The 71,388-nt window shown below is 42.2% G+C and overlaps 3 protein-coding genes across 7 annotated transcripts in view; 1 reads left to right on the forward strand and 2 right to left on the reverse strand.

Annotated features, from left to right (window-relative positions):
- Positions 1-13,676: 13,676 nt before the first annotated feature.
- On the reverse strand, positions 13,677-39,978 carry LOC109908094 (calcitonin gene-related peptide type 1 receptor). Its single transcript, XM_020506548.2, has 13 exons — positions 39,843-39,978; positions 26,470-26,524; positions 26,238-26,379; positions 20,564-20,671; positions 20,337-20,449; positions 20,085-20,176; positions 19,625-19,751; positions 19,310-19,463; positions 15,909-15,969; positions 15,655-15,721; positions 15,328-15,546; positions 15,159-15,200; positions 13,677-14,984 (listed from the first exon to the last, which is right to left on the reverse strand). Exons 2-13 carry the CDS (start codon positions 26,518-26,520, stop codon positions 14,721-14,723), a joined length of 1,440 nt encoding a protein of 479 aa, XP_020362137.1. The 5' UTR covers positions 26,521-26,524; positions 39,843-39,978; the 3' UTR covers positions 13,677-14,720.
- A 9,981-nt stretch (positions 39,979-49,959) lies between these two features.
- On the forward strand, positions 49,960-63,967 carry LOC109908095 (E3 ubiquitin-protein ligase Itchy-like). Of its 2 annotated transcripts, none has more exons than XM_020506550.2 (24): positions 49,960-50,128; positions 54,903-54,979; positions 55,291-55,432; positions 55,952-56,076; positions 57,083-57,220; positions 57,368-57,413; positions 57,491-57,681; positions 57,868-58,081; positions 58,394-58,489; positions 58,677-58,860; positions 59,340-59,409; positions 59,489-59,573; positions 59,788-59,916; positions 60,569-60,641; positions 60,831-60,902; positions 60,979-61,067; positions 61,291-61,450; positions 61,567-61,700; positions 61,847-61,987; positions 62,092-62,212; positions 62,313-62,417; positions 62,540-62,636; positions 62,773-62,845; positions 62,936-63,967. In XM_020506550.2, the coding sequence occupies exons 2-24, from the start codon at positions 54,910-54,912 to the stop codon at positions 63,033-63,035; spliced, it is 2,655 nt and encodes an 884-aa protein (XP_020362139.1). In that variant the 5' UTR covers positions 49,960-50,128; positions 54,903-54,909; the 3' UTR covers positions 63,036-63,967. The 2 variants fall into 2 exon arrangements, with proteins under 2 accessions (XP_020362139.1, XP_020362138.1); XM_020506549.2 differs by having other exon boundaries at positions 49,987-50,128; positions 57,083-57,229.
- Positions 63,968-65,744: 1,777 nt separating this feature from the next.
- LOC109908097 (zinc finger protein 341) overlaps positions 65,745-71,388 on the reverse strand; it is a 7,071-nt gene continuing 1,427 nt past the window's right edge. For 2 of the 4 annotated variants that reach the window (XM_020506551.2, XM_020506552.2), the window contains exons 3-15: positions 70,153-70,340; positions 69,763-69,912; positions 69,310-69,525; positions 68,989-69,172; positions 68,761-68,854; positions 68,444-68,667; positions 68,079-68,287; positions 67,651-67,859; positions 67,398-67,494; positions 67,185-67,317; positions 66,981-67,092; positions 66,770-66,840; positions 65,745-66,619 (exon numbers count right to left, since the gene is read on the reverse strand). In XM_020506551.2, the coding sequence (XP_020362140.1) occupies positions 66,258-66,619; positions 66,770-66,840; positions 66,981-67,092; positions 67,185-67,317; positions 67,398-67,494; positions 67,651-67,859; positions 68,079-68,287; positions 68,444-68,667; positions 68,761-68,854; positions 68,989-69,172; positions 69,310-69,525; positions 69,763-69,912; positions 70,153-70,340 (2,249 nt within the window). In that variant the 3' untranslated portion in view covers positions 65,745-66,257. The remainder of the gene's footprint in view (positions 66,620-66,769; positions 66,841-66,980; positions 67,093-67,184; positions 67,318-67,397; positions 67,495-67,650; positions 67,860-68,078; positions 68,288-68,443; positions 68,668-68,760; positions 68,855-68,988; positions 69,173-69,309; positions 69,526-69,762; positions 69,913-70,152; positions 70,341-71,388) is intronic. The other 2 variants (XM_020506553.2, XM_020506554.2) reach the window with 2 other exon arrangements.

Raw genomic sequence — 71,388 nt, forward strand, 5'->3', positions numbered from 1 at the left:
CATTCTGCAGCTATACACCATCCCATCTGGTTTGTGCTTAGTCCCACTATCATTTGTTTTTCAACAGGACAATGACCCAACACACCTCCAGGCTGTGTAAAAGCTATTTTATTTTACCCCCTTTTCTCCCCAATTCCGTACGGGCTCAGGAGAGACGAAGGTCGAAAGCCATGCGTCCTCCAAAACACAACCCAACCAAGCATGCACTGCTTCTTAACACAGTGTGCATCCAAACCGGAAGCCAGCCGCACCAATGTGTCGGAGGAAACACCGTGCACCTGGCCAACTTAGTTAGCACGCACTGCCTCTGGCCCACCACAGGAGTCGCTGGTGCGCGATGAAACAAGGATATCCCTTCCGGCCAAACCCTCCCTAACCCGGACAACGCTAGGCCAATTGTGCGTCACCCCACGGACCTCCCGGTCGCTGCCGGCTGCGACAGAGCCTGGGCGCGAACCCAGAGTCTCCGGTGGCACAGCTAGCGCTGCGATGCAGTGCCCTAGACCACTGTGCCACCCGGGAGGCCGTGTAAAAGTTATTTGACCAAGAAGGAGAGTGATGGAGTGCTGCATCAGATAAACTGGCCTCTACAGTCACCTGACCTCAAACCAATTGAGATGGTTTGGGATGAGCTGGACTGCAGAATGAAGGAAAAGCAGCCAACAAGTGCTCAGCATATGTGGCAACTCCTTCAAGACTGTTGGAAAATCATTCCAGGTGAAGCTGGTTGAGAGAATGCCAGTGTGTGCAAAGCTGTCAAGGCAAAGGGTGGCTACTTAGAATCTCAAATATATTTAGATTTCGTTAACACTTTTTTTGGTTACTACATGATTCCAAATGTGTTATTTCATAGTTTTGATGTCTTCACTACTAATGTAGAAAATAGTAAAACGAAAAAAGAAACGCTTGATGAGTAGGTGTGTCCAAACTTGACTGGTACTCTATACAGTGCCTTGCGAAAGTATTCGGCCCCCTTGAACTTTGCGACCTTTTGCCACATTTCAGGATTCAAACATAAAGATATAAAACTGTATTTTTTTGTGAAGAATCAACAACAAGTGGGACACAATCATGAAGTGGAACGACATTTATTGGATATTTCAAACTTTTTTAACAAATCAAAAACTGAAAAATTGGGCGTGCAAAATTATTCAGCCCCTTTACTTTCAATGCAGCAAACTCTCTCCAGTGAGGATCTCTGAATGATCCAATGTTGACCTAAATGACTAATGATGATAAATACAATCCACCTGTGTGTAATCAAGTCTCCGTATAAATGCACCTGCACTGTGATAGTCTCAGAGGTCCGTTAAAAGCGCAGAGAGCATCATGATGAACAAGGAACACACCAGGCAGGTCCGAGATACTGTTGTGAAGAAGTTTAAAGCCGGATTTGGATACAAAAAGATTTCCCAAGCTTTAAACATCCCAAGGAGCACTGTGCAAGCGATAATATTGAAATGGAAGGAGTATCAGACCACTGCAAATCTACCAAGACCTGGCCGTCCCTCTAAACTTTCAGCTCATACAAGGAGAAGACTGATCAGAGATGCAGCCAAGAGGCCCATGATCACTCTGGATGAACTGCAGAGATCTACAGCTGAGGTGGGAGACTCTGTCCATAGGACAACAATCAGTCGTATATTGCACAAATCTGGCCTTTATGGAAGAGTGGCAAGAAGAAAGCCATTTCTTAAAGATATCCATAAAAAGTGTTGTTTAAGGTTTGCCACAAGCCACCTGGGAGACACACCAAACATGTGGAAGAAGGTGCTCTGGTCAGATGAAACCAAAATTGAACTTTTTGGCAACAATGCAAAACGTTATGTTTGGCGTAAAAGCAACACAGCTCATCACCATCCCCACTGTCAAACATGGTGGTGGCAGCATCATGGTTTGGGCCTGCTTTTCTTCAGCAGGGACAGGGAAGATGGTTAAAATTGATGGGAAGATGGATGGAGCCAAATACAGGACCATGCTGGAAGAAAACCTGATGGAGTCTGCAAAAGACCTGAGACTGGGACGGAGATTTGTCTTCCAACAAGACAATGATCCAAAACATAAAGCAAATATCTACAATGGAATGATTCAAAAATAAACATATCCAGGTGTTAGAATGGCCAAGTCAAAGTCCAGACCTGAATCCAATCGAGAATCTGTGGAAAGAACTGAAAACTGCTGTTCACAAATGCTCTCCATCCAACCTCACTGAGCTCGAGCTGTTTTGCAAAGGAAGAATGGGAAAAAATGTCAGTCTCTCGATGTGCAAAACTGATAGAGACATACCCCAAGCGACTTACAGCTGTAATCGCAGCAAAAGGTGGCGCTACAAAGTATTAACTTAAGGGGGCTGAATAATTTTGCACGCCCAATTTTTCAGTTTTTGATATGTTAAAAAAGTTTGAAATATCCAATAAATGTCGTTCCACTTCATGATTGTGTCCCACTTGTTGTTGATTCTTCACAAAAAAATACAGTTTTATATCTTTATGTTTGAAGCCTGAAATGTGGCAAAAGGTCGCAAAGTTCAAGGGGGCCGAATACTTTCGCAAGGCACTGTATATTCACCTAATTTTAGCTTAGTAAAACACATCTCAAGAGGTTAAATGGAAAATTAAATTATAGTAAGTGCCTACTAAGTGCCAAATAAAGTAACAGGGTTGACCATTTCATTTTAAATCAGCCATAAATCCTGTTGTGACAGGGGGATGGAAGTTTGCTTTGTGTAACAGGAAGGGACAATTGAATGCAAGCTTCACCCAAACATGTTATTGTTAAAACGTTTTTAACCTGTCTATCTATGCATAACAGGGACGGCGTGTTCTGCTCGACCCGTTCAGTTTTCCACCAGAAAACACTAGAGAATGTCCAAATAGAGTAGAAACAGCTAACCTGCTTTTACACTCTGATTCCACTGTTACAGTATATGTTCAATGTTTCTTTTGAAATGAATAGTTTAACCATGTTAAAATGAGAGTTCAGTTCACTGTTCATTTGAAGGCAGTCAGTTGTACAACTGATTAGGTTGTCCCCCTTTCCTTTCACTTAATAGGGTTGACCTTACCATGAGGGACAGACATTTCATGTGATTAGATGAATCACATGAAATAAATAATCTTCAGAAATGACATTGTCAAAGCAACAAAATAACTAGGGCTTTACAATGATGGTGAAACGTTGGGATTAAGTGGGTTAAAATCTTCCTCAAAGTCAGAGAGGGAGCACAGAGGGACATGTCAAAATGCTGAATTTTGGCACTTCAGGAAGTCTTTATTTATATTTTAAAAATCAGATGCATTGAATTTTCTACATTAAAGTGCACTTCATTAAATAATAACAGGCTTTTGGTGTTTTATTAGGATTTCCATTAGCTGTTGCAAAAGCAGCAGCTACTCTTCCTGGGGTTCACACAAAACAAGAAACATGACATTATATAGCACATTGATAGACAAGAACAGCTCAAGGACATAAATAAATTCAAAAGGCACACAGCCTACATATCAATACATACACACAAACGATCTTGGTCAAATAGGGGAGAGCTGTTGTGCCTTGAGGTGTTGCTTTTTCAGGTTTGCTGTTCACTTGAGCAATATGAGATGGAACGGAGTTCCATGCAATAAGGGCTCTATTTAATCATCTTTATATCAATCACATCTTCCAGTTAGAATAGCCAGCTTGGGTCTTGTCTGCTTTAACATTGGACCCAACACAGAACTTTCAACACGGGACATTTTTTTTTATTTTGCATCTGGAGCAACCAAGTATTCCAGCCACTCTCTTCCTATGACCAGTTGTTATTACTTGACATTTTTTAGACAGAAAACCTGTGGCTAGGGTATTTCAGTATTTCTGTTGCCTATCTCCGCTGTATCAGCACAATGGACCGTGCCCTACACAATAAAGCAAGGCGGTTTTGGTAGTGCATATAGGCTACAAGATAGATACACTGTTTGTAATAGATGAATTATCCTATGTGAATGCAGTCGTACACATAGCTGTCTTACCAAAAGAATACAAACTAAATGCCGAAAGTAGTAGCCTAGTTATTCATGCATGCAAACAAAAATACTGAATAGCAGTTTGGCTTAGAAAACGGACACAACCGTGAATAAGAACTAATTAATGCAAACAGAACAAAACAGCGATACCAAGTAGGCCCTAGTAAACAACACAATCTATATTTAGGCTAGTTACATTAAAACCCTAGTGACTCCCCATCCCGCATGCAAGAGCGTAATCATCGCCTGACACTAATTAGCATAACGCAACTGACATAAATATCCCTAGAAAATATTCCTATTCATGGAAATCACAAATGAAATATATTGAGACACAGCTTAGCCTTTTGTTAATCACCCTGTCATCTCAGATTTTCAAAATATGCTTTACAGCCAAAGCTAGACAAGCATTTGTGTAAGTTTAGCGATAGCCTAGCATAGCATTTTGTCCAGCTAGCAGCAGGTAACTTGGTCGCGGAAATCAGAAAAGCAATCGAATTAAATCGTTTACCTTTGATGAGCTTCGGATGTTTTCACTCACGAGACTCCCAGTTAGATAGCAAAAATATTATTTTTGTATGCGAAATAGCTCCGTTTGTTCTTCACGGTTGGCTGAGAAATTGTCCGGAAATTGTAGTCACGAAATGGCGAAGAATATTCCAAATTAGCTCCATAATATCAACAGAAACATGGCAAACGTTGTTTATAATCAATCCTCAAGGTGTTTTTCAAATATCTTTCGAATAATATATCCATCGGGACAATTTGTTTTTCAGTAGGACCGATTGGAGTAATGGCTACCTCTGTATTTTACGCGAGAATCTCTCTGGCAGCATCAGGTGACCACTTGCGCAATGTAGCCGCTTACGGGTATTCTTCAACATAAATGTGTAAAACTATGTCACAATGCTGTAGACACCTTCGGGAATACGGAGAAAGAGTAATCTGGTTGATAGCCCATTCACTGCTCAATAGGGACTCATTGGAACGTAGAGCTTTCAAAACATGGGGCACTTCCGGATTGGATTTTTCTCAGGCTTTCGCCTGCAACATCAGTTCTGTTATACTCACAGACAATATTTTTACAGTTTTGGAAACTTTAGAGTGTTTTCTATCCTAAGCTGTCAATTATATGCATATTCTCATATCTTGTCCTGACAAAATATCCCGTTTACTACGGGAACGTTTTTTTTCCAAAAATGAAAATACTGCCCCCTAGTCACAACAGGATATAATTAACAGTAAAAGAATGAGGATGCCGAGCTCCAGGTAGCTCCGCATGCAGAGCCTACCCACCCTTCCACAAGCGCCGCCACGATAATAGCTCCACAGCCCCCTCCACCTCCGACTGTTCCTGATTCTCTTGGAACAGAGAATCCAGCCCAGGTTAGCTTAGAATCCTACTCTAGCTGCAGATTTTCTGTCCAAAAACATGAATTTAATAACAATTGGTCATAGGAAGAGAGTAGCTGCAATGCTCGATTGCTGCAGATGCAACATTTTGTTTCCAATGTCGACGGTTCTGTGTTTTGTCCAATGTTTATGCAGACAAGGCCTTCACCCAAGCTGTATGTATTCATATATAGTATTAATTTATGTGTCAATATTGTCCCTGAGTTTCTTGCAGATACCATATGGTTCAAGAGAAAATAACCTAATTAATTTGAAACTGTCTAATTGTCACACTCTGACCTTAGAGAGCCTTTTTATGCCTGTGTGATTTGGGTGGGCATTCTATGTGTTGTATTTCTTTGTGTTTGGCCGAGTGTGGTTCCCAATCAGAGGCAGCTGTCTATCGTTGTCTCTGATTGGGAATCATACTTAGGTAGCCTTTTAACACCTATGTTGTGGGGTCTTGTCCTTGTATTGTTGCTGTTAAGCCCTACAAGGCTGTACGTTTTGTTGGTTAACCTACCCCTGCATCTTGGTCTAATTCCACCAACGACGATCGTTACACTAATCAACAATAGTTTTAACATTCAATTAACTCTGCAACTTTTCCAACTATTTACTTTCTTCACTACTGCCACCAGTTTGACTCCAAAACATTGACAACAAATACATTTGTTGAGATAATAAAATAAATAAAACAATTATATATATTTTTATTTTATTTCACTTTATTTAACCAGGTAGGCTAGTTGAGAACAAGTTCTCATTTACAACTGCAACTGTAGACGTTCATGATGTAAATGACTATTGTAGCTGGAAACGGCTGATTCAAAAAAAGGGATATCTACATAGGCATACAGAGGCCCATTATCAGCAACCATCACTCCTGTGTTCCAATGGCACATTGGGTTAGCTAATCCAAGTTGATCATTTTAAGAGGCTAATCATTAGAAAACTATTTTGCAATTGTTAGCACAGCTGAAAACTGTAGTGATGATTAAATAAGCAATAAAACTGGCCTTCTTTAGACTAGTTGAGTATCTAGAGCATCAGCATTTGTGGGTTCGATTACAGGCTCAAAATGGCCAGAAACAAATAACTTTCTTCTGAAACTTGTTAGTCTATTCTTGTTCTGAGAAATGATTACTCCTTGTGAGAAATTGCCAAGAAACTGAAGGTCTCGTACAACGCTGTGTACTACTCCCTTCACAGAACAGCGCAAACTGGCTCTAACCAGAATAGAAAGAGGAGGGGTGGGCACAACTAAGCAAGAGGTCAAGTACATTAGAGTGTCTAGTTTGAGAAAGAGACACCTCACAAGTCCTCAACTGGCAACTTCATTAAATAGTACCCTCAAAATACCAGCCTCAACTTCAACAATGAAGAGGCTGGCCTTCTACGCAGAGGGGCAAAGAAAAAGCCATATCTCAGACTGGCCAATAAAAAGAAAAGATTAAGATGGGCAATAGAATACAGACACTGATCAGAGGAACTCTGCTTAGAAGGCCAGCATCCCGGAGTCGCCTCTTCACTGTTGACGTTGAGACTGGTGTTTTGCAAGTACTATTTAATGCTTTTACATATGATGAGGCCACACAGTAGGCCAAAAATGAAGAGAAACCTGTGAACATTTGAAGTACCCAAAAAGGACACTAGATGTCTTGTGATAGATTACATAAAATCCTTGAAAGAGACCACAATTCTGGTAGTTTACTGGTAAACTTCAAAAGTTGCAACCTTAGCCACCGTAATTACAATGTTTTTCAATTGGTCGCTACAGTACCATTTATGTTGAATTCAATGTTGCACACAGTTCTGTCGTTCTGAGCGCAACACAGGTGAAAGGAGAGCATACACTTCTTACAGAAAAATGCTTGTGTAGAGCACCATCTTCATGTTGGAACCTACGGTGGGCCTATTTATCATGCAAAGTTGCACTTTCATTGACTTCTATCTGCAATAAATAGTAACATCACCCAACTAAAGACCTGTTGGGAAAGCGAATTAGGCATATATATGTAGACTCCTCATGAACCTGTGCCTATGTCGTAGCATAGGGATTCGCCATTAGGCCAACATTTAATTTAGGCCAACATTATTTATTAGGTTCATGTGATCACGTATACACTTAAGGCTTCTCACAATAATAAAAAAATTCAATCTAGTTAAACTAGGCCACCGAGCAGTAACACCATCAGCCCATAAAAGGTAACTTTCATTTCCAGCAAGACAGGATTGAAACAGGCCCTGTCCACCGTCACAATGAAAAGAGTCTGGAAAAAATACCACCCCCCTTTTTTGATTTTAATGGTTTGCAATAAATTCCCTCTTCCGATTTGTAAGATTAAGTAGAGTGAGAGTGAGTGAGATTGAGTAGAGTGAGTGAGTAGAGTGAGTTGAGTAGAGTGAGTAGAGTGAGTGAGTTGAGTAGAGTGAGTGAGTAGAGAGTGAGTGAGAAGAGAGTGAGTGAGTGAGTAGAGTTAGTAGTGAGTAGAGTTAGTAGTGAGTAGAGTGAGTGAGTAGAGTGAGTGAGTGAGTAGAGTGAGTGAGTAGAGTGAGTGAATAGAGTGAGTAGAGTGAGTGAGTAGAGTGAGTGAGTAGAGTGAGTGAATAGAGTGAGTAGAGAGTGAGTAGAGTGAGTGAATAGAGTGAGTAGAGAGTGAGTGAGTGGAGATAGTAGTGAGTAGAGTTAGTAGTGAGTAGAGTGAGTGAGTAGAGTGAGTGAGTTAGTAGAGTGAGTAGAGTGAGTGAAAGTGAGTGAGTGAGTGAGTTAGAAGAGTGAGTAGAGTGAGTGAGTGAGTAGAGTGAGTGAGTAGAGAAAATGTCTCATAAGAAACTAGCTCCCTGGTACACAGAAAATACCCGAGCTCTGAAGCAAGCTTCCAGAAAATTGGAACGGAAATGGCGCCACACCAAACTGGAAGTCTTCCGACTAGCTTGGAAGGACGGTACCGTGCAGTACCGTAGAGCCCTTACTGCTGCTCGATCATCCTATTTTTCTAACTTAATTGAGGAAAATAAGAACAATCCGAAATTCCTTTTTAATACTGTCGCAAAGCTAACTAAAAAGCAGCATTCCCCAAGAGAGGATGACTTTCACTTTAGCAGTGATAAATTCATGAACGTCTTTGAGGAAAAGATTATGATTATTAGAAAGCAAATTACGGACTCCTCTTTAAACCTGCGTATTCCTCCAAACCTCAGTTGTCCTGAGTCTGCACAACTCTGCCAGGACCTAGGATCAAGAGAGACGCTCAAGTGTTTTAGTACTATATCTCTTGACACAATGATGAAAATAATCATGGCCTCTAAACCTTCAAGCTGCATACTGGACCCTATTCCAACTAAACTACTGAAAGAGCTGCTTCCTGTGCTTGGCCCTCCTATGTTGAACATAATAAACGGCTCTCTATCCACTGGATGTGTACCAAACTCACTAAAAGTGGCAGTAATAAAGCCTCTCTTGAAAAAGCCAAACCTTGACCCAGAAAATATAAAAAACTATCGGCCTATATCGAATCTTCCATTCCTCTCAAAAATTTTAGAGAAGGCTGTTGTGCAGCAACTCACTGCCTTCCTGAAGACAAACAATGTATACGAAATGCTTCAGTCTGGTTTTAGACCCCATCATAGCACTGAGACGGCACTTGTGAAGGTGGTAAATGACATTTTAATGGCATCGGACCGAGGCTCTGCATCTGTCCTCGTGCTCCTAGACCTTAGTGCTGCTTTTGATACCATCGATCACCACATACTTTTGGAGAGATTGGAAACCCAAATTGGTCTACACGGACATGTTCTGGCCTGGTTTAGATCTTATCTGTCGGAAAGATATCAGTTTGTCTCTGTGAATGGTTTGTCCTCTGACAAATCAACTGTAAATTTCGGTGTTCCTCAAGGTTCCGTTTTAGGACCACTATTGTTTTCACTATATATTTTACCTCTTGGGGATGTTATTCGAAAACATAATGTAAACTTTCACTGCTATGCGGATGACACACAGCTGTACATTTCAATGAAACATGGTGAAGCCCCAAAATTGCCCTCGCTAGAAGCATGTGTTTCAGACATAAGGAAGTGGATGGCTGCAAACTTTCTACTATTAAACTCGGACAAAACAGAGATGCTTGTTCTAGGTCCCAAGAAACAAAGAGATCTTCTGTTGAATCTGACAATTAATCTTAATGGTTGTACAGTCGTCTCAAATAAAACTGTGAAGGACCTCGGCGTTACTCTGGACCCTGATCTCTCTTTTGAAGAACATATCAAGACCATTTCGAGGACAGCTTTTTTTCCATCTACGTAACATTGCAAAAATCTGAAACTTTCTGTCCAAAAATGATGCAGAAAAATTCATCCATGCTTTTGTCACTTCTAGGTTAGACTACTGCAATGCTCTATTTTCCGGCTACCCGGATAAAGCACTAAATACGGCTGCTAGAATCCTGACTAGAACCAAAAAATTTGATCATATTACTCCAGTGCTAGCCTCTCTACACTGGCTTCCTGTCAAAGCAAGGGCTGATTTCAAGGTTTTACTGCTAACCTACAAAGCATTACATGGGCTTGCTCCTACCTATCTCTCTGATTTGGTCCTGCCGTACATACCTACACGTACGCTACGGTCACAAGACGCAGGCCTCCTAATTGTCCCTAGAATTTCTAAGCAAACAGCTGGAGGCAGGGCTTTCTCCTATAGAGCTCCATTTTTATGAAACGGTCTGCCTACCCATGTCAGAGACGCAAACTCGGTCTCAACCTTTAAGTCTTTACTGAAGACTCATCTCTTCAGTGGGTCATATGATTGAGTGTAGTCTGGCCCAGGGGTGGGAAGGTGAACGGAAAGGCTCTGGAGCAACGAACCGCCCTTGCTGTCTCTGCCTGGCCGGTTCCCCTCTTTCCACTGGGATTCTCTGCCTCTAACCCTATTACAGGGGCTGAGTCACTGGCTTGCTGGGGCTCTCTCATGCCGTCCCTGGAGGGGGTGCGTCACCTGAGTGGGTTGATTCACTGTTGTGGTCATCCTGTCTGGGTTGGCGCCCCCCCCCCTTGGGTTGTGCCGTGGCAGAGATCTTTGTGGGCTATACTCAGCCTTGTCTCAGGATGGTAAGTTGGTGGTTGAAGATATCCCTCTAGTGGTGTGGGGGCTGTGCTTTGGCAAAGTGGGTGGGGTTATATCCTTCCTGTTTGGCCCTGTCCGGGGGTGTCCTCGGATGGGGCCACAGTGTCTCCTGACCCCTCCTGTCTCAGCCTCCAGTATTTATGCTGCAGTAGTTTATGTGTCGGGGGGCTGGGGTCAGTTTGTTATATCTGGAGTACTTCTCCTGTCCTATTCGGTGTCCTGTGTGAATCTAAGTGTGCGTTCTCTAATTCTCTCCTTCTCTCTTTCTTTCTCTCTCTCGGAGGACCTGAGCCCTAGGACCATGCCCCAGGACTACCTGACATGATGACTCCTTGCTGTCCCCAGTCCACCTGGCCATGCTGCTGTTCCAGTTTCAACTGACCTGAGCCCTAGGACCATGCCCCAGGACTACCTGACATTATGACTCCTTGCTGTCCCCAGTCCACCTGGCCATGCTGCTGCTCCAGTTTCAACTTCCACCTGACTGTGCTGCTGCTCCAGTTTCAACTGTTCTGCCTTATTATTCGACCATGCTGGTCATTTATGAACATTTGAACATCTTGGCCATGTTCTGTTATAATCTCCACCCGGCACAGCCAGAAGAGGACTGGCCACCCCACATAGCCTGGTTCCTCTCTAGGTTTCTTCCTAGGTATTGGCCTTTCTAGGGAGTTTTTCCTAGCCACCGTGCTTCTACACCTGCATTGCTTGCTGTTTGGGGTTTTAGGCTGGGTTTCTGTACAGCACTTTGAGATATCAGCTGATGTACGAAGGGCTATATAAATAAATTTGATTTGATTTGATTTAGAGTGAGTGAGTAGAGTGAGTGAGTGAGTAGAGTAGAGTAGAGTAGAGTAGAGTGAGTGAGTGAGTAGAGTAGAGTAGAGTAGAGTAGAGTGAGTGAGTGAGTGAGTGAGAGTAAGTAGAGTAGAGTGAGTAAGTAGAGTGAGTAAGTGAGTAGAGTGAGAGAGTAGAGTAGAGTGAGTGAGTAGAGTGAGAGAGTAGAGTAGAGTGAGTAAGTAGTGAGTAGTGTGTGTGAGTAGAGAGTGAGTGAGTAGAGTAGAGTGAGTAGAGTGAGTGAGTAGAGTGAGTGAATAGAGTGAGTAGAGAGTGAGTAGAGTGAGTAGAGTGAGTGAGTAGAGTAAGTGAGTAGTGAGTGAGTAGAGTGAGTGTAAGTAGAGTGAGTAGTGAGTGAGTGGAGTGAGTAGTGAGTGAGTGAGTAAGTAGTGAGTAGTGTGAGTGAGTAGAGAGTGAGTGAGTAGAGTAAGTGAGTAGAGTGAGTGTGAGTAAGTAGAGTGAGTAGTGAGTGAGTGAGTAAGTAGAGTAGAGTGAGTAGAGTAGAGTAGAGTAGAGTAGTGAGTAGTGTGAGTGAGTAGAGTGAGTGAGCAGAGTGAGTGAGAGAGTAGAGTGAGTGAATAGTGTGAGTAGAGTGTGAGTAGAGTGAGTGAGTAGAGTAAGTGAGTAGTGAGTGAGTAGAGTGAGAGTAAGTAGAGTGAGTAGTGAGTGAGTAGAGTGAGTGAGTAGAGTGAGTGAGTAGAGTGAGAGTAGAGTGAGATAGTAGAGTAGAGTAGAGTGAGTGAGTAAGTAGTGAGTAGTGTGTGTGAGTAGAGAGTGAGTGAGTAGAGTAGAGTGAGTGAGTGAGTGAATAGAGTGAGTAGAGAGTGAGTAGAGTGAGTAGAGTGAGTGAGTAGAGTAAGTGAGTAGTGAGTGTAAGTAGAGTGAGTAGTGAGTGAGTGAGTAGAGTGAGTAGTGAGTGAGTGAGTTAGTAGTGAGTAGTGTGAGTGAGTAGAGAGTGAGTGAGTAGAGTAGAGTGAGTGAGTAGAGTGAGTGTGAGTAAGTAGAGTGAGTAGTGAGTGAGTGAGTAAGTAGAGTAGAGTGAGTAGAGTAGAGTAGTGAGTAGTGTGAGTGAGTAGAGTGAGTGAGCAGTGTGAGTAGAGTGAGTGAGCAGAGTGAGTGAGAGAGTAGAGTGAGTGAATAGTGTGAGTAGAGAGTGAGTAGAGTGAGTGAGTAGTGAGTGAGTAGAGTGAGAGTAAGTAGAGTGAGTAGTGAGTGAGTAGAGTGAGAGAGTAGAGTGAGAGAGTAGAGTAGAGTAGAGTAGAGTGAGTAGTAAGTGAGTGAGTAAGTAGTGAGTAGAGAGTGAGTGAGTAGAGTGAGTGAGTAGAGTGAGAGTGAGTAGTGAGTGAGTGAGTGAGTAAGTAGAGTAGAGTGAGTAGAGTAGAGTAGAGTAGTGAGTAGTGTGAGTGAGTAGAGTGAGTGAGCAGAGTGAGTAGAGTGAGTGAGCAGAGTGAGTGAGAGAGTAGAGTGAGTGAATAGTGTGAGTAGAGAGTGAGTAGAGTGAGTGAGTAGAGTAAGTGAGTAGTGAGTGAGTAGAGTGAGAGTAAGTAGAGTGAGTAGTGAGTGAGTAGAGTGAGTGAGTAGAGTGAGTGAGTAGAGTGAGAGAGTAGAGTGAGAGAGTAGAGTAGAGTAGAGTAGAGTGAGTGAGTAGTAAGTGAGTAAGTAGTGAGTAGAGAGTGAGTGAGTAGAGTGAGTGAGTAGAGTGAGAGTGAGTAGTGAGTGAGTGAGTGAGTGAGTGAGTAGAGTAGAGTGAGTAGAGTAGAGTAGAGTGAGTGAGTAGTGAGTAGTGTGAGTGAGTAGAGTGAGTGAGCAGAGAGAGTAGAGTGAGTGAGTAGAGTAGAGTGAGTGAATAGTGAGTAGAGAGTGAGTAGAGTAAGTGAGTAGTGAGTGAGTAGAGTGAGAGTAAGTAGAGTGAGTAGTGAGTGAGTAGTGAGTGAGTAGAGTGAGTGAGTAGAGTGAGAGAGTAGAGTGAGAGAGTAGAGTAGAGTAGAGTGAGTGAGTAGTGAGTGAGTGAGTAAGTAGTGAGTAGTGTGAGTGAGTAGAGTGAGTAGAGAGTGAGTAGAGTAGAGTGAGTGAGTAAGTAGAGTGAGTGAGTAAGTAGAGTAGAGTGAGTAGTGAGTAGTGTGAGTGAGTAGAGTGAGTGAGCAGAGTGAGTGAGAAGAGTGAGTGAGTAGAGTGAGTGAGTAGAGTGAGTGAGTTTAACAAAAGCTTTTCACTCCTGGTGGTCTTTCTTTCAATACCTCTGCCTTTGAAGAGATCACATTCTGAGTGAGTCACATCTACATTACAAAAAAGTTATACTTAAATAGAAAATAACAAGCAAAAACCTCAATTATAAAAGTTTATTTTAATACCATTGTTACACAATTAAATAGGTTTATAAAGTAGTGTATTCAGTTAGGCATTTATTCTGAAGTCAAAGTGGAATGTTTTTCATAAACTGCAGCATTTCAAATTCTCCCCACTACACACATATGTATGCATGTATAAATAGTTCAACTGCAGCTCAGTGCTATAATACATGTATCCTTAGATTTTTCATATGGTGAAAAGCAACTCAATAAACAAGACTTGTAAAACCGTAAGAAAATAACACTGGATAAAAAAAAGTTACTTTTGGGTGTTGTCAGACATAGGGCAACCCCACATCACTGAATCATAGGTTCTCCCATTAGTGTCAAAGCACACAGACACACTATTCCTCATTGTGTTGTGTGCCTTATTCACTGTCAGTCATCTTCCTTGCCTCTGAGAACTCAACATTCAGCAGTCAGAACTATGCCAAGTAATTTCATGGTTCTAAAAAGGCAAGCTTATGCAACACAATTAAATAATAAGTTCCACATCATTAAAGATCCTAATTTTAACAATATAAAAGGAGTGTTAGAGTTTAATAAACTCATCAAATATAAGAGTGCTTATATACTGTACAAATGGTACAATAGGCCTACAGAAAATTATTATATCAGACACTAATTCGCATTGAAGGCTAAGATCAAACATTACCAGAGATAGCCATCTTCATTGGGTCCTTGTATCACTGGATTTGTTCCATAAGGCCAACATGAGCAACAGTGAGAAGCTACAGTGAAATGTATATACATTTGGGGCGAATTCTTGTCTGCAAGGTTTCAACTGGACCCTGTAAACGGATCATTCATTATCAAATGTGTGTGTCTTTGTCTGTGTTGTGTGTTTGTGCTTGCATGTGTATCTTGTACACATTTGTGCGTATATTCTTACAGTGTGTGTGTGTGTGATCCTCTTTTTCTGCTCTGACCAATTGTCTGTGGCCACGCTGTGAGCTAAGTGAGCCTGTTTGTGACCAGCATAATGTGATGACACCTATGGGAAGGGACAATGCAATGCTCTCAGATGTCAGTGGTTTCCAGGATCCTTGGCGTGTCCATCTCCCTATTGGTGCAGCGCTTGCCGTTGCTCTGTCCATTGGCTCGGTAGTGCACACTGCCACCTGGCTTAATGATGGTGTCCTCCTCAGAAGCAGTGAGCTCCAGGCTGACTGTAGCGCGACTCGTCTCGGTCACAGAGGAGTTGGTGTTGTAGTGGGAGTAGGAATCTGTCCATTTCCACACAAGCTTGGTCTGGGCCCATTTCCTTCTAAGACATGCCTGCACCTGTGGAACCAAAGACAGAGTGGTTTAAGAGCAACATAAATGCAAGCTTGAACCTTATCAGTAAATACTGGCAAACAAATATATATAGAATTCCTGAATGACAATGATTCTACTTCTAAATGAAAAGATAAATACCTGATGATTACCCTCAGTCTAAGAAATACTGGCACTTACCTCTGCATTGCAAAAGCAGAATATAATTGCGACCAGGAGTCCCTATACAGGAATAATTATTCAGTGAATATTCCTCCAGATTAAACATTCTGTAATGGCCTTATATCGCTTGTGGATATTGGGTGTTGAAAGGTTATCAGATTTGCTTTTAATAAAAAACCACCCATACCTGGAAATGTGTGAAGATGTTCATGGTGAACTCATAGATGGCCCTGGCCTTATGTCCCTCAGGCCTCCAAGGAACCAGGATGAACTGGGCTCCCAGCAGAGGTATCAGGATTAGAGTGGCTCGCACAGCCTTCATATAGGCATTGGACTGCGCACTGTGGGTCACCTGCAGCTTGGTGATCAGCACACGCACTATGTTGAGTAGGAAGAACAGGTTCACCTGGAAACAGCCAGAGGGAAGCAGAGGAGGAGGGATGGAGTTTGAGCACACTGTCCACTTTGGTTTCTATTTTTGTTAGATATTTTTGTTTTGGTAGTGCAGACTCACCAGCAGGGCAGCTTGGAAAGGACCATGGATGATGTAGAGCAGGTGTGTGTCGGAACTGATCCAGCATCTGGGAGACAAGGAGAGACGAGGCTAAAGTTAACTGAGACAGTCAAATAAGATCCTGAGCTTTACTGGGACATAAGTATTGTAACTGACAGGATGCAGCGTACTAATGCAGCGTGCAGTGCACTGTCAACCTCTGCTACTATTGTGCACAGTAGCATATTATTCAGAGGGAGGAGTTGACACATTACCTGTCATCATAGAAGACCCCGCGGGCCACAGCATGTGTAATGGCAGGAATGATGGGGAAGCCTGGGAGAGAGACAGAGGAGTCCATGGCTGCAGTTCAAACGCAAAGTAGACAGCCCTCAGCCCTAAACCCTCAGCCCTTGAATGACGTTTTACATCGTCACATCAGAGTGTACCTTAAATGTCCCTTGCCCAAGCGAGGGAGAGAGAGGCAATGTCCTTGGTGAAAATCTTGAAGTTGAGCTTAAAAACAACCAACCTAAAGCTATTAATGTAGCTAGCAAGCTAACGTAACTAGCTAGCACTCCTGTCAGGTAGCTAGCTACAGTTACCCATAGCTGGCTAGCTAGGTTTATAGTTTGGTAATGTATTCCAAATCATTTTCACAATTCCCCCCAAAAAATTATGCAGCTAGCTACATTTTAGAGTCTCATGGTGAGGAGCCTAAGCCAATTTGAGCGTTATTCCCATTTGCCAATGCTAAAATCAAATAAAATTGTATTTGTCACATGCCCGAATACAACAGGTATACAGCAGTTGCCATACCAGACAGTGACGCAACTAGTCCGGATGCTATCAATGGTGCAGCTGTAGAATTTGAGGATAGGAGGACCCATGTCAAATCTTTTCAGTCTCCTGGCATTGTCGTGCCCTCTACACGACTGTCTTGGAGTGTTTGGACCATGATAGTTTGTTGGTGATGTGGACACCAAGTAACTTGAAGCTCTCAACCTGCTCCACTACAGCCCTGTCGATGTCGTCCATGATCATCTCCTTTGTCTTGATCACATTGAGGGAGAGGTTGTTATCCTGGCACCACACTGCCAGGTCTCTGACCTCCTCCCTATAGGCTGTCTCGTCGTTGTTGGTGATCAGGACTACCACTGTTGTGTCGTCGGCAAACTTAATGATGGTGTTGGAGTCGTGCTTGGTCATGGAGTCATGGGTGAACAGGGAGTACAGGAGGGGACTGAGTACGCACCCCTGAGGGGCCCCCATGTTGAGGATCAGCGTGTCAGATTTGTTGTTGCCTACCCTAGCCACCTGGGGCCGGCCCGTCAGGAAGCCCAGGATCCAGTTGCAGAGGGAGGTGTTTAGTCCCAGGGTCCTTAGCTTAGTGATGAGCTTTGAGTGTACTATGAATAGCATTCTCACGTAGGTGTTCCTTTTGTCCAGGTGGGAAAGGGCAGCGCAATAGAGATTGCGTCATCTGTGGATCTGTTGGGGCGGTATGCAAATTGGAGTGGGTCTAGGGTTTCTGGGATAATGGTGTCGATGTGATCCATGACCAGCCTTTCAAAGCACTTCAAGGCTACAGAAGTGAGTGCTACGGGTCGCTACAGGTCACAATATCATCTGTATATACACTGCTCAAAAAAATGAAGGGAACACTAAAATAACACATCCTAGATCTGAATGAATGAAATATTCTTATTAAATAGTTTTTTCTTTACATAGTTGAATGTGCTGACAACAAAATCACACAAAAATGATCAATGGAAATCAAATTTATCAACCCATGGAGGTCTGGATTTGGAGTCACACTCAAAATTAAAGTGGAAAACCACACTACAGGCTGATCCAACTTTGATGTAATGTCCTTAAAACAAGTCAAAATGAGGCTCAGTAGTGTGTGTGGCCTCCACGTGCCTGTATGACCTCCGTACAACGCCTGGGCATGCTCCTGATGAGGTGGCGGATGGTCTCCTGAGGGATCTCCTCCCAGACCTGGACTAAAGCATCCACCAACTCCTGGACAGTCTGTGGTGCAACGTGGCGTTGGTGGATGGAGCGAGACATGATGTCCCAGATGTGCTCAATTGGATTCAGGTCTGGGGAATGGGCGGGCCAGTCCATAGCATCAATGCCTTCCTCTTGCAGGAACTGCTGACACACTCCAGCCACATGAGGTCTAGCATTGTCTTGCATTAGGAGGAACCCAGGGTCAACCGCACCAGCATATGGTCTCACAAGGGGTCTGAGGATCTCATCTCGGTACCTAATGGCAGTCAGGCTACCTCTGGCAAGCACATGGAGGGCTGTGCGGCCCCCCAAAGAAATGCCACCCTACACCATGACTGACCCACCACCAAACCGGTCATGCTGGAGGATGTTGCAGGCAGCAGAACGTTCTCCACGGCGTCTCCAGACTGTCACGTCTGTCACATGAAAGCAGGTTCACACTGAGCACATCTGTGAAGAGCACAAGGCGCCAGTGGCGATTTGCCAATCTTGGTGTTCTCTGGCAAATGCCAAACGTCCTGCACAGTGTTGGGCTGTAAGCACAACCCCCACCTGTGGACGTTGGGCCCTCATACCACCCTCATGGAGTCTGTTTCTGACCGTTTGAGCAGACACATGCACATTTGTGGCCTGCTGGAGGTCATTTTGCAGGGCTCTGGCAGTGCTCCTCCTTGCACAAAGGCGGAGGTAGCGGTCCTGCTGCTGGGTTGTTGCCCTCCTACGGCCTCCTCCACGTCTCCTGATGTACTGGCCTGTCTCTAGGTAGCGCCTCCATGCTCTGGACACTACGCTGACAGACACAGCAAACCTTCTTGCCACAGCTCGCATTGATGTGCCATCCTGGATGAGCTGCACTACCTGAGCCACTTGTATGGGTTGTAGACTCCGTCTCATGCTACCACTAGAGTGAAAGCACCGCCAGCATTCAAAAGTGACCAAAACATCAGCCAGGAAGCATAGGAACTGAGAAGTGGTCTGTAGTCACCACCTGCAGAACCACTCCTTTATTGGGGGTGTCTTGCTAATTGCCTATAATTTCCACCTGTTGTCTATTCCATTTGCACAACAGCATCTGAAATGTATTGTCAATCAGTGTTGCTTCCTAAGTGGACAGTTTGATTTCACAGAAGTGTGCTTGACTTGGAGTTACATTGTGTTGTTTAAGTGTTCCCTTTATTTTTTTGAGCAGTGTATATTTTTAGCAACCAAGCTTAATAATTTTGTTGATTAAATTTGACACTTCGTGGGCACAGGAGTTTGACACGTGGCTACAGTTGGTAGTCACATGTCAAACCCACAAGTGATTAAAGTTCTTCACTCGCTCCCTCAAGCTAAATCGAGGGCCGAGGGGGCAACGTTTGAATTTAACCTCCACTTATGTCGGCAATCAAACTGTCTCTGGTTTTGATGGGGATTCTCCCGAGGGAAAGTGGCAAGCGCAAGGGCTGAGGAGGTCAAATGAAAGTGTTTGGACTGCAGCCCAAGACTGTCATGAGCTTCCATAAGGCCTTCTTAGATGACATGCATCATATAGAGATATGAAACCATAGAAGACATTTTCAACATTGTGCTAGGGGAACAGGATGCTGAAACAACAATGAATTTCAGATAGCGGAGCAGAACATACAGCAGTGTGACAAAGATGCAGTCAGTCACTCACCCCAACCAAGGACATAATACCAGCCCAGCTGCTGCTCTCCCACAAACACAGAAACGACGATGAGAGTGTGCAAGTAGATCCCCTCACACAGCATCCAGAAGTAGTTGGAGCCAAATATATACTGGTTCAGGACTGTCAGGATCTTGCATCCAATCTGAGAACAGCACAGGGACAACTTTCTGAAGTTGTCACTCATTGCCACACATTGTGGAGTGTAGCACCTCAAAATTGCATCTTCACCAACTTCATGAGTTCAACCAGTAGCCATTCATGTTCAGAGTAATCCCCCTGATGGCAGTGGTGTACATTACTTACAGGGTAGCTGGCCCCCAGCTGCTGGTTTTTGGCTACAGCAGAGATCCAGATGACGGTGCAGATGGAGTTGAAGATAAAGGACAGGAACATGTTCTTATGGAGGGAGATCCTCTGGCAGCTCAGACTCCTAATGGGAGGATTAGAACAGAGGGACACAACTCAAGAAACAAGTGGTGTGGTATGGTAATTACTTTTATTTGTAAAAAAAAATGTTGTGAATTCAAGTTGGCAATGTAGGAAGAACCAAATACCTCTGTTTTAGAATAGAGGGCTCAGTGTGTAGTTAGAACCAAATACTTCTGTTTTAGAATAGAGAGCTCGGTATGCAGGAAGCGCAACACCAACAGAATCACTTTGATTCAAGGATGTAAAGTGAAAAAGTACACTAATATGACAGTCTACCGTTGTGCTCTGAATATCTGCCTCAATGGGTCCATGGAGGAAACCATGAATGACTTACTTGAAGTAGGAGAAGATGCAGAGTGAGATGATGAGGGATACCACAGACAATCCATGTCCCACAATGGCCAAGTAGTACAAGCTGAAAGCAAACTGGGCAAGAAGGCAATGAGGATACAAGAGGAAGCATTAATTCACTTCTTTAACTAAGTGGACACAATAGAGCTGTTGACAACAACAATCACTAAATGGACTCTAATAAAATGGTTTAGCCACTGTCAGAATTGATAAACTGCTTGGCTTAGAAGTATACCATCAGTTTATCCTTGGTGTACATCTGACACTGGGTGTAATTGGACCAAATACGGTTGCTCTCAGGGTGACGAAACCACTGTCCATCCAAGTTGCACACTTTGGTCGCTTTCTCTGTTTGAATGGACACAGGGATGTCACAAAACATTTCAGGTAGGGCATCATCAGTAAAGATCAAGTCAGTTGAATTGTGATTAAATGAGATGTGTGGCTGACTGGCTGGCTCACCTGAGGGGTCAAAGTCCTGGAAGTAATCAGGGCAGAGCTGCATGGCCGTGCCAGGGGCAGAGTCACTCCAACATAGCCATCCGTCCCATGTGCGGTTACAGAATGTGCCTGCAGGGGGCAAAGAGGGAGGAGCAGCTGTTTGCAGTGTATTATAGTAATGCAACCATTTCATGTTTCAAAAAGTTTAGGTTCATTGCATTAGTGAACTCTGAACTGTGTATTATATCATGAACATATACAGGTAGAGTGACATCTGGTATTAGTGATCAAAGAACAGTTCTAATAACCTAGGTGTAAATCTTTCACACTCATTTTAAAATACTGTTGGGTCGTTTTCTAAGACAAACTGAAAACAACAGTCTATTATTTTCTGTGAATGTGACGCAAAAGCCAACAGAGAAACGAAAAACAGATGGAACCCAACACCTAAAATGTCCCTTCAAAATGATTGATATAAAACATTGAACATTGTATCAATACTGTACATTAAAACAGTTGAGAGAAACAGCTACATATGCAAACACACATATCACTTTAAATACATTCCTAGTAAACAATACAAGGAAGTCTGTGTCCAGGTTGTTGCATGTAGGGAAATAGAGCGCAAAATAGCATTTCAAAGGCTGTTATTTACTGAGCTCCAGTAACGGGGGCAGCTTGGAGACAAAGAACACTTCCCTCCTTTCAGACCTGAGGGTAGTCACTTCCCTTCTCCCTATTTCTCTCCTGACCTACACTACTCCTCCACTCTTATTATGATGAGTGTGTCTGTCGCTGCATGTCAGTGGCGGTCAGTGCCATTTATTTGGATTATTAGACTGTATTTAACCAAGAGAACCCATTGAGACCAGGGTCTCATTTCCAATGGTGCCCTGAGAACAACAGTGAGCAACAATTCAAGCATGATCACTACAAAATTACAGTTAAAACATGTCAAATAAACTACGTTTCGTTCAAAAGGACAGTAGAAACAAATAAACTACGTTTCGTTCAAAAGGACAGTAGAAACAAATAAACTACGTTTCGTTCAAAAGGACAGTAGAAACAAATAAACTCAGCAAAAAAAGAAATGTCCCTTTTTCAGGGCCCTGTCTTTCAAAGATAATTCTTTTTTTTAAATGACTTCAGATCTTCATTGTAAAGGGTTTAAACACTGTTTCCCATGCTTGTTAAATTAACCATAAACAATTAATGAACATGCACCTGTGGAACAGTCGTTAAGACACTAACAGCTTACACACTGTAGGCAATTAAGGTCACAGTTATGAAAACTTAGGACACTAAAGAGGCCGTTCTACTGACTCTGAAAAACACCAAAAGAAAGATGCCCAGGGTCAGTGCTCATCTGTGTGAACGTGCCTTAGGTATGCTGCAAGGGGGCATGAGGACTACAGATGTGGCCAGGGCAATAAATTGCAATGTCCGTACTGTGAGATTCCTAAGACAGCGCTACAGGGAGACAGGACGGAAAGCTGATCGTCCTCGCAGTGCAGACCACGTGCAACAACACCTGCACAGGATCGGTACATCACACCTGCGGGACAGGTACAGGATGGCAACAACAACTGCCCGAGTTACACCAGGAACGCACAATCCCGCCATGAGTGCTCAGACTGTCCACGAGAGGCTGGATTGAGGGCTTGTAGGCCTGTTGTAGGTCCTGGCAGGTCCTGACCAGACATCACTGGCAACAATGTCGCCTATGGGCACAAACCCACCTTTGCTGGACCAGACAGGACTGGCAAAAAGTGCTCTTCACTGACGAGTCGCGGTTTTGTCTCACCAGGGGTGATGGTTGGATTCGCATTTATCGTCGATTAAATGAGCGCTACACCAAGACCTGTACTCTGGAGCGGGATCGATTTGGAGGTAGAGGGTCCGTCATGGTCTGGGGCAGTGTGTCACAGCATCATCGGACTGAGCTTGTCATTATAGGCAATACGCTGTGCGTTACAGGGAAGTCATCCTCCTCCCTCATGTGGTACCCTTCCTGTAGGCTCATCCTTACATGACCCTCCAGCATGACAATGCCACCAGCCATACTGCTCGTTCTGTGCATGATGTCCTGCAAGACAGGAATGTCAGTGTTCTGCCATGGCCAGCGAAGAGCCTGGATCTCAATTCCATTGAGCACATCTGGGACCTGTTGGATCGGAGGGTGAGGGCTAGGGCCATTCCCCCCAGAAATGTGCGGGAACTTGCAGGTGCCTTGGTGGAAGAGAGGGGTAACACCTCACAGCAAGAACTGGCAAATCTGGTGCAGTCCATGAGGAGGAGATGCACTGCAGTACTTAATGCAGCTGGTGGCCACACCAGATACTGACTGTTACTTTTGATTTTAACCCCCCCCCCCCCCCCCCCCCCCTTTGTTCAGGGACACATTATTCCATTTCTGTTAGTCACATGTCTCTGGAACTTGTTCAGTTTACGTCTCAGATGTTGAATCTTATGTTCAAACAAATATTTACACGTTAAGTTTGCTGAAAATAAACACAGTTGACAGTGAGAGGACGTTTCTTTTTTTGCTGAGTTTATATACAGTCAATCAAAACAAGTACAGATTTCATTGGTCAGATTGTTTTTTATCAGAGCCCTGAATTCACCTTTTGGGACCAAATAATTTAGTTTTAGAGTGACCTGTAGATCATTCCAGGACAGAGACGCATAGTAACTGAAAGCTGTCTTCCCTAACTCAAAGGAGACACTGGAACCTTTAGTACCAACCAGTCTTGAGAGCGAGTTTTATAGTTACTAGATTTCCAATTTAGAAGTGAGGTAATAAGGGAGTTCCTGAAGTGCTTAATATACGAATAATAGACAATGTTGGGGTCTTCTGTTAGTCAGAGACTCCGAGCCAACAGAAATATATAAGAGACATGATGCGTACGAAATTCTCACCAGTGATAAAACGCAAGGCTGAGTGGTAGACTGAATCCAGAGGTTTTAACAGGCTGCCGGGTGCATGTAGATTGTGTCGCCATAGTCAATTACAGGGAGGAGTGTCTTCCTCCTATTTTCAAAAGTGAGACAGGATTTATTTCTATACTCGCAACTTTGTCAGTTTGTCAATATGTTTTTTAAAAGGCTGGCTTATCGTCAATCAAATACCTAGATAATTATAATGGGGGCCTAGCTCAATTTGGACTCCTTTTAATGTACATATATATTCAGGTCTTTAGGATACATTTTATGAGACCTGGAGAAAAATATAAACTTTGTTTTATCAACATTTTAGCACTAATTTAAGATTGAATTTAATCAAAGCCCAGCTGAAAGTTGTGAATGGCCTGCTACACTGAGGGGACGGGAATAAGTAACTGTCTTCCACAGAGATGTAAGCCCCAGTTGTTGTTGGGGGACAAACCAAAATGATGAATGTAAATGGGGAACAGTAAGGGCCTAGTACTGAGCCTTGTAGCACTCCTTTGGTTATGTTAAGAAAATTAGACTGAACTCCATCAGATATACACCGACTTCTGTCGTGCAGGTCATTTTTTAACCAGCCGCATGTCTCTTGGTCCAGACCAACTTCGGATAGCAGGAGTGCATGATAAACTATATTGGATACTTTCGACAGATCCATAAAAAGGGCAGCGCGCAGTACTCTTTCCTGTCTGGTGTGTTTATGTAATTTAAGACTGGAGAAGCAGGGAGATGGTGCTGCGACCTGGCCTAAAGCCTGACTGGTGAGCATTCAGAATACATTTTCTAAAAAGGGCCGCATTTGAGAATTTACCAAAAGTTCTAATATTGCTAGACGTGAATGTTTTGAGGTCTGGCAATAAATATTAAGATCGCAGGGATCACCACCTTTGTGGAGCGGGAGAACAAAAAGGGCCAATTTCCACACTTTAGGAATAATACCCAAGAGAATAGCTAGATTAAAAACATGTCAAGGGCTCCAGAATCAGGCATTTTTATTTTACCTTTATTTAACTAGGCAAGTCAGTTAAGAACAAATTCTTATTTTCAATGACGGCCTAGGAACAGTGGGTTAACTGCCTGTTCAGGGGCAGAACAACAGACTTGTACCTTGTCAGTTCAGGGATTTGAACTTGCAACCTTCCGGTTGCTAGTCCACCGCTCTAACCACTAGGCTACCCAACCACCCCAGGGCATGGGTCAAGCATGTCTGTCCCAGTGGATTTTTTTTACATAAATAAAATAGGATTACTAGGAAAGTTCTGGACGCTATCGGATTACTTTCATACCATAACTGCTACACAGGGTTGGGAAGGGTTGCATTCTTTATTTATGTAACAAGGCAAGTCAGTTAAGAACTAATTCTTGTTTACAATGACGGCCTACCAAAAGGCAAAAGACCTCCTGCAGGGAAGGGGACTGGGATTAAAAATAATTATAATAATTTCTAAATGTAATCCGTTAGTTACTAGATACCAGTCCAAAATTGTAATCAGTAACATAACTTTTGGATTACCCAAACTCAGTAATGTGATTACTCAGTTACTTTTAGATTGTTTTCTTTTAATGAATCTTATGGGAAAGTAAAAAGGATCCATCAAACGCATTTAGTGTGTCATCACATTGGCCTCTCACTTGTGGTTAGACTCGCTCAGGTGGAACAAACTTAAATTTGTGCCTTTTTTCAATGCTGAATTGAATGTTATTGAGAGAACAAAGGTATCATAATGTACTTTTTCTTTTTTCGCTAACATCCTTTCTGAATTTAAAAGTAATCTAGGTTTTTCAAAAGTATCTGCAATCTGATTACAATATTTTTATGGGTAAAGTAACTGATTACAGTTAGTTTCTTTTTAATAACTGATGACATGTAATCAGTTACTCCCCAACCCTACCTCTACACAACCTACATCGTTGTCACCATATTAGCTAACATCATAGTCAACAGCGGAACTAACACGTTAGTAAACCTACAACCCAATCCATGTGGACAATCACGCAGTACAGTGTACAGCAAGCAGTTCAGCAGTTACACCGTTGAGGCCCAGTGGCAATAAATTAATAAAAAATTGCCACTGTGTTGCAGTGTTGGATAGCCTTAGCCAGCTAACTAACATTTTAATAGAATTCCTCTCTGTTTAAGTCAGGTTGTTGAGTAGGCTAAATTTGCTGCATTAGCTAGCTAAGTAAGTGAAAGGTAAACTAAGAAGAACAAAAAAATGTAACTAGCTCTCTCTCTGCTGCTTTTCCTTCATTTTTTAATAAAGGAATTTGTTCGAAACTGTTCAACTATTGTCTTTCTCTCTCTTTGAGTCAACTACTCACCACACGTTATGCCCTGCAGTGCTAGCTAGTTGCAGCTTATGCTTTCAGTAATGGAAGAATTATCTGATCTTTTGATTGGATGGACAACATGTCAGTTCATGCTGCAAGAGCTCTGATAGGTTGGAGGCCATCATCCGGAAGTAATCATAATTGCTGTGTAAGTCTATGGAAGAGGGTGAGAACAATGAGCCTACTAGGTTAAGTATTGAAGTCAATGTACCCAGATGAGGATGGAAGCTAGCTGTCCTCCAGCTACACCATGGTGCTACCCTACAGAGTGCTGTTGAGGCTACTGTAGACCTTCATTGCAAAACAGTGTGTTTTAAATCAGCTATTTGGTGACTTGTGAATATATTTTTATTATAGTTTTTATTAGAGCCTCCACAGGTGCATGTGTGTGAGGGGGTGCATGTGTATAGTGCCTCACCATCTTCATTGTGTGGTGGGTCATGGAGAATCTTTAGGTAGCACTCAAACTGAGCTGAGAGGATCTGGCTGCGGGTCACTGTGGTTGACACAGGGTTGATAGGCACCTCTTCTGATTCCAGCACATCTTCACAGTGGCACACCTATTGGATATGTTTAAGGGCCCCTTTTCAGTTTCTAATATGACAAAGACATCACACACACACACACAGAGAGTAGTCGAGCTCTCTCACCTCAACTCCCAGGAGTAGCACCGGAAGCCATAGTGCTAGGATCCTCCACATGGTTCTATATGGGACAAAGAGAGGTGTTGCCAGTGAGCATCAGTGAACTATGGCGAGAGGAATCACAAGCATGGAAATAATGTAGAGGAGTGAGTGGCTGTATTTCTAACTTTGCGATATACTTCATGTGGTTTGGTTCACAGTGGGGATTAATTGCAGCAACAGCTCTCTTTTGAATGGACCACTCAACAATAATTGGCCATACTATGAGGAAACAACAAAAATACTTGTTTGTTCATGATTCTTTGCACTCGCTGAACACGCAGCGCAGTGTGTACAAATGTCTCAGAACAGGATGTCCACTCTCAATAGGAGGTCACAGCACCGCAGTCGTTCCACTCAAGGTCAGGGAACATGCATATTTACAATACCAAGCAGGATGTTTATTTGATTATGGTTGAAATTTGAAACTGGAAAAAACGTGAAGTATAACACTAGTGTCCCATCATGATATCCAAATGTTAATTGACTAACCCAGTTTAAAGCACAGTAAACTTCCTGTTAAAACAGGAACATATAAGTATAGTGATTTTTTGTTATTGTATGAGACATGAAAATGATGAGTGTAAAACATGAGCAACAGGAGAGAAAGACAGGAGGAAAAGAGAGATGATAGAATATGGAACACTGTGGAGCTTTGGGTGAAGACCAAGGACAATCCACAGAGGCTTATGGTTGGCCCAGAAATACAATACACTGGTGTAGTCTATACACTCTTTAAAAAAAAGTGCTATCTAGAACCATAAAGGGTTCTTCGGCTGTCTCCATTGGAGAACCATTTTTGATTGTACGTAAAACCCTTTTGGGTTCCATGTAGAACCCTTTCTATAGGGAAAGCCAAATAACCCTTTTTCTAAGTGTGTATATACAGTGCATTCGGAAACTATTCAGACTCCTCGACTTTCCACATTTTGTTACGTTACAGCCTTATTCTAAAATTGATTGTTTTTCATCAATCTACACAAAATACCCCATAATGACAAAGCAAAAAAACAACCTTATTCAGACTATTTGATAGGAGATTCAAAATTGAGCTCAGGTGCATCCTGTTTCCATTGATCATCCTCGAGATATTTCTACAAATTGATTGGAGTTCACCTGTGGTAAATTCAATTGATTGGACATGATTTGGAAAGGCACACCATATAAAGGTCCCACAGTTGAGACTGCATGTCAGAGCAAAAACCAAGCCATGAGGTCAAAGGATTTGTCCTAGAGCTCCGAGACAGGTTTGTGTCGAGGCACAGATTTGGGGAAGGGTACTAAACATTTTCTGCAGCATTGAAAGTCCAAGAACACAGTGGCCTCCATCATTCTTAATTGGAAGAAGTTTGTAACCACCAAGACTCTTCCTAGAGCTGGCCGCCCGGCCAAACTAAGCAATCGGGGGAGAAGGGCCTTGGTCAGGGAGGTGACCAAGAACCTGATGGTCACTCCAGAGTTCCTCTGTGGAGATGGGAGAACTTTCAGAAGGACAACCATCTCTGCAGTACTCCACCAATCAGGCCTTGATGGTAGAGTGGCCGGATGGAAGCAAGTCCTCAGTAAAAGGCACAACAGCCCATTTGGAGTTTGCCAAGGGGCACCAAAAGAACATGAGAAACAAGATTATCTGGTCTGATGAACCCAAGATTGAACTCTTTGGCCTGAATGCCAAGCGTCACGTCTGGAGGAAACCTGGCACCATCCCTACAGTGAAGCATGGTGATGGCAGCATCATGCTGTGGGGATGTTTTTCAGCGGCAGGTACTAGGAGTCAGGATCGACAGAAAGATGAAAAGAGCAAAGTACAGAGAGAGATCCTTAATGAAATCCTGATCCCGAGCGCTTAGGAACTCAGACTGGGGTCAAGGTTCACCTTCCAACAGGACAATGAGCACACAGCCAAGACAACGCAGGAGTGGCTTTGGGACAAGTCTCTGAATGTCCTTGAGTGGCCCAGCCAGTGCCCGGACATGAACCCGATCGAACATCCTCTGGAGAGACATGAAAATAGCTGTGCAGCGACGCTCCCAACCAACTTGAGGCTGTAAACGGCTGCCAAAAGGTACTTCAACAAAGTACTGTGTAAAGGGTCTAAATACTTAATGTTTTTTATTTGTAATACATTTGCAAAAAAAAACTCATTATGGTGTATTGTGTGTAGATTGGTGAGGGGTGAAAAAAACAAATCAATTTTAGAATAAGGCTGTTGTAACGGTTTTCTTTAGGTGAAGTAGAGGCGGACCAAAATGCAGCGTGGTTGTTATTCATTGTACTTTAATAAAGAAACTGTACACGAATAAACTAACAAAAACAACAAACGTGCGAAAACCTAAAACAGTCCTATCTGGTGCAAAACACAGAGACAGGAACAATCACCCACAAACACACAGTGAAACCCAGGCTACCTAAATATGGTTCCCAATCAGAGACAATGACTAACACCTGCCTCTGATTGAGAACCATATCAGGCAAGACATAGAAATAGACAAACAAGACATCCAACATAGAATGCCCACTCAGATCACACCCGGACCAACCAAAACATAGAAACATACAAAGCAAACTATGGTCAGGGTGTGACAACTGTAACGTAATAAAATGTGGAAAAAGTCAAAGGGTCTGAATACTTTCCGAATGCACTGTCGGGTCCTCTCTCTTCAACGGCTTGTCACCTGACCAAAGTCCCATAGGGAGACACAGGGACATGGTGTCACACGTGTTCAATAGTGTTCTCATCCAAGACTATACAAGACCCTTAAACAATCAAGCCACATTCCCAATTCCTTTACATCTGTAAAACTACTATTTGCCTCCTATGCCAAGGAAAACAAACTGTAATGAGAACTGTAATAACAGTCTGGTTGTTATCATAAACTGAGTAGTAAAGAGAAGAATATTACATTCTGAGGACACCAATTCATCAGATGAGAGAGAGAGAGAGAGAGACTGCTAGGCCTGCGGGGAAGAATGTCCAACAGAAAATGTTTCCATGGAGGGACATATTTTCCATGGAGGGACTATTTTCAGGTTGTTCTCCATCATCCAGGGTTGTGTTTCCATGGAGGGACCTAGATCAGTCTATCATGTGAGTGACACCCTTCACTTTCTCCTTTTATGAAGGATAAAGGTCATCAGCAAACATCATGATCACACAACCCTAGATGATGGAGAACAACCTGAAAATAGTCCCTCCAACTGCCCTTTTGATGCACAATAGCTCTAGCATAGTGGTCAGTAGATTTTCTGCCAACAACAGTTTTTTTCCAAGAGGAACCCTTTTGGGTCCCAGCTAGAACTCTTTCTACAGAGGGTTCTACATGTAACCCAAAAGGGTTCTCCTATGGAGATAGCCAAAGAACCCATTTACACATCCCGTGCAGCTCAGTTGGTAGAGCATGGTGTGTGCAATGCCAGGGTTCTGGGTTTGATTCCCACAGTGGACCAGTATGGAAAAAGGGATGGAAATGGATGCACTCACTAAGTTGCTCTGGATAAGAGCATCTGCTAAATGACTCAAATGTAAATGTCAGTGAATTTTCTGCCAACTACAGTTTTAAGTACAAAATACAATGCTTAGTTGAGTAAATCTAGTTAAAAAAGTGTTAACACCACTGTAGTTTGTCTGTGAACAAAGCTGATAGTGTCATTGAATACTAGTGTCTAACAAGTCCGAGATTTGTTTTCCTTTTCAATTTCATTTGGCACCATGCTTGCCACATTTAATTACCCCAATTAACAAGTATTGATTCCATCACATACAGTGTTTGCTATCAAAGCATTTGAATTCCTGTAGACCAGACAAATAGGCCTAATTAGGCTATGAAAAATATCAAGACCAAGAAAGAAACTGCAAAAGAAAGCCTTAATCAAGCTGTTTCATTTGTTGCCAGAAACAAAGCCATGACTCATGAGCTACAACAGCTTTGGGTAGAGACCCATTTGTCTATTGTTATTGTACTGTTCTATGTGTTTGTTGCTTTGATGTAGAGAATCGTAAAACAAAAGATAGAGGCCATGCTGTGATTGTGAACACCCTTGACTTGTATAAGGACGAGAAAGACATTACCAGAGGCCACTGCCTCCTATCATTACCCTGACATGGAGGGGAAGAGTAGTCTGTTTGGATATGTGTCTGTGGCCAACACTAGTGGTCCCATACTCTGAGTCCTAATCTAGGTTCAACAGAACTTCAACTCAAAACAAATCACACCAGAGATGGTGTTAAGAAACTCACATCCCTGGTCCAGCATCCTAGGTAATCAACATATTTAAAGATCAAATTGGTACTTATATTAATAGTTGATGCAAACTTTTGATTTACACTATTTACATTGATTTATTCACTGGTTTGCACACTGACATATTTACAGGTATGACTATTTAAAAATTCTAATTACTGCTAGAAACTGTCCCTTTACAACCACTCAGGAGGCTCTTCATAAGCACTCAAATAATTCATTCATTCCAGTCCAAGTCTTTTAAGTCTGACTCACAGGAATGTATTGTGTTCAAAGCTTTCAAAGCACTTCTACTTGTTTTGATTATCTTCTTGGGTTACATATAGCACATGTGGACTTCCATAGATAAATGAAAATGTCCATTTACACTTTCATAAATGTCTCCATGTACCATGGAGTGTATGGGTAGGTTCAGACAAGCCTTTCACTTGTTCACTCTTCCTTACATTATTTTCTACAAAAGAGTCCTGCCACTGGAAAAATACAGATGTGGATGCAGTGTGTCTTCCCACATGAAAAAAATACTAGTTTTCTATACGAAAATGTAGTATACAATAGAACACACTGTAGTAATCAAGTCAAATCAAACTAATGGTTGCATACACATATTTAGCAGATGTTATTGGGGGTGTAGCAATGCTTATAATGTAGCAAAATGCTTGTAAAAACTAGTATCCCTCGATCATACTTACTATAGAATGTTGTAGTATACTATAGAATAATATAGTACATACTACAGTATTATCAGCAAACTGCACACTGTAGCAAATAAAAGTAATGTTTTTTCACTATAGTAAAAACTACAGTATTCAATTTGCATATACCCTGCCCATTCCCCTCCCTTTGTATTGCAATTTGTGCCACCCATTAGTGAGTAACCTAAACGCCAAGTGTTGACCATATATTGTGTTCCCTACAGGTGCACACTCAGCGCTTCTGCTCTGTTCGAACCCCAGTTTTACCTATCTACAAGTTATGGAAAATGTGCGCTTTTCTCCAGTATGTTTCCTGAGGGAGAAAGCCTCCATTTATGTCAAATATAATAAAACAAAAACACTATAGTAAACACTGCAGTAATGTCCACAAAAACACTATAGTAAACACTGCAGTAATGTCCACAAAAACACTATAGTAAACACTGCAGTAATGTCCACAAAAACACTATAGTAAACACTGCAGTAATGTCCACAAAAACACTATAGTAAACACTGCAGTAATGTCCACAAAAACACTATAGTAAACACTGCAGTAATGTCCACAAAAACACTACAGTAAACACTGCAGTAATGTCCACAAAAACACTATAGTAAACACTGCAGTAATGTCCACAAAAACACTACAGTAAACACTGCAGTAATGTCCACAAAAACACTACAGTAAACACTGCAGTAATGTCCACAAAAACACTATAGTAAACACTGCAGTAATGTCCACAAAAACACTATAGTAAACACTGCAGTAATGTCCACAAAAACACTATAGTAAACACTGCAGTAATGTCCACAAAAACACTATAGTAAACACTGCAGTAATGTCCACAAAAACACTATAGTAAACACTGCAGTAATGTCCACAAAAACACTACAGTAAAAAATACAGTATACTAGTCTGCAAAAACAACAGTAAATACTACAGCCTGCAAAAACACCACATTAATTATAAACAAGTATATTTACTACAGTATTTAGTTGAGTTAACTGTAAATTTAAATACATTAAATACTACAGTATTTCAGTGTAGTGTTTTTGCAGACTAAAGTCCACAAAAACACGACGGGAAATATAGTTTTTATACCATAGTATTTTTTTAATGTGGGTCGCACCGTATATTGAACAACTTGAGTATTTCCGACAGCAGCAAGAGGAGCTGTTTATATTGTGTTGGACTTTTACGAGGGAACTCGAAGTGGATGGAGGGGAAGCAACACGTTTCCCACGATTTCCATAGGACTCTAAAGTGGCTGACGCGTTTGTGAAATGGATTGCCATGAAAATGTCATTTTCAACCCAGATCCTGAAACCTTTTTGTGTTATGTGCAGAATCATCCCATGGCTCAACTACCCCCCATCATATGGCAAGAAGACCCCTTCTTTATGATTTGTCTAACCTGGCTGTCTTTGACCGGACAATACAATATCATCTTATGGTGTGATTCTAAAACCAAGGTCTCTCAGAAAAGCTTTTCTCGTGTTTTTTTTTGTCTCCACAAAGCACCATCCATCCTAACCCTAAGCTGTTTACCGTTTTATTTCACCATTTAAAAAAAACTTTCATCCAGTCAGTTTTATAAATTCCTCTGAGACATCAGACCTTAATGACGTCTGGGCTCTAAATTTCCACCCACGCGTTAGAAGCATCTGTAACCCATTTGACTAGGAGAGATGCTAATCATGCATTCCATGTTTTTATGAAAAATATTTGGATTTCCCAGCTCCTTTTTGATGACCCCATGACCCCCGAGAGCAATTAATCTATTTCTGTCCTTTAGGGGTTACATTCTAATGGTGGCTCTCTGGTGCCAATTAGTTGTTTCTTACCACATGACGTTGGTAGTTTTGGTATTTTATTAGGATCCCCATTAGCTGTTGCAAAAGCAGCAGCTACTCTTCCTGGGTCCAACACAAAACACAAAACATGACATAATACAAAACATTAATAGACAAGAACAGCTCAAGGACAGAACTACATAAAAAAAGGTTTAATGGCACACAGCCTACATATCAATACATACACACAAACTATCTAGGTCAAATAGGGGAGAGGCGTTGTGCCGTGAGGTGTTGCTTCATCTGTTTTTTAAAACCAGGTTTGCTGTTTATTTGAGCAATATGAGATGGAACGGAGTTCCATGCAATAATGGTAAACCATTTGTTGAGCTTAGGGACGACCTCTACACAACTTCCCCTTCTCTTTTGCTAATTGTAGGTCAGGCAGTCATAGCTCAATGACTGTTACTCACTGGGGAGAGGCCTGTTTATTTGTATTTCAAAGGGGCTGCGGAGAGCCTCTCCAAATCCCAGGAAGGATAAAGTATGAGGAGGCCTCTCTTCCTTAGTTGTCCTGGCACTTCCGTCCCCCTCTCCCAACAGCCACAGGTTAAAAATATGCCATTGTTACACCTACACAAAGGCAGAGGGTTTTAGAAGGAAGAAAATGTTGAACTTTCAACATTGGTTGTTGGTGTCAGTAATACTATTATTTATTTTTTTACATTTAACTGCCTGAAAATGATTCCCGAAATGTTTTATAACTAAAACAGTTCTGTCAATGAAAATGTATTCATCATATACAGCGAATACAACGCATATAGACATTACCGTAAAATGCTTGCTTTCGAGCCCTTACCAATGATGCAGAGTAAAAAAATATTTTCAGCTTCCAAGAATTGTATACATAGTCTTGCGACCATGGGGGTGTGCCTTATCACACTGAAACATGAGGTGATGGCGGCAGATGAAAGGCATGACAATGGGCCTCAGGATCTCATCACGGCATCTCTGTGCATTCAAATTGACATAAATAAAATGCAATTGTGTTCGTTGTCCGTAGCTTATGCCTGCCCATACCATAATCCCACCGCCACTCTGTTCACAATGTTGACATCAGCAAACTTCTCGCCCACACAACGCCATCTGCCCGGTACAGTCAAATTTCAAATATACATGCCTGTAAACTTACTAATAAAATGTACCATGATGATCAAGCTGCTAGACACCCTGAATGTATCATACTTACCAATAATACAAGAATCAATACATGACCTCTATCCATGTAGCTGTACTAAAATGTATGCACTGCTAAACATACTGTAGCTGCAACTGACTCCAAGTGGACCTCCAGCTGTCTTCCAATATCCTCCCTGTGAAAGTCTCCCCGATCCCAGATGGGGCTGTTGTCCCTAATACTATCATACTACCTCTGTACCCATAACACACGTTTAGTGTCTTAATGCACACCTTCAACCACCGATTGGCATGGCCAAAGTAAAGAATTGGTACTGTCCCATGAAACCTGTTTCAATGCTACCACCCCTCAAGCGCCCAGCCAAAACCCTGTAAGCCTATGGCATGACCATGAGAAGTGCATCCTCTTTTGGAATGAATGGAAAAAGAAAAAAGAACAGCGAGAAAGAACAATAACTGCAATAGCACTGAGGACAGTAAGACCTGAAGATACCGAGATAACAGCAAAGTGTGGAACATAATACTAATGATAACTAATTATATCATCTTCCCAATATTATACCAATATTCACTTGTGAGCTTTACCTTAACAGCATTGTATGCTGTATTTGAGGTAGATTCTGTATGTACATGAAGGCAGGGTAAAGTCACTAGGTGTCAGGATAGATAACAGTTGTGTGTGTGTGTATGTGTGTTTGTCTTGTGTCTGTACGCATGTGTGTGCGTATGTACTGTATGTGAATTTGTGTGAGAGTGGCAGTGTAGTGTGCATGGAGTGAGTGTGTATACAATTAGTGTACAAAACATTAAGAACACCGTCCTAATATTGAGTTCCACCCACCCTTTTGCCCCAAGAACAGCCTCAATTCATCAGGACAAGGTGTCCAAAGCGATGCTGGCCCATGTTGACTCCAATGCTTCCCACAGTTGTGTCAAGTTGGCTACATGTCCTTTGGTGGACCATTCTTGATACACATGGGAATCTGTTTAGTGTGGAAAGCCCAGCAGTGTGGCAGTTCTTGACACAAACCAGTCTGCCTGGAACCTACTGCCATACTCCGTTTAAAGAAACATATATTTTTTGTCTTGCCCATTCACCCTCTGAAAGGCACACATACACAATCCAGATCTCGATTGTCTCAAGGCTTAAAAATCTGTATTTAACCTGTCTCCTCACCTTCATTTACACTGATTGAAATGTATTTAACAAGTGACATCAATAAGGGATCATAGCTTTCACCTGAATCCCGCTGGTCAGTCTGTCATGGAAAGAGTAGGTGTTCTTAATGTTTTCTACACTCAGTGTATATAGTCTTGTGATTGTGCATAGTCAGTGCACGATAGGGTCAGTGCATACTGTACATAATGTGTAAACCTACCTCAACTACTGTATGGACCACAGTGCAAAGTCTTATCTGACAAATGGTAGAGTAGTTCATGGAAAAGATTCTTACTTTTACTGACTGATTCCATAAATCACCGTTTTGTTTTCTAGGGATTTTCAAAAAGCTGTCTATTTGTGAGTGATTATGGACTTGCTTATTTTCCCATAGCTGGATCCAAAAATAGTTTTCCAAGCTTGGAGCCATGCCACACTTTTTCCTGGAGGCAAAGAGCGAAAGAGCGATAGAGAGAAAGAAATACAGCACAGACTATCCAGAACAGCACCTCAACACACTGTCCCAACTCCCATAACTTATCACTGTGATGCCAGCAGGACTGGGAGGATGCACCCCCCCCCCCATTTCATGTTACATAGGTAACATGATACCCTGGCCCCCATTTCCTTTCACTACCCCAAAAAAGCAGAGGTTAGTTAGGTACAGTGTCTTGGCATGATTGCAAAAGGGTTTTGGACTAAAGTAGAAGGCACACAAAACCTATTTATACCACTCAACAGCTGCCTGGCAGGTCCAGCATGTTCTGGGGCAAAGACATGTTGGGGGATCGGGGACTTATGAACAGCACCATTAAAAGCAATAGTTCACCCAAATAAAAAAATGACACATTCGTTTCCTTAACCTGTAAGCAGTCTATAGACAAGACATGACCACAATCATGCTTTGGTTTAGTTTCCAGTGGTGGAAAAAGTACCCAATTGTCATAGTTGAATAAAAGTAAAGATTCCTTCATAGAAAATTTGTCAAGTAAAAGTGAAAGTCACAGAGTAAAATAATACTTGAGTCTAAAAGTATTTGCTTTGAAATATAATTAAAAGGAAAAATCCACCCACACACTATATTTTGGTATTTGCTTCATTAGTCCACTGTTGATATACAGTGCCCTGCGAAAGTATTCGGCCCCCTTGAACTTTGCGACCTTTTGCCACATTTCAGGCTTCAAACATAAAGATATAAAACTGTATTTTTTTGTGAAGAATCAACAACAAGTGGGACACAATCATGAAGTGGAACGACATTTACTGGATATTTCTAACTTTTTTAACAAAACCTGAAAAATTGGGCGTGCAAAATTATTCAGCCCCTTAAGTTAATACTTTGTAGCGCCACCTTTTGCTGCGATTACAGCTGTAAGTCGCTTGGGGTATGTCTCTATCAGTTTTGCACATCGAGAGACTGAAATTTTTTCCCATTCCTCCTTGCAAAACAGCTCGAGCTCAGTGAGGTTGGATGGAGAGCATTTGTGAACAGCAGTTTTCAGTTCTTTCCACAGATTCTCGATTGGATTCATGTCTGGACTTTGACTTGGCCATTCTAACACCTGGATATGTTTATTTTTGAACCATTCCATTGTAGAATTTGCTTTGTTTTGGATCATTGTCTTGTTGGAAGACAAATCTCCATCCCAGTCTCAGGTCTTTTGCAGACTCCATCAGGTTTTCTTCCAGAATGGTCCTGTATTTGGCTCCATCCATTTTCCCATCAATTTTAACCATCTTCCCTGTCTCTGCTGAAGAAAAGCAGGCCCAAACCATGATGCTGCCACCACCATGTTTGACAGTGGGGATGGGGTGTTCAGTGTGATGAGCTGTGTTGCTTTTACGCCAAACATAACGTTTTGCATTGTTGCCAAAAAGTTAAATTTTGGTTTCATCTGACCAGAGCACCTTCTTCCACATGTTTGGTGTGTCTCCCAGGTGGCTTGTGGCAAACTTTAAACAACACTTTTTATGGATATCTTTAAGAAATGGCTTTCTTCTTGCCACTCTTCCATAAAGGCCAGGTTTGTGCAATATACGACTGATTGTTGTCCTATGGACAGAGTCTCCCACCTCAGCTGTAGATCTCTGCAGTTCATCCAGAGTGATCATGGGCCTCTTGGCTGCATCTCTGATCAGTCTTCACCTTGTATGAGCTGAATGTTTAGAGGGACGGCCAGGTCTTGGTAGATTTGCAGTGGTCTGATACTCCTTCCATTTCAATATTATCGCTTGCACAGTGCTCCTTGGGATGTTTAAAGCTTGGGAAATCTTTTTGTATCCAAATCCGGCTTTAAACCTCTTCACAACAGTATCTCGGACCTGCCTGGTGTGTTCCTTGTTCTTCATGATGCTCTCTGCGCTTTTAACGGACCTCTGAGACTATCACAGTGCAGGTGCATTTATACGGAGACTTGATTACACACAGGTGGATTGTATTTATCATCATTAGTCATTTAGGTCAACATTGGATCATTCAGAGATCCTCACTGAACTTCTGGAGAGAGTTTGCTGCACTGAAAGTAAAGGGGCTGAATAATTTTGCACGCCCAATTTTTCAGTTTTTGATTTGTTAAAAAAGTTTGAAATATCCAATAAATGTCGTTCCACTTGTTGTTGATTCTTCACAAAAAAATACAGTTTTATATCTTTATGTTTGAAGCCTGAAATGTGGCAAAAGGTCGCAAAGTTCAAGGGGGCCGAATACTTTCGCAAGGCACTGTAGTCCCAAAAGGTTTTGAATATAAGCAATCAAGTGTAAGATATAACTTTCAAAATACATAAATACAGCTGGTATGAATGCATCATATTGTCTGTATTTATGCATTTTGAAAGTTATACATCTTGAAAACTGGATTGCTTACGTGCAACTTTTTTAAATAAAATATACTTAAGTAAATGTTATAAATCTTTTCAAATGTATTATATTAAGCAAACAAGACAGCACCATTTCTTGTTTAACATTTCTCAGATAGCCAGGGCCACATTCCAACACTCAGACGTCATCTACAAATAAAGCATTTGTGTTTAGTGAGTCTTCCAAATCAGAGGCACTAGGGGTGACCACGTGAATTGGACCATTTTCTTGTCCTGCTAAGCAATCGAAATGTGAAGAATACTTTTGGGTGTCAGAGAAAATGTACAAGAGTAAAAAGTACTTATTTTCTTTATGAATGTAATGGACTAAAAGTAGAAGTAATCAAAAATATAAATAGTAAAGTAGAGATAACCAAAAAAAACTACTTAAGTAGTTCTTCAAAGTATTTCCCTGGTCTGTTTCCACATGCTAACATTTTAGCATTTGTGGCACAAGCCCCATTCAAGTCATGGTAATTTCACACATCATGTTCAAACCATCATAAAGTATCTAAAATTGATTTGTGAAGCTCAACAAAGTCACTTGTAGATGTTTTAAATATGATGCACGAAAATGTATAATATTTGTCCCATTACTTGAATGGAATTTGTGCCACAAATGATAAAACATTAGCATGTCGAAACCGTGACAGGGAAACTAAACCAAAGCATGGAAGGCAGTCATGTAAGGAAACCCAAATACAATTTTGTAATTTGGGCGAACTTTCCCTTTAAAACCAGTAAAACAATATGCATAAATGGAACAGATCTGGAAACACCTCAAGTTACTTATTTCCAGCATTTGATGTGATCCCCTATTCATAACTTGAGTGAGATAAAAGAGTCACATGTAGTTCTGAAGGCACAACTGTCAAGGAAATTAATTTCATTTCACGTATATTACTTGTTCTTAAAAGGCTAATTTGTTGCAATAACCACGCAAGTCCACACGCACGCGCACAAACACGTACACATAATTAGATTTTGCAACTTTAAATTCATGCACTCCAATTCCCAAACAAGGCAACCAACTAACTGGTCTGGGCTTGTTATTCACTCAACATGTTTGGGTGGAGTTATCCGTGCATTAATAACCAAATGTGCCAATATAACCAAATGTGTTTTAATTGTTTTTACTAATTGACATTTTGTTTAAAAACAAAAAAAATCAATTTACTTAAAAGGACACTAAGTTCTTGAAGTTTCGCTGGGCATACATACATTAAGCTACTGATAGGCTACGCGCGTAGCCTGTCTATGATTTAAAATCTTGAGACAATCACAGTAACATAGATGTCACATTCCGTAACTGGTTAAAAAAAATATTTAAAACTATTTATGTTACAAGCAAAAACATTTAAATCTAACATGGAGATACTCTTGGAAAATATGCAAAAATACCTTCAGAATTTGTTGGATGCTCTAACTACTTTCCAAATCTTCCCACCTTCACATGTTCCAGTATAAATGTGTCAAGCACTGCGTCCAGCCCGCACCAACGCATTGAATTGATAACCGCAGATATTGAGGGCGGTCCATCTCACGGGCATGAGGCTCTTGGGGATTTTATTATCAACATTAAAGGTGCAATATACAAAATCACACCACCATTTCCTGGTTGCTAAAATTCGAAAAGGTCTACTAATTTCAATTTATGTGACAAACAAGCAATGTAGATATTCATTGTACCATCTCAACCTATGTGAAATATATTTTCAATAAACATAAATGTTTATTTTCTGCTTTTTGAAGCTGGTGTACAAAACCGAAAGTAAAAGAAGCAAATACGAAACTTCAGAACTGGAAGCATAGTGCACAAAGAACAGATATACCACTTCTTAGACTTGCTTTCAATGAGAAAGACAGATCTATAACTCATATTTCTATGTGAACTCGGTCGTAGCCCAAAAAGTTACATATTGCAGCTTTACATTTCATTTCTGAGCTTAATTGGTTATTTCCATGATTGATTCAGTGTTTCAATTGTTGAAGTCATGCTCAGACATATTTTATAGTCACTCTTATGTGATGTAGTCAACCAACTACTCCTTCCACTGCCCATGACTGTTGACATTAACGGCAGGTCAGCTGTCTGAGGCTTTTAGACTATAGCAAGCTGCTGCTTCACTCACATTAAATAGAAAATGCCTGAATTAATTGGCTGAAGAGTGTGTGATTTTTTGTTGATGTTTCAATTTAATGAAGTCACAGTTACATTTATAAACATAGACCTTGCACGGTCAAAAAAAAGAAGGAAACTCTGCACAACCCGAATTTTGGTAACTCACTCAATTTCTCATGATCTAACATTCTAGTTAATATTCAAGAGTACTGAGCACAGACATAAGGATTTCACCCTCTGACATAGAGAAGACATTACACGTAGACACTCAGTAGCTACTGAGTAATGCTGCCCTCTGATGTCTATTTAGGGCTCCCATTTTCTTATTTTATTTTTTTGCTGAATATATTTTGTTCAGTCTTTTGCATGAATGTTACAGGATCAACAAAATTATACAAATTATGATGAACAAGTAAAAGTAATCATGTCATTAAGCCTACATTAAGAAACGTAGGACATAAGAAATGTAGGACATAAGGTTACACATCCTTTATATGTACATGACTCGGGAAACCATGCCGTTAATTAGTCTACAGATTAAATAAATGATAATGAACTTCACAGAGTTGTGAAAATGCATGGTCATGTTGATGCTCCTTACAATAAATATAGAGGGTGCTATTCTGGTGACATGATGATCTCGATGGCCTTTTGACAAATAAAAATATTCTAGCTTTTATCCATAATAATCTCATCATGTAGAACCTATCAGCACTGTATCTGCGAGCTGTTGGCGAGAGTGCATGTGCAAAACCAGAATAGACACATTTGCTATTTAAAGCAGCAGTTTTTGTGACAAACTACGGTAGAGTTGAAAATAAGATGGAAACATGAAAATGTAAGCGGGAAAAAAATACATTTTACGTGCACTATGTCATCATGCACTGACTGTTATCTGCAACAAGTCCGTTTGAGGGAAACACTGGTGGGAAAATGCATATATTTTCTTTATGGTGATATTCGCATGAAAATCTGTCACCAATTGGATGGAAACCTAGCTAGTGTGTTACATTTTTAGCTATAATGTTTTATCTGTATCCTTTTCCAGCGGTGGGGGCAGGCTCCATCACACATATAAATAGATATAGAACTCATCTTTATATGTGTGCCATTATAGCATATGTGACAGCATCGGTAGCGCCATAGCGATGTAGGTAGAGTTGGGAGAGATGCTGTTAAAGTTAAGAAGACAACAACTAAGCATGACACATTGGGTAAATCTACAAAGACATAAGGTTACACATCCTACAAAAATGGTACTCTTGGAGTGCTGGGAACATGAACGAAATCTGAATACCAGTTTTGGGTGGATAGGCAATGGCATGGCGAGAGGTTAAGGAAGAAGTTTAGCTCCTCTGTGGTTCTTCCTGCTATCCCACCTTGGTTGCTCCCGCTGCCAGTGATAGATGTAGGGTTGCTTGAGAGGGTAAGAGATGTTGAGGAAGGAGTAGTTTCAGTTGTAAGTGACCATTTAAGAACACAGTACTATGCTTTGTTGAATATATTCACAAATGGATCTAAGGACCATAAAACAGGGAGGACAGGTGCAGCTTTTGGTGTTCCTGAGTTTAAGGTCACAGTGATAAAAAGAGCAACAGATAATTTATCTGTTTACACAATGAAGTTGCTGGCCATACTCTTGGCTGCAGAGTGGGCGGAGGAGGTGAGGCCAGACAGGGTAGTCATCTGCTCTGTTACCTGTGCAGCACTGAGGAACTTCAATTAATTTGTGTCTCGGAGCAGACAAGATGTATTGTATGAGGTTTTGCATTGCTTGTATAGGGTGAGACAGATGGGGGTATGTGTGATGTTCCTCTGGGTACCAGTTCACATGGGAGTAGAGGGGAATGAGGAGGTGGATGTTCTCGCAAAGCAGGCTCCTAAACATTCTAATGTTGAGATCGAACTGTCAATCAGTAAAGCAGAAGCCAAATGGCAAGAGTTGTGGAAAAGGGAGGGAAAGACATCTGTATAAGATCCAGGAAAAGGTGGGAGCAGGAAGGGCTGAGACTGACTGGGACACACAAGGCTCAATAGTACATTGAAATTGGTGGGAAAACATTAGACTGGGAGGTGGGATCATTGTCAGAAGGAGATGGAGACGGTGGAACAATTTCTACTTTAGTGCCAGCAATATAGGAGGGAAAGGGAGCGATTTGTTGATAGATTTAAGGAGAAATGGGGTTGAAATGCAAAGATGAAGTGAACTGCTGGGGATATCTTCAGTGGATGTACTATTTCATTATGTATTTGAATTTTGGGTAGGATTCAGACCTTTCCTGTCACTGGTCCACACTCCAGTCCAGTAAGTGGTAGTAATGCACCTTAAAGTTGGTTGACAACCGCCATAAAATATCCACAGCACTGTTGAGGCTATAACCCATAGGAATCCCAAACCAGGTGACTACTTTGACAACTTTATAATGGCAGAAGCATGTTGGAAGCCCACAATGGCACTGCCCATGCTAAAACCACAGTTTCTAAACCCAAAGAAACAACATTACGAAACTTCAGGGAACACTTGCAAAACAGACCAAACAGACTAGGCTGGGGTTTGAGAAGTCAATGAGATGTGAAAAATACTTATTTGGTAATTTTCTCAAAATGTAATGGCACAAACTAAGTAGATTCAAACCGATGTCTTCAAGGGCTACTTTCGGATTTTGGCAACAAGGCCCTTTATCTACTACCCCAGAATCAGATCAACATGTGGATAACATCTGTGCCCATTTAGTAAAATTAATATGGCAATATATTAATATTACTTGTGTTTTACGAACATTACATATGGTAAGTATTCAGACCCCTTGACTTTTTCTACATTATGTTAAGTTACAGCCTTACTCTAAAATTGATTAAATAGTTTCCCCCCCTCAATCTACACACAATACCCCATAATAACAAAGCAAAAACAGGTTTAGAAATTTTGCACATTTATTACATATAAAAAACTGAACATTTTACATAATTATTCAGACCCTTTAGTCGGTACTTTTCTGAAGCACCTTTGGTAGTGATTACAGCATTGAGGCTTTTGGAGTATGACGCTACAAGCTTGGCTCACCTGAAATGGCGCCAGAGAGGATGGCTAATGTTTTATGAGCTCCTAACCAACTTATTTTGTTCATTTTTTGCATTGTTTGTAACTTATTTTGTACATAATGTTGCTGCTACCGTCTCTTATGACCGAAAACTACTTTTGGACATCAGAACAGCGATTATTCACCACGAACTGGAAGAAGCTTTTTCCTTTAACGAATCCAATGAGTCCGACGTGAAGGATATACTGCTTTCACGGGAACAGGCCCAATTCACTGTCATTTGTGTGAAAAGAAGACGGAGAAAAAGGGGGCGGAGGTCGAGATGCCTTCTGAGAATTTGAAGGCGAGCGAGTATCAATTTGAGTATCAATTCTATTGGCAAACATGCAATTATTGGAAAATAAAATCGATGAACTACTAGCAAGATTAAACTTCCAACGGAATATTAAAAACGGTAATATCTTGTTTCCCCGAGTCGTGGCTGAACGACGACATGAACATCATGAGCTGGCGGGTTTTACACTGTATCGGCAGGATAGAACAGCAGCCTCTGGCAAGACAAGGGGTGTAGGTCTATATATATTTGTAAACAACAGATAGTGCACGTTACCTAAGGAATTCTCAAGGTTTTGTTTGCCTGAGGTAGAGTATCTCATGATAAGCTGTAGACCACACTATCTACCTAGAGAGTTTTCATCTGTATTTTTCGTAGCTGTCTACATACCACCACAGACAAATCCTGGCACAAAGAACACCCTCAATGAGCTGTATACCGCCATAAGCAAACAGGAAAACGCTCGTCCATAGATGGCGCTCCTAGTGGCAGGGGACTTTAATGCAGGGACACTTAAATCCATTTTACCTCATTTCTACCAGAATGTAGAATGTGCAACCAGAGGGAAAAAAACTCGAGACCACCTTTACTCCACACAGAGACACGTACAAAGCTCTCCCTCGCCCTCCATTTGGCAAATCTGACCGAAATGTAATCCTCCTGATTCCTGCTTACAAGCCAAAATTTAAGCGGGAAGCACCAGTGACACGGTCAATAAAAAAGTGATCAGATGAAGCAGATGCTAAGCTACAAGACTGTTTTGCTAGCACAGACTGGAATATGTTCCGGGATTCTTCCGATGGCATTTAGGAGTACACCACATCAGTCACTGGCTTCATCAATAAGTATATTGATGACGTCGTCCCCACAGTGACTGTACGTACATACCCCAACCAGAAGCCATGGATTACAGGCAACATCTGCACTGAGCTAATGGGTAGAGATAGCTCTTTCAAGGAGCAGAACTCTAACCCGCAAGCTTATAAGAAGCCTACCAGATACTTCTATGCGAGGCAAGTAACACTGGAACATGCATGAGAGAATCAGCTGTTCCGGACGACTGTGTGATCACGCTCTCCGCAGCCAATGTGAGTAAGACCTTTAAACAGGTCAATATTCACAAGGCCGCAGGGCCAGACGGATTACTATGACGTGTACTCCGAGCATGCGCTGACCAACTAGCAAGTGTCTTCACTGAAATTTTTAACCTCTGTCTGTCTGAATCTGCAATACCAACATGTTTCAAGCAGACGACCATAGTCCCTGTACCCAAGAACACTAAGGTAACCTGCCTAAATGACTACTGACCCGTAGCACTCACGACTGTAGCCATGAAGTGCTTTGAAAGGCTGGTCATGGCACACATCAACACCATTATCCCAGAAAAACTAGACCTACTCCAATTTGCATACCGCCCTAACAGATCCACAGATGATGCAATCTCTATTGCACTTCACAACACCCTTTCCCACCTGTACAAAAGAAACACCTACAGTTGAAGTTGGAAGTTCACATACACTTAGGTTCATATCATTAAAACTCGTTTTTTCAACCACTCCACAAATTTCTTGTTAACAAACTATAGTTTTGGCATGTCGGTTAGGACATCTACTTTGTGCATGACACAAGTCATTTTTCCAACAATTCATTGTATCACAATTCCAGTGGGTCAGAAGTCTACATACACTAAGTTGACTGTGCCTTTAAACAGCTTGGAAAATTCCAGAAAATGATGTCATGGCTTTAGAAGCTTATGATAGGCTAATTTACATCATTTGTGTCAATTGGAGGTGTACCTGTGGATGTATTTCAAGGCCTACCTTCAAAATATTTGCTTGACATCATGGGTAAATCAAGATAAATCAGCCAAGACCTCAGAAAAAAAATTGTAGACCTTCACAAGTCTGGTTCATCCTTGGGAGCAATTTCCAAACGGCTGAAGGTACCATGTTCACACCATGGGACCACGCAGCCGTCATTCCGCTCAGGAAGGAGACGCATTCTATCTCCTAGAGATGAACGTACTTTGGTGCGAAAAGTGCAAATCAATCCCAGAGCAACAGCAAATAACCTTTTGAAGATGCTTGAGGAAACAGGTACAAAAGTATCTATGTCCACAATAAAACGAGTCCTATATCGACACAAGCTGAAAGGAAGAAAAGGAAGGAAGAAACCACTGCTCCAAAACCGCCATGAAAAAGCCAGACTACAGTTTGCAACTGCACATGGGGACAAAGATCGTACTTTTTGGAGAAATGTCCTCTGGTCTGATGAAACAAAAACAGAACTGTTTGGCCATAATAACCATCGTTATGTTAGGAGGAAAAGGGGGGAGGATTGCAAGCCGAAGAACACCATCCCAACCGTGAAACACGGGGGTGGCAGCATCATGTTGTGGGGGTGCTTTGCTGCAGGAGGGACTGGTGCACTTCACTCAATAGATGGCTTTATGAGGGTGGGAAATTATGTGGATATATTGAAGCAACATCTCAAGACATCAGTCAGGAAGTTAAAGCTTGGTCGCATATGGGTCTTCCAAATGGACAATGACCCCAAGCATACTTCCAAAGTTGTGGAAAAATATATTAAGGACAACAAAGTCAAGGTATTGGAGTGACCATCACAAAGCCCTGACCTCAATCCCATAGAAAATGGGTGGGCAGAACTGAAAAAGAGTGTGCAAGCAAGGAGGCCTACAAATCTGACTCAGTTACACCAGCTCTGTCAGGAGGAATGGGCCAAAATTCACCCAACTTATTGTGGTAAGCTTGTGGAAGGCTACCCGAAAAGGGTTTGACCCAAGTTAAACTATTTTACGGCAAGCGTTCACTCTACTGTTATTCTGACATTTCACATTCTTAAAATAAAGTGGTGATCCTAACTGACCTAAGACAGGGAATTTTTACTAGGATTAAATGTCAGGAATTGTGAAAACTGAGTTTGAATGTATTTGGATAAGGTGTGTGTAAACTTCCGACTTCAACTGTATGTGAGAATGCTATTCATTGACTACAGCTCAGCATTCAGCACCATAGTGCCCTCAAAGCTCATCAATAAGCTAAGGACCCTGGGACAAAACACCTTCCTCTGCAACTGGATCCCGGCCTCCCTGACTGGCTGCCCCAGGTGGTAAGGGTAGGTAACAACACATCTGCCACGATTATCCTCAACATTGGGGCCCCTCAGGGGTGCATGCTCAATCCCCTCTTGTACTCCCTGTTCACGCATGACTGTGCGGCCAAGCACAACTCCAACATCACCATTAAGTTTGCCGATGACACAACGTAAGGCCTGATGACTTTCAACGAGGAGACAGCCTATAGGGAGGAGGTCAGAGTCCTGGCCGTGTGGTGCCAGGACAACAACCTCTCCCTCAATGTGATCAAGACAAAGGAGATGATCTTGAACTATTGGAAAAAGAGGACTGCGCACGCCTCCATTCTCATCGACGGGGCTGTAGTGGAGCATGATGAGAGCTCCAAGTTCCTTGGTGTCCACATCACCAACAAACTTACATGGTCCAAGCACACCAAGAAAGTCATGAAGAGGGCACGAAAAATATATTCCCCCTCACGAGACTGAAAAGATTTGGGTCCTCAGAACCTCACAAGGTTCTACAGCTGCACCATCAAGAGCATTCTGACTGGTTGCATCACTGCCTGGTATGGCAACTGCTCGGCCTCTGACCGCAAGGCACTACAGAGGGTAGTGCTTACGGCCCAGTACGTCACTGGGGCCAAGCTTCCTGCCATGCTGGACCTCCACACCAGGCGTTATCAGAGGAAGGCCCTAAAAATGGTCAAAGACTCCAGCCACCCTAGTCATAGACTGTTCTCTCTGCTACCGCATGGCAAGAGGTACCGGAGTGCCATGTCTAGGTCCAAGAGGCTCCTAAACAGCTTCTACCCAATCCATAAGACTCCTGAACATCTAATCAAATGTATACCCAGACTATTTGCATTACCCCCCCCCCCTACACCACTGCTACTCTTATCTAGTCACTTTAAAAGCTCTACTTACATGTACATGATCTCAATTACCTCAACTAACAAGTGCCCCTGCACATTGGCTTTGTATCGGTACCCCCTGTCTCTATTGTTATTTTACTGCTGCTCTTTAATTATTTGTAATTTTTTTATTACTTTTTCTTTTTTAGCTATTTTTTAATTTTTTAATTGCTTTGTTGGTTAGGGCTTGTAAGTAAACATTTCACTGTAATGTTGTAGTCGGTACATTTTGATTTGGGAAGTTTCTCCTATTCTTCTCTGCAGATCCTCTCAATCTCTGTCAGGTTGGATGAGGAGCGTCTCTGCACATCTAGGTCTCAGGTCTCCAGAGATGTTCGATCGGGTTTAAGTTCGTTCTATGGCTCTGTCAATCAAGGACATTCAGAGAAGCTACTCCTGCGTTGTCTTGGCTGTGTGTTTAGGGTCGTTGTCCTGTTGTAAGGTGAAACTTCACCCCAGTCTGAGGTCCTGAGTCACCTGGAGCAGATTTTCATCAAGGATCTCTCTGTACTTTGCTCCGTTCATCTTTGCCTCGATCCTGACAAGTCGCATGATGCTGCCACCACCATGATTCACCATAGGGATGGTGCCAGGTTTCCTCCAGACGTGCCGCTTGGCATTCAGACCAAAGAGTTCTATCTTGGTGTCATCAGACCAGAGAATCTTGTTTCTCATGGTCTGAGAGTCTTTAGCTACCTTTTTGGCAAAAACCAAGCAGGCTGTCATGTGACTTTTACTGAGGAATGGCTTCCGTCCGGCCACTCTACAATGAAGGCCTAATTTGTTGGAGTGCTGCATAGATGGTTGTCCTTCTGAAAGGTTCTCCCATCTCCACAGAGGAAAATCTCCACAGAGGAACTCTAGAGCTCTGTCAGAGTGACCATCAAGTTCTTGGTCACCTCCTTGACCAAGGTCCTTCTCCCTGATTGCTCAGTTTGGCTGGGGCGGCCAGCTCTAGGAAAAGTCTTGGGGGTTCCAAACTTCTTCCATTTAAGAATAATGGAGGCCACTGTGTTCTTGGGGACCTTCAATGCTGCAGACATTTTTTGGTACCCTTCCCCAGATCTGTGCCTCGACACAATCCTGTCTCGGAGCTCTACGGACAATTCCTTCAACCTCATGGCTTGGTTTTTGCTCTGACATAAACCGTGGGACCTTATATAGACGGGTGTTTGCCTTTCCAAATCATGTCCAATCAATTGTATTTACCACAGGTGGACTCCAATCAAGTTGGAAAACATCTCAAAGATGACCAATGGAAACAGGATGCACCGTAGCTCAATTTCAAGAGTCAAAGCAAAGTGTCTGAATACATGTAAATAAGGTATTTCTGTTATAATTTTTTTATACATTTGCAAAAATGTCTAAAAACATGTTTTTTGCTTCATCATTATGGGGTATTGTGTGTAGATTGATTTGAATCCATTTTAGAATAAATGTGGAAAAAGTCAAGGGGTCTGAATACTTTCCGAAGGCACTGTATTTCAAGATTTTATGCTCATATATACAGATGGATCAAAAGATCCATGGACATGTCACACTGGGTCAGCCTTTGCTGTACAGGGAAGTGGTTTTGCAGTAAGGAAACGTATTACAGACCACCTGGCTGTATGCATTGCAAAACTGATGGCTGTACTGTTGGCCTTGCAGTGAGTGGTGGAAGTCAAGACAAACATAATGGATATATGCTCTGATTCATGTACTGTGCTGATGAGTATGCAAACACAGCTCATATAGCTATATGCGGTACTCCAAATTCATGCACGGGTGAGACAGATGGGTGTCCATAAGTTGGGTCCCAGCCCATGTGGGGGTGAAAGGAAATGAGGAAGTAGATGTGCTAGCTAAACAGACCTTTAGGAGAAAGGATGTGGAGTAAAACATATTAAGAGTGTCCCAACATTTTTAAGAGAACCGGAACTACGGATTTACTTCCTCCCTGTCTCTGGCCCACATTCCAGTACAGTAGGTGGCGGTAATATACCATAAAGTTGGATGCCAACCACAGATAAACACCACAGAAATAGTATGCGCGCGCACCACCTTGTTTCGGTCACGTGAGACGATTACGAATATGGTGGAAGTGTATTTCTTGAAGTGAACCCGCAAAAGAACCAAAACAGACCGGGATATTAAGGAAAGTTGCCTGTCACGTCTCGAACTTCTTCTGTCCTTGGATTCGGGTAAGCATAACATCCGAGGTGGAAAGTCCTCAACCACAATATTTAGCCTAAACACTGGGTCAGCCAGCCACGACACAGGCTAACCTGCCAGCTTTTTATTTAATTAATTTTTTGTATTTCGTGCTCTTGTGTTGTCACGAGCAGTTGTGAGTAACCCATTCATAGATGGTATAACTATTCATAAGTTGCCAGCTGATATGTAACACGTAAACAACACAAATATTGCATCCAAGCTCTGTATCCCGGAGCAGAACGTAAATAACATTTCGCTAGCTAGCACATAGCAGAGTTTCAAGGTTGTAATTTCACTCGTTTTGAGTTAGACTACATCTGATTTAACCACTCCGCTAACTTGGCTAAACGCGTTAGCCTTCTTCATTGTCAAACATGTCGGAGATACCTACACTTTGCCTTTTGCTAATGTCATGCGACTGATGGTTAACATCTAATCCTAGCGATGGCAAACAAAATGCTATCAAAGTAAGCTATGTTTATGTTCTCCAGACATATTGTTATTGCGTAAAATGACGTTGGGGTTCTCTTGCTGTCATCCAGTCACATGTGTTCATAAAGCATACTGTCATTTCAACAACCCCACCCTTCCAATTTGTTTGAACTGAGGGGTGGGGCTGGGTAAATGTAGCTAACCTTTCTCAATGCATTGTGGTTAATGATAGGTAAGGAAGTTGTTTGGTATTTATAAGTTGTATTCTTCAAGAAACAAAGCTCTTCCTGGAATGTTGCACTCTAACCAATACTTTAAAAACAAGTTAAACATGCCTTTGTGTATATTATACTGAACAACAATATAAATTCAACAATTTAAAAGATTTTACTGAGTTACAGTTCATATAAGGAAGTAATTCAATTGAAATACATCCATTAGGACCTCCTCTATGGATTTCACATGACTGGGCAGGGGTGAGGCCTGGGTGGGCATAGGCCCACCCACTGGGGATCTAAGCCCAGCCAATCAGAATGAGTTTTTTTTCCCCCACAAAAGGGCTTTTATTACAGACAGACATTACAATATTTCTCAGTTTCATCAGCTGTCGTGTGGCAGGTCTCAGTCGATCCCGCAAGTGAAGAAGCCATATACTTGATTAGGATTCATGGTTTATTGACTTGACTACTGCCATCCGCTAGCCTACTTCTAGCCCTGAAGCAGGACTAGATTGAAACATTACAAATAGGCCTATCCTGTGGTGTAGGCATTCCAAAATTCACAACCACCTGTAATCAACTCTAATAGCCTAGGCTGTGTTTCCACTTTTTTTTATTCATTTGTGCATTATCTGATATTTAGCTGAGGGATGTAATCATTGCTTTAAGGTGAGCCTGATCCTGGTCGTAGCTGATGAGTTTCTGACTAGTGAGTTACCTGGCACACAAAGCAGTCGCTCACTGTATGCCCAGGATCAGCAGTAATAAATTATTGACTCCGGATACAACCAAGGTTAGTTGGTCGAGAGCTTTTTCCTCTCATTTGTATAGGGGAGAAAGGCAAGGAACATACACTATATTACACAAAAGTATGTAGACACTGCTTCAAATGAGTGGATTCTGCTATTTCAGCTGCACCCGTTGCTGACAGGTGTATAAAATTGAGCACACAGCCATGCAATCTCCATAGACAAACATCGACAGTAGAATGGCCTTACTGAAGAGCTCAGTGGCTTTCAACGTGGCACTGTCACCTTTCATTGGTTTGTCAAATTTCTGCCCCGGTCAACTGTAAGTGCTGTTATTGTGATGTGAAAACGTCCAAGAGCAACATCGGCTCAGCCGCAAAGTGTTAGGCCACAGAAGCTCACAGAACGGGAACTACTAGTGCTGATCCGTGTAAAAATCGTCTGTCCTCGTTTACAACACTCACTACCAAGTTCCAAACTGCCCCTGGAAGCTACATTAGCATAATAACTGTTTTGTCAGGAGCTTTATGAATTGGGCTTCCATGGCCGAGCAGCCGCACACAAGCCTAAGATCACCATGCGCAATGCCAAGTGTCGGCTGGAGTGATGTAAAGCTTGCCGCCATTGGACTCTGGAGCAGTGGAAATGCGTTCTCTGGAGTGATGAATCACGCTTCACCATCTGGCAGTCCGAAGGACAAATCTGGGTTTGGCGGATGTCAGGAGAACCCTACCTTCCCCAATGCATAGTGCCAACTGTAAAGTTTGGGAGGAGGAATAATGGTCTGGGGCTGTTTTTCATGGTTCGGCCTAGGCCCCTTAGTTCCAATTAAGGTAAATCTTAACGCTAAAGCATACAATGACATTCTAGACGATTCTGTGCTTCCAACTTTGTGGCAACAGTTTGGGGAAGTCCCTTTCCTGTTTCAGCATGACAATGCCCCTGTACACAACACAAGTTCCATACAGAAACGGTTTGTTGAGATCGGTGTGGAAGAACTTGGAATGGCCTGCACAGAGCTTTGACCTCAACCCCATCAAACACTGTCGGGATGAATTTGTATGCAGACTGTGAGCCAGGTCTAATCGCCCATAATTTTGGAATGATCTGTTCGAGCAGGGGTCCACATACTTTTGGTCATGTACTGTGCATTTGGAAAGTATTCAGACCCCTCAACTTTTTCAAAATGTCAAAATAAAACATTTACATAAGTATTCAGACCCTTTACTCAGTACTTTGTTAAGGCACCTTTGGCAGCAATTACACCCTGAGTTTTTTGGGATATGACGCTACAAGATTAGCACACCTGTATTTGGGGAGTTTCTCCAATGCTTCTCTGCAGATCCTCTCAAGCTCTGTCAGGTTGGATGAGAAGCGTCACCGCACAGCTATTTTCAGGTCTCTCCAAAGATGTTGGATCGTGTTCAAGTCTCGGCTCTGGCTCAGGCACTCAAGGACATTTAGACTTGTCCCAGAGCCACTCCTGCCTTGTCTTGGCTGTGTGCTTCGGGTCTATGTCCTGTTGGAAGGGGAACCTTTGCCCCGGTCTACTGTCCTGAGCGCTCTGGAGTGTTAATCTTTTCCTCAATCGTGACTAGTTTCCCAATCCCTGCCACTGAAAACATCCCCACAGCATGATGCTGCCTCCATGCTTCATCGTAGGGATGGAGCCAGGTTTCCTCCAGACGCTTGGCATTCAGGCCAAATAGTTCAATCTTGGTTTAATCAGACCAGAGAAACTTGTTTTCTCCTGGTTTGTTTTGAAAACTTCAAGATGGCTGTCATGTACCTTTTACCGTGGAGTGGCTTCCGTCCGGCCACTCTACCCTAAAGGTCTGATTGGTGGAGTGCTGCAGAGATGGAAGGTTCTCCCATCTCCACAGAGGAACTCTAGTGCTCTGTCAGAGGGACAGTTCTTGGTCACCACCCTGACCAAGGCCCTTCTCCCCCGATTGCTCAGTTTGGCCGGAGCAGCCAGGTCTAGGACGAGTCTTGGTGGTTCCAAATCTCTTCCATTTCAGAATGATGGAGGCCACTGTGTTCTTGGTCACCGTCAATGCTGCAGAAATGTTTTGGTACTCTTCCCCAAATCTGTGCCTCAACACAATCATGTCAACTGTGGGACCTTTTTATATAGACAGGTGTGCCTTTCCAAATCATGTCCAATCAATTGAATTTACCACAGGTGGACTCCAATCAAGGATGTTTAATGGAAACATGATGCGCCTGAGCTCAATTTCGAATCTCATAGCAAATGTAAATAAGGTATTACTGGTTTTTATTTTTAGTTAATCTTCAACAATTTAAAAAAAAAACAGTTTTTGCTTTGTCATTATGGGGGTATTGTGTGTAGATTGAAGAGGAAATAAAATATTTTTTTCACTTTAAGAATAAGTCTGTAACGTAGCAATATGAAAAAAGCCAAGGTGTCTGAATGCACTTTAGTGTACATTATGCACAATGAGGTAACCACAAACCAGGAATGAGGACTAGGCTATGATTCCTGGTGCTACTTTCACCAGTTTGATTTTCCCTAGAAAGTTACTTGTGGGATGGTATCACACGCGAGGCATTTTCCAGAGAACAGTTATTTGTAAATGGGCAATTCCACAGTAACAGACTGACACTGGGACTTTTTCACTTTAAAATACATTTCAAAGAAACCAATGATTGCCAAGTTAAACAAACCATACTATGCATAAGGACTAGCTTCAACAATTTCCACTGAGATTTTTACAAAAACACATTCACTTCAAGAACAGTGCAGATGCAAAGTTGGGTAATAGAATGAGGACACAAACAGTACAAACCTTCATTCTGTTAAGAACAGTTGGATCTGCACTGTTCTTCAAAGTAGTCCTTGTGCATGGATTTGTATGGTTTCTTTAACTTTGCAATTGTTTTTGTTTGACATGCATTTTAAAGTGACTCATCTGAATCTGTCACTCTGTTACTGTGGAATTACCTAAATGACTCTTAGGAATCTTATAAATATACATCTGAGCTCGGTAAGTTTGACACCGACTTCCATGTACTTATAGAGAAGTCTAGCCTCGTCAGAGAATGGTAGGTACAAGCATAACTGTATTACACCTTTTTAACTAATAGCAATATGATTTCATTACCATTCAAAAGAGGTCTGTGTTAGTTACACTATTACCACCCAGCAACTAACAGAATGCTGACCATGATATTTTGTTTCATTACAATCAGATAACATCACATTTAGATAAGCTCACTGTAATATCATAAAGCGTCTCTCACAATGCAGTGAGACAGAGGATAGAAAGGCTGTAACTTGCATTGCATGGAATGTACGTTGGTCCATTGAATGGTTGACTGAGTGTGGTGTTTTGTTGCAGGTATGTCATGGCCTCCAGCATTGCTAAACCAGGCCCTGGGAATGGCTACCCCATGAAGGCACAACTGCAAATTATGGGTAGGTTCTTAATCCTGATCCTTGTCATTTATTTTGGGTGTTGAAGGGCTTAATCCATACCAAACATAGGAAATGCTCTCTCAGGGTGTGGGTGATGTTCATAAAACAGAATTGACCTGAAGTGCCCTATAATATAGTAAAATATGTAATTTAGTCATGTGTGCATACATTTGTATGTATGGGTGGTGAAATCGAACCCACTACCCAGGCATTGCAAGCACCGTGACTACTAACTGAGCTGCTGTCAAACTTCCAACAGACAGTTTTCCTTCTAGCTCTGCCCTAATTCACAACACTCTTCATCTCCTCAGTGCTATCAGCAAAACTGAAAGAGAACAAGAAGAACTGGTTTGGCCCCAGTCCATATGTTGAAGTTGCAGTTGACGGCCAGTCCAAAAAGACCGAAAAATGCAACAACACCCACAGTCCCAAATGGAAGCAGCTGCTCACTGTGTAAGTTGTCATCGTGTTATTGTTGAGAACAAGGAACAGCCGCCTATGAATTTAACGAGTACAAATTCTCTCGCAAGTGTATAGGGTTGACTGAGGATCCACTCATGATTTAGTAGTGCCAAGTGCTAACACATCCACACAATCAATCCCTTCTTTATATAGCTCTGGAGTCTTACTCTGCAGTCCCTTCTTAATTTAAAGTCCCTCTCCAATTTCAGTATGTCTTGGTTGTTGAGAATTCATAGCAGTTATACTATGGTTGAGTAAGCTGATGCGCTTCCATAACTGTCTTTTCATGCAAATATTCAGGGTTTAAATAGGCAGCTGTAATAGTGGGCATGGACACTTGCTTCTATTTGTCTCCATGCTAACGCTGTTTGTTTTGTCTTCAGATATTTGATCATTATTATCTTTGACTATTTCGTGTCTGATCAACTCTCACCTAAAATGTATGCTATATTCCCAGTGACTTAACCAATGTGATCTTCATTGTATGTTTTTCTTTTATCTCTGCAATAGAATTGTCACTCCCTTCAGCAAGCTCATCTTCCGGGTATGGAGTCACCAGACCTTGAAGTCGGACGTATTGTTAGGCATGGCAACTCTGGAGGTCAGCGACACACTCAAATCCAACGACATGAATAGTGAGTGCCTTCCTTGTATCGTGTTATGCATACCTTGCTTGGCTGTATGATAAGGGCCTGTACTGTGTCTGTGCTCTCTTTCTTACATAACACAGCCACAAGCACCTCCCTCTGCTTTGACTGTGTGATGTCACAGATGAGATTACTTCCCCTTCATAAAGAGTTCATTCAGTCCCCTGCCAATTTTCTAAATACAGTTTAAGACAAACCAGATTGAACATATCACACCAGTCTCCTATTTTGACCAAGCAGTAAACAATGACAGCTTAGTTTTAGAGTAGGGTAATTACTCTGTTTCTTATGGCTGTATATTTGTTTGACTCTCCTTGTATTCCTTTTACGGGAATGATCTCTCCATGACTTTTTTCCACTAGTTTGTTGAAGATATATTTCATAAGGTGACAACCGAGATATTCATTGGTCATAGCCTATGCGGTATACTATCCAAGCACGTCTTTAATGTCCCTCTTGTCTCTCAAACTCAAGGTTATCATCCTGGTGCAAAGTGGCAGGATGGCTCAAAGTGCTGATAAAGGCTTTTGACAGACAAGGAACTGAGTGGAAGGAGGCTTTTTATTACATAACCAATAGTGCTGGGAATTGCCAGGGACCTCACGATATGACATTATCGTGATACTTAGGTGCTGATATGATATGTATTGCGATTGGATAATGTGATTTTATTGCAACTCGATATTCCAAACATATTGCTCACCATATGTCTGCTGTAGAGGGACGAGAGAGACCTGAGAAAATACGTTTTGGTCAGTCATGGAAATTAAAGTGCTGAAAACAAATTGTCTCCCTATTTAAAAAGAAGATGGAGAACAAGCTATGAAGGAAAAATACTATCATTTTGGTGCAGATACAGCCAACCAGCGCAAACATAATATTCAGCTTATTGACAATACGATATTTTGTGAAAAATAATATCCCGATTTGTAACTAGGTTCTTTCCCCCATCTCTGAAACCAATGATTTTGTTCCATGGTGTTTTTCCCTTCAGTCTCTGAGGTGGTGCAGACCCTGCAGCTGAGTGCAGACAAAGACCAGACCGATGTGGTGGGGGACCTGTCTGTCTGTCTGGACGGCATGCAAGTCGACCCAGAGATCTTTGCCTCTGCTGTCGAGGCCAACAGCCGAAGTGCGTCTGGTCTGTGCAATGTTATCCGCACTGTTATCTGTATTGATTTATGGGAGAGTTATGGCTCTCCCAACCTGCCCAGAAAATAAGCTCCAGCTTCCTGTCAGTATGTTCAGTTCACAACTCTGTTTGTGTTTCTGATATCAGGTATGTCAAATGGGGAATCGCAACACAACGGGGATCATGATGTGAGGTAAGCCTATTATTCCTGGTTACTGTGGTAATGATGGTCTTGCTTATGATCAGAGTTAATAGTTGACCTTGTGGCAGGAGGAGTAGAGACGGCTCTCCTTCTGTGGATGGTTTGGAGCACAGAGCTTCCCCAACTGGGCGTGTGGTCGCAGTGAACGGCACAGGGTCTCCCGCTCTGTCAGCAGGGGGCTCCAAGGGGAATCCTGTACGGCCCCCCAGGCCCTCCCGACCCCCTCCACCCACCCCGCGCAGACCAACCTCCTCTCCAGGTGAGTGCGTCAACCTCTTAGCCCATCTTAAACCAACACTAATGCTCCTGGGGATTTTATGGCATGGTGTTTTGCTTTATGCTTTGTTTTGTATGCATTTGTCACATAATGTGGCAGAAAACAACCATTTAGTGTCGTTTTCTCAAACTCACCCAATCTTTTTTCTCATTCACTGGTTTTCGGCAGCATCCTCTAATAGTTCCATACCAACTGAAGGAAGCGATGGCCCCAGCTCAGAAACCCCAGTCCGTATGCCTGCACCTGCAGTACCAGCCGCAGACCCCAATGCCCCACCCCCTACACACGACCAGAGCCAAGCAATAGCAGCCAGACAAGCAGCCAGTGTTGCTCCAGGCCCCCCCAGAGTCCCCACTGTCGCTGCAGGCCCACTGCTTCCTGGGTAAGGGTCAAGCCATCCATGTTGATCGGTCTGGCAGTAACACTCAGTTAGTCAGTTAGTGGTGTCAATACAACTCAGGAGTTCATCTGACATGTTCTGTTAAACTGAAGATGTGAACAAGAGAGCTGTTTGAAATATCTGCTGCGACTGCTTACCAACTACAATTACCTGTTATTATTTCTCCAGGGTTACTTAGTCTCATCATTTTTATACTGTAACTCTACACTACCTGATGTGATTTGGATTCTAGCTTTTTTAGCTGGTGGACTTTTTTTTAAAAAGTGTAAACATTTTCTTTGTGTTGCTGTGAAGATGGGAACAGAGGGTGGATCAGAACGGAAGGCTGTATTTTGTAGATCATGTGGAAAAGAGGACGACGTGGGAGCGGCCTGAGCCTCTACCTTCTGGGTAACTCCCCTTACATATCCTGTATCTTCATACTCAACTGATACTCCAACTACAATATACATACAGTATTCAAATGCATTTTTCCTACCTCCATACTAACACAGAGAATGGTGTCTTTGTTACTAGAAGATACTAAATGCCAAAGCTCTTATACTGTCTCCCCTGTTCCTCTTTGCCCTGTGTGTAGGTGGGAGCGGCGAGTGGACCCCATGGGCAGGGTCTACTTTGTAGACCACATCACCAGAACTACCACCTGGCAACGGCCCACCATGGAGACGGTACGGAACTATGAACAGTGGCAGCACCAACGCAACCAGCTACAGGGTGCCATGCAGCAGTTCAACCAGCGCTTCATATTTGGGGTGAATGGGGTAAGTGGGAACTCTGACTGGCCAAATCAAGTGCTCAGTTCCTTCAATAACAGTACTGAACAAGAGATTAAGATTTTAAATAAATGGGGAAAGCTGCTATTTGCACTGTGAAATGATAATGCCATCAAATGGATTGGGTAATTTACAGGAAGTTTATTAGGAACTAAAGAACTAAAAGGGGATGCTACCCCACCCCTGCCTTTATTTAGCCAAATGAGCTAGCTGGCAAGCCAGACATGATATTATCTTCCTATAACGGCTCTAACTATGAAATGTAATTAATTGGGCCTTGCTGTTGTGTCCAGACAATCTATTAGTGTTTGTCAGCCCTATCAGATTGTCTACTTCTCTTAATTCTTTACATATTGTGCCGTAAACAGTTTCCCCTCTTTCAGTTGGTGATATTTAACCAATCTTGATCAGTTGAATATTTTAACTTTGTTCAAATATTATTCCTTATTTTCTCTGGTGCACTGAAGCTCCAGGACCAGGTTCCAGCCACTGAGAATAAGCAGTTTGATCCCCTGGGCCCGCTGCCACATGGATGGGGTAAGATCTCACTACCTCACATCGCACAGATTCATTAAATGTTTTCTAGAATTTTTCATGAATTGCTTTACGTCCTCAGAGAAAAGAACTGACAGCAACGAGAGAGTGTACTTTGTCCAACACACCACACGGACTACACAGTGGGAGGACCCTCGCACTCAGGGGTGAGAAGTTCATCTGTGCTACTCTTAGTGCAGATATGTATTCTAACAGCTACTTTTAACCTCCGTGGGTGCTATCCTGGCAAGATTAGCTCAGCCCCTGGTTCTAGTACTCTCCACATGCCCATGTGCTGGATCTGAAGTGTTAATTCAGACATTGTGCAGATCTGTGTCTGACTCTTGGTCCAAGTGATGACAGACACACTCTCTCTCTCAGGCTGCTGAATGAAAAGCCTCTTCCAGAGGGCTGGGAGATGAGGTTCACTGTCGACGGGATCCCATACTTTGTGGACCACAACAGGAGAGCCACTACATACATCGACCCTCGCACTGGAACATCCTCACTGTACGTCACAAGATTCCATTCACTTGATATAAAAGCATTGGGCTCCCACTCTGACTAAATCATTTTTCTTGAGGCCATATTTTAGAATTAAACTAGGCTGTATGTAGCAAACACGGTTCTGTTTGAGACTAGTTTTGACCTAAAACAGACTGGTGATGGAAGTGTTGCTACTAATAACAGCCCTTAATGTTCTAAAAATGTCAAATAAGGATGACTAAAATGGGTGGAACCGATACTGTACTATCTATCTTTTAGTATTGTAATGAGCCACACCTGAAGGATGATGGTGTACTGTCAACATGACTATTCTCTGTGCAGCAGTGACTTTGCTTAGCTCTATTCCCCAACAAACAGGAATTACCTGTTTGGTGCCTTTTCACAGGACTGAGGTTATTGATATTTCCCCTCTAGCTGTTTGTCTGCTCACTTGTAGCATGTTTTGGCTGAAACAATTGTCATTATCTAGCCATTTGTTATTTCTGAAGAGAGTAGTGAACACATACCATTGTCTGTCTGGGGTCTATGATTTGACAGTATTGTATAGTTCTCATAAACTATAATAAAAGCCAGGTAATCTGACAAGGCTGATTTGTGTTTTGGCCATGATGTGTGACAATGTGTGCCTTGTTCCTTCCTGCTTACTATAAAACAGTGAAAATGGGCCCCAGATTACTTACGTTCGAGACTTTAAAGCCAAAGTCCAGTACTTCAGATTCTGGTGCCAGGTAGGTGGTCATGCCTTCTGAGTTTGAGTGGTTAAACATTGTCATTGTCTTTATGATCAACAGAACCACATGAATTCCAATACAGTGACTCAATGAAATGAAAATGATGACCTGTTATTTCTGTTGGCCCATTCTGAAAAAAGTCACATGCTTCAAAATCACTTATGATTTCCTCTTCTTCTTGTCCAGCAATTGTCAATGCCTCAGCACATCAAGATCACTGTCACCCGCAAAACCCTGTTTGAGGACTCGTTCCAACAAGTGAGTAAACATCCTCCCAAATGATCATGCTGACACTGACATGTTGTCCATATTAATTTGACTCTTTCCGTTGTAGATAATGAGCTTCAATGCACAGGACCTCCGCAGGAGACTATGGATCATATTCCCTGGGGAAGAAGGCCTCGATTATGGTGGGGTGGCAAGGTAAAGCTCTAATGTGCTCTTGTACAGTCATTGCACTCCAATAAATAATATGTTGTCGTAGTGATGAAGTTGCCTTTGGTCAAGGTTTCAGCTTTTTGAATTGCCTTGTAAAATATCCTAAATAAGTGGTTGTCTACCAGTTATTTGACCACGTTCTAAAGTATGGTGTTAGTTGGATGCTTGCAGAGGTATTGTGATGAGTTATCAATTTCTTCCTCTGTAGGGAGTGGTTTTTCCTGCTGTCTCACGAGGTGCTGAACCCCATGTACTGCCTATTTGAATATGCTGGGAAGGATAACTACTGCCTGCAGATCAACCCTGCCTCATACATCAACCCTGACCACCTTAAATACTTTAAATTCATTGGACGCTTCATCGCTATGGTAACTATTTTGAGTCATTAAGTTCAACTTCTACTGCAATGTGATATGTTTGCAAGTGCAAAGATCTGATGCAGTTCTATATTTTTAGATGTTAACCTCCTGATCTCTTTCCCCAGGCTCTTTTCCATGGGAAGTTCATTGACACAGGCTTCTCGCTGCCGTTCTACAAGCGCATGCTGAACAAGCCATGGGCACTGAAAGATCTTGAGTCCATTGACACAGAATTCTACAACTCTCTTATCTGGATTAAGTGAGTCTCCTGCGGAAGCTGTACTGATATTAACTTTGGTTGTAACGGATGTTAATGTTTGTTCAAAATTTTGGTCCCATTTTTCTTAATGGAAGTTGTTGTTAAGTCGCTGACACATGTCTTTGTCATCTTTTTGTATACTTTAGGGAGAATGACATTGAGGAGTGTGGCCTGGAGATGTACTTCTCTGTGGACAAAGAGATTCTGGGTGAAATCACCACTCATGAGCTCAAGCCGGACGGTGGCGAGGTCCTGGTCACTGAGGAGAACAAGGGGGAGTATATTAGGTCTGTCTCAGCGTATGGCCACCTTCTCCCCTCTTGGTACCTCTGACCCCTTATCACTACTGTCCTGGTGTGTGGTGCCTTGATGGTCTGTGTTTCTCCCCCAGGCTTGTAGCAGAGTGGAGGTTGTCCAGAGGTGTGGAGGAGCAGACCCAGGCCTTCTTTGAGGGTTTCAACGAGGTCCTCCCACAGCAGTACCTGCAGTACTTTGATGCCAAAGAACTGGAGGTATGAGTCTTAGTTTAGCATACTAAATTTACACCTGATTCCCAATATTCACTCTGGTATTGATCAGTTGAACCAATTGTGACGTGTCCACTTCCTGCAGGTGATGCTGTGTGGGATGCAGGAGATCGACCTGACAGACTGGCAGAGGAACACCATCTACAGACACTACGCACGCAGCAGCAAGCAGGTCCTCTGGTTCTGGCAGGTCAGTGTTACTCCTCACCTGTGCTACAGTCAGATGCCACATCTCCTCGGTATCATTCCATTCAGATCACGCACTAAAGAACATGCCTGGACATACTCTACCCTCCTGTACTTTCCTTCCAGCTCATCAAAGAGATGGACAACGAGAAGCGGATGAGACTCCTCCAGTTCGTCACAGGCACCTGTCGCCTTCCTGTTGGAGGCTTTTCTGACCTATTGGGTAAGTTTGAGGCTGTTCCTTCCCCTCATGGGTGGATGACAAATACAATCTGCAGAGCTAAAAGATAATGAAACATAACATTGCCCTTTTTACCTGTAAGTAGATGGGTTAGTGACTTACATATTTGGTTTTGTAGGGAGCAATGGCCCGCAGAAGTTCTGCATTGAGAAGGTGGGAAAGGAGAACTGGCTGCCCAGAAGTCACACCTGGTGAGTACTGTATGGAAGAGTCAAGGTTAAAACCGAGTAAAGGCTTCATTCGATAGATAACGAACCTGCCCCTCTTTCCCCCTTTTCTAGCTTCAATCGATTGGATCTGCCTCCTTACAAAAGCTATGAGCAGCTGAAGGAGAAATTGATGTTTGCGATTGAAGAGACTGAGGGCTTTGGGCAGGAGTGATCTAGCAACTGATCGATAGACACAGGAGTGTGGTCTTCGTTTGTCAGTGTTTAAGCCAGGGAGCCTCTCGAAGACTGGCATCTGTGTTTGTGCGTGCGTGCTGTTGAAGGGAGAGACCTTGCTCTAAAATATTGGAAGCATATTAGAGGTGGTTATTGATTCCCAAGAGTAAACTGCTCCTGTCTCATAGAATGTGTGCCCCTCCCCCCATGTATTAATGCTGGAAACTCACCCTCAATAACATATCATATATGGGACAGGGTTATCAGCAGCATCGGTCCCAACACTATTTCTGACTATCCCAACACTGACTTTGAGGAAAATGTTGAAATAAAATAGTTACGTCTGATAAGACAATGGCCAGATCCAAAAGGTTCTCTGCACATGCTTTAAAATAGAACAGTTCTTCTGTTCAAGGTTCCTTAGCATTTATCTGTGAATCAATCAAATATTGCACGGGACAATATTGGCCCCTATATTTATAAAGGTACATGGATGTGGCTCTATGACCCTAGTTTTATAGGGCATTGTGACATGATAAAATGTAATCTCTAAGTATTCTGGGGAATAGAAAGTGTGAAATGTTTGTGTCCAGAATATTGCCTTGATGTCTTGGCTGATTTGCGATTTAACCAAGTTGTGTGCTGAGGTTGTGCCTGTGAAGACTAAACAGGTAGCTTTTAAAATAGATTTTTAACAAATTGATTTATCCATTTTATATTAATGGGAGATGTTTTTCTGGCCGTGGCAAAGGCATGGGAACGTCGGTGGAATACATTTAGTTTGTTTTTCTGGGTTGATTTTGAATGGAAATCCTAGGGTAGTTAATGTGTAAATAATGATTTATGGTGCATTGCAAATAAAGTTGGCTCCTATTTTTGTCTCCAGATGTATCCTTAATGCAACTTAAACTGCTCTCCCTGTATATGAAACCATGTTGTAAATTGTGTTAATAACAAATTAATTTCATTTTGTAAAATAAAATAGTGTTTAGTAATAAGGGGTGTGTTGTGAAACGCCATTTGAAAGATTTTTTTTCTCCCCGTTTTGATTTATATGTACATTATGAATTTGTGTAAAAAAAATATATATATATATAAAAATATCTAATGAATTCTATGGGTTTAGTGTTTTTCCTTTTGTGGTGTTACTGTGGTAGTGACGTCAGTGAAGAAATCTAAACAATCTAGTTAAATGAGTGAAAGGCTTCAAATCATGGCTATCCATTTTGAATAGTTTCATTTGAACTAAATGCAGTGTATTATAGAGTACATGCCTTAAGATTCATTCATAGAATGTTACATACAAAAATAGAATTGGTGCCTCCAAAGGAAGTCAGGAATCTGCACGATAGATTTACTGTACATGCGGCAGGTGAAAAAAGACATCTGTCCATGGATGAGATGCAGTGCCTTCAGAAAGTATTTATACCCCTAGACTTTACCACATTTTGTGTTACAGCCTGAATTCAAAATGGGTCAAATGGTTTTCTTACGCATCTACATACAAAGTAAAAACATGTTTTTATAGATTTTTTAAAATTAAAAATGAAATACAGAAATCAAAATGACCTAAGTATTCAGACCACTGAGTCATTACTTTGTAGAAGCACCTTTAGCAGTGATTACTAAGGTAAGTCATTAAGAGCTTTTCACACATGATTGTGCAGCGTTTGCCCATTATTCTTTTCAACATACTTCAAGCTCTGTCAAATTGGTTATTGATCATTGCTATACAAACATTTCCAGGTCTTGCCATATTTTCAAGTAGATTTAAGTCAATTGTAACTCAGCCACTCAACGTTCACCGTCTTCTTGGTAAGAAACTAAAGTGTAGATTTGGCCTTGTGTGTTAGGTTATCCTGCTGAAAGGTGAATTCATCTTGCAGTGTCTTGGAAAGCAGACTGAACCTGGTTTTCCTCTGGATTTTGCCAGTTCTAAGCTCCATTCTGTCGTCTTAATCCTGAAACTCACCAGTCCTTAACTATCACAAGCAAACACAACATGCAGCTGAGTGATACTCAGTAATGTGTTATTTGATTTACCCCAAACATACCACTTTATATTCAATGAATTATTCAGACAATTTTTATGCAGTATTACTTTGCCTTGTTGCAGGAAGCGTTCATGTTTTGTAATCTTTGTATTCTGTACAGGCTTCCTTTTCACTGTCAATTAGGTTAGTATTGTGGAGTAACAACGTTGATCCATTCCCAGTTTTATCACAGCCATTAAACTCAATTTTTAAAAAAAAAGTCACCTTTGGCCTCTTGGTGAAATCCCTGAGCAGTTTCTTCTCCGGCAGAGTTAAGGACGCCTGTATCACTGTAGTGACTGGGTGAATTGATACTCCATCCAAAGTGTAATAAGTTCTCCGTGCTCAAAGGGATATTGAATGGCATTTTTTTGACCCATCTACCAATAGGTGCCATTCTTTGCTAAGCATTGGCAAACCTCCCTGGTCTTTGTGGTTCAATCTGTGATTGAAATTCACAGCTCGACCTTACAATTATCTAAGTGTGGGGTAAAGAGGTTTTTTTTGTATGACAACCTCATGTTAAACACTTGCACAGAGTGAGTCCATGGAACTTGACTTAAACACATTTTTACTCCTGAACTTATTTAGGCTTGCCATACAAAGGGGTTGAATACTTATTGACTAAAGACATTTTATCTTTTCATTTAAATATGAAAACTTTGACAACATGGTATTGTGAGTAGGCCAGTCAGTGTTTTTTTATTTTGACCATTTTAAACTCAAGCTGTAACACAATATGGAAAAAGTCAAGGGGTATGTATACTTTCTGAAGACACTAACTCCCTGTTCTGAATAACAATCATCAATGAAAGACAAAGTGCCAAGCTTCAATGTTTTAATATAAAACAAATAAACCCACTTTAATTTAATTGGAGGGATATAGTGAGATTCAAATCCCTTCCATATGCAAAGGTAGTCTCAGGACAATCTTTTCAAGATTCTGCTTGAATAACTCAGGCCTAGTCTTGGCACCAGTCTGTTTAGCTATCATTCTACTTCTGTCATGCAAAACTTTGGCATTTGACAAGGTGTGGAATGTTAGCCTGGGTACCAGTCTGTTTAGTTAACTCAGGCCTCAATCCACTGTCTCTATGAACATGGGTGCTCTGCTGTAACCAGACAGTCTCACTCAGCAGTCTCCAAAGTGTTCCTCTAGCTCTGCCTCTCCTCCCACCGACAGATCCTCAACTGGGACAACTGACTGCCTGAGGGTCCTCGATTCTCTCCTCTTCATCATCATCCTCCTCGTCGCCCTCCTTTTCATCCACCTCTCCCCTGCTCTGTTCCATATCTGACTCCTCGTTCCCCTTTGACCCCTCTGTTCTGTGTCCCTGCCTCGTCACTCTTTTCTCCGCCCTGTCCTTCTCCACCGCAGCCCCCGCCATGGGGCACTTGTGGTCTCTGTAATACTTCTGTCGGGTGAAGCCCTTTTTGCAGGTGGCACATCGGAAACGATAGTTGTTTGTGTGGGAGCGTTGGTGCTCAAGCATGTGGGCTCTTCTGCTGAAAGCCTTCTGGCAGCACCCACATTTATAGGGCTTGATACCTTGAGACAACAGAAACAAAAGTATGGCTCTAAATGGTTTTGAATCATCACTTTAAATGGCTGTCAAGAGCTGCAACAAGGTAAATTATGTTTACAGTTGTGACTGGTATATTAATCATTTACTATCATTTATAGACAGGAAATACTCACCAGAATGAGACAGTATGTGTGCCTTCAGCTTGTCTGGTCTGTTAAACTCTTTAATGCAGCCAACATGTGTCCTGAAAGCACAAAACAATGCTTTGAATACACCAATAAAAAAAACGCAACTTTGTTACATTGATGTATCCCCAGGTTTTTATTGGAATCTTGTGGCTCAGGCTCACATATGATCTGCTAGAAAATTATACACCTCACTTACCTAAATGGACATTTGTATTTCTTAAAGGGCTCATGAATGAGCATGTGCCTCTTCACCTTGTCCTTCCTGTTGAACATGGCCTCACAAACAGAACATTGGTATGGCTTTTCTCCTGCAATGAAATGACAGTGTTACCATAAGCACAGCAGAGAGAATCGAGTGAAAGTTATTTGCACCATAGGGTAATGTGTCTGCATGCCTCACCTGAGTGGATACGAGTGTGCAGCTTGAGGTAGTGCTCTGTTTTGAAGAACTTTGTACATATCTGACATTTGAACCTTCCTCCGATACCATGTGTGGGCAGGTGCCGCCGGAAATACCTCTCACAAGGAAAAACCTGTTAAAAATAATTGCATTATTTAGAGTGACTTAATTCTAACATAGCAGCGAGTGACATCCATTTTTTCTAGACCATACCTTTTGGCAATGTGGGCAGGGGAAGTTATGTGAGGCGGTTAACAAATGCTGCTCCAAGGCCTCTTGTGTGGAGTACCGGCTTTGGCATTTCATGCACCTGAGTGTGACAGAAACACTGGTGAAACCCGTAACCATGGGGTCAAACTAAAGGCCATATAAAAACACAGAGAGAAGCTGTGAAAAGAAAGCAACTGACTGAACTTTGTAAGCATTAGTATGACCTAATTAGGAGACTGGAGTTCGTGACGCTAACCTATAGAAAGTCGTCTCCTTGCGTGGGTTCTGCTGGGGACAGAAGCAGTGGGAGTACTGGTGCACCCCCAGCTCAAACAGCGAGGGGAACACCTTGCTACACAGGTGGCAGCGGTAGGTCAACTGCTCCTGGTGCATCCGGGTGTGCTCCAGGAACAGATCCAGCTTCTGGAACGTCTGGGAACAGGTCTTCACCACACACTTATATACCTGAAACACAGCAGAAAGGAACATTAGAAGGATGAGTGGTGAGGACAGAGCTCTTAAGGAAGACATCTGACAGAATAACATTTCTATTTCAATACCTGTTCAAAGGAGAACAAAAAAGTTTTCAAAATAATATGAATACCGATTGCCCTCTGTGCTTAATAATGCTCGTGCTTCATTATTGTTCTGGGTAGATCCTTCCCTCTGGCCATGTGGACTCACCTGCTCTCCTTTGTGCTGGGTCATGTGAGATTTGAGCTGGAAGTAGGTGCTGAACTTGCCAGCACAGAACTGGCACTGGTAAGAGCTGTCGATCAGGATTATCTGCTTGGTCTGAGCCTGCTGGCCATTGTGCTTGCCGTCACCATCACCCAGGCTGTCTACATCAGTCTGGGAGTCACAGTCTCTCTCCTCAGGCTTACCTGAGGCTTCTGGACACACAATCTACATTTATAATACATACTTAGGCCCTTAATAATACATTAATTATGACATACTTCATTGATTTTGGATATTATTACCACTATGTCATCCACAAAAGGTCTGAATGGCCTATAGAGAAAAAGATTCCACAGTGAGATGATTACCTGGCTGCTCCTCCTCCTCCTCCTCATGCTGCTGTTCCTCCTGTTGCTCCATGACCTCCTCTGCACACAGTGGGACCACCTTAACTGTGATGGGCAGTTTGGACACTGTACTGGCCACGCCCGAGGGCCACACTTTGTGTGTCTGCATGTGCTTCTTCACATTAGACTTCTGGGCAAAGGCCCGGCCGCATACGATGCACTGGAAAGGCTTCTCCCCTGTATGACTGTAGAGACATCAAAGATGTCAACGCATTCAACACATATGGATATTGCTTTTCTGTTTGGGCTGAATGGTACATTTGGTTTGTTAAGCTCACCTTCTGATATGTTGCTGGAGATCAAAGTTTTTGGAGAAGACTTTGTCACAGAAATTGCACTTCAGCTTCTGCGACTTTCCTTTCATTTGTTCTGCTGAAGAGCCAATGGATATTAACAATGGACAACATTATTTTATTTAGCCAATGATGAGAAAACAATGTAAAAATATATTTGTTAGGGTCAGACCAATATGTACTGTATATTGACATTTGTTTTCAAAATCATACCCACTGCTCCATCCTGGCCTTTCTTTCCATTTTTGGGTCGTTTAGGTATGATCACTTTGTCAAACTCCTCAAGCCCAGTTAGGTTTGCAGTGATGCTGCAGGTTTTGGTCTTGGTGCCTTGCTTCCCAGGGCTGTATATTGGAGGAGTGTTGAATGACTGGCTCTCCACACACTGACTCGGGACCTGTGGGCAGAAAAAATGTATAGTGTTAGTGAACTACTGAGCCAAACTCTTTAGGAAGTTGCCCAAAGACTGCAGAGTAAAAGTCTGTCATCCTCCTCATTCTCTGCAAATCACAGATTGCATTAGTTAAAGCTCACCTGTACAGATTGGAACAGCTGCAAGCCCAAGGTGTGAATCTCTGCACTACCACTCCCAGACATTTGAGGCATTGTGCTGTAGACTTGGACCACTGAGTTGCTGATATTGGGTGGCACCTGGGAGGACAGAGGCTGAGACTGTCCGGGTGGGAGAGAGTGGGAGGACTGCTGATGGTGCTGAAGGTAGGATGCACCTGTGTGCATACTCAGGTTACTCTGAGAAGGAAAGGTAAACACCATATGCAGTGAATAAAGGAATATACTTATTGAGAAGAATAGCTTCATTCGGGATGTAAAGTTCCATTAACAATTCCGGAAAGCTTCCCATCCAAGTTAGGCAATAAGCAAGGAAATCCAGAATCCTCCAAAACGGGATTTCTGGAAAACCAGGGAATCTTGGGAAAGTTACTGGAATTGTGCAACCCTATACTCAATTGAATGAAAACAACTTACCTGAATAGGTGGCTGCATTGCTGCCATGGGTTGGTCAATGGATGTGAAGGCGGAGATGGCAGACATCAGAACATCATCGCTCACTAAAACATTGCCTTGGACCAGTGTGTGAGTAAGAGGAGATGGAGGCACTGTGATGTATGTGGATACCTGATGTGGATAGCAAAACAAAGAAAAAAGGAAGGCTGCATTATTGCATTTACATTGCAAGAGAATTATTGTTCTGGTGCATGCTATGATACTGTATGGGCTGGGAGTAAGTACAGGAGATAGGTAACTAGTTTATCTTGCCAGACTCATGGTGTGGGAAAAGACTAAGTGATCAACAACAAAAAACATCTTAGTTATCAATCAAAACCATACGTCATAAGCCAGTAGTGCTGCACCCACCTGTCTGTTGGGGGTCTGTGGCACAGAGCTAATGGAGGGCACAGGGGTGTAGGCGTTACTAGATGCCAGTGATACTGTAGACAGGGAAGGGGCATTGGACTGGCACTGCTCTCGCTTGTGGGTCATAAAGGCAGGTAATGTGTTGAACTGTTTCTTGCACTTCCCACAAAGAAAGACATCTTCATCATCTGTAGAGGACAATTGGGAATATACAGTACCTTCAGAAAGTATCCACACCCCTTGACTTTCTCCATATTTTGATTCATTACAGCCTGAATTTAAAATGGATTAAAATGTAGATGTTAAGACACTAGCCTACACACTATACCCCATAATGTCAAAGTGGAATTATGTCCCGGAGTAAAAATATGATTAACAAGTCACATAACAAGTTGCACGGACTCACTGTGTGCAATAATATTGTTTAACATGATTTTTGAATGACTACCTCATCTCTGTACCCCACACATATCTGTAAGGTCCCCCAGTCAAGCAGTGAATTTCAAACACAGATTCAACCACAAAGACCAGGGTGGTTTGCCAAAGCCTCAAAGAAACACACCTATTGGTAGATGTGTAAAAATATATATATATACACATCTCCAACATTTAATATCTTTGAGCATGGTAAAGTTATTAATTACATTTTGGATGGTGTATCAATACACCCAGTCACTACAAAGATACAGGCATCCTTCCTAACTCAGTTGCTGGAGAGAAAGGAACCCGCTCAGCCATTTAGAGTTTAATGGCTGTGATAGAAGAAAATTGAGGATGGATCAACAACATTGTAGTTACTCCACAATACAAACCCAAATGACAGAGTGAAAATATGGAAGTGTGTACAAGTAACCGAGGCGAAATGGCTAGTTAGTTAGCGGTGGTGCGCGCTAATAGCGTTTCAATCGGTGATGTCACTCGCTCTGAGACCTTGAAGTAGTTGTTCCCCTTGCTCTGCAAGGGCCGTGGCTTTTGTGGAGCGATGGGTAACAATGCTTCGAGGGTGGCTGTTGTTGATGTGTGCAGAGGGTCCCTGGTTTGAGCCCAGATAGGGGTGAGGAGAGGGACGGAAGCTATACTGTTAACATACAGAATAAAAAAATATTCCAAAACATACATCCTGTTTGCAATAGGGCACTAAAGTAAAACTGGAAAAAAAACTTGGCCAAGAAATTTACTTTGTCCTGAATACAAAGCATTATGTTTGGGGCAAATCCAACACAACGAGTACCAATC

This window comes from Oncorhynchus kisutch, linkage group LG17, assembly GCF_002021735.2.
Source record: "Oncorhynchus kisutch isolate 150728-3 linkage group LG17, Okis_V2, whole genome shotgun sequence".
Classification (NCBI taxonomy): Eukaryota; Metazoa; Chordata; class Actinopteri; order Salmoniformes; family Salmonidae; genus Oncorhynchus; species Oncorhynchus kisutch.

Bases quoted from the DNA above. Each gene is read 5' to 3' on its own strand.
- LOC109908094 (XM_020506548.2), bottom strand. From the start codon at position 26,520: ATGTGGAGGATCCTAGCACTATGGCTTCCGGTGCTACTCCTGGGAGTT. The intron at 26,380-26,469 runs GTGAGAGAGCTC...CATATCCAATAG, and splicing joins TGCTACTCCTGGGAGTTGAG to GTGTGCCACTGTGAAGATGT. The intron at 19,464-19,624 runs GTAAGTAATGTA...TGCTGTTCTCAG, and splicing joins AGCTGGGGGCCAGCTACCCT to ATTGGATGCAAGATCCTGAC.
- LOC109908095 (XM_020506549.2), top strand. From the start codon at position 54,910: ATGGCCTCCAGCATTGCTAAACCAGGCCCTGGGAATGGCTACCCCATG. The intron at 58,861-59,339 runs GTAAGTGGGAAC...GGTGCACTGAAG, and splicing joins TCATATTTGGGGTGAATGGG to CTCCAGGACCAGGTTCCAGC. The intron at 59,917-60,568 runs GTACGTCACAAG...ACTATAAAACAG, and splicing joins CGCACTGGAACATCCTCACT to TGAAAATGGGCCCCAGATTA.